This window comes from Coregonus lavaretus (genome assembly GCF_964263955.1).
Source record: "Coregonus lavaretus genome assembly, chromosome: 13".
NCBI classification, from domain to species: domain Eukaryota; kingdom Metazoa; phylum Chordata; class Actinopteri; order Salmoniformes; family Salmonidae; genus Coregonus; species Coregonus lavaretus.
The window spans coordinates 47,722,001-47,792,723 of NC_140000.1; the positions used below are offsets into that span (position 1 = coordinate 47,722,001).

The window sequence follows — 70,723 nt, forward strand, 5'->3', positions numbered from 1 at the left end:
TAGATAGCGCACGGTTGGAGACTTGGAGTAGGCTATCAAACAGGTGATGCATGTATAGTGATTACCTAGCCATTTCAATCATGATTAAGTTTAGCCAATTAGTCTATATCATGACTTTGTGATAAAATGCCATGTCGCAGGGCTGAGTTTTATAGCCTGCCCTTGTTGTTGATGTGCAGTTGTTCACTCTTGGCCACTGTGCGCTAAGTACCAGCGCGTCGTGTTGTGCGGCAGAAGCCATCCTATTTCGGTGGACACATAGCAACACGGAGAGAGAGGGGACATGGAGAGAGAGAGCTGAGACTTCAATATTCTGCCACACGAGTCAGAGCCAGCCTAGACTAAATCAAATAGGAGTGTTGCTTTTTAGATTTAACGATTTTATTTCAGATGTCTCCCATTCGATCATTGCACTGGGGCACGAGAGAGTGGGATTAGGGGATAGGCTATATTGCGCATGGTGCTTTATCAGAGGGGCTTTGATAGGCCTATCGGTTGTGACAGTCGGACTGCGCCTGCCTGGAATACAGGTGTTATTTGGTAACAAATGGACGCAGAACACATGATGCTCTGTGAGCAGATTGTCAACACTCGCGATTTCATCATCTCAGTTACATGCACCTCCTCTACCTCGGGGAAGTCGGTATTCCGTCGACGATGAGGTTGTATCCTTGGCAACCACGGTTGTGGCCAAGTCTGTGAAGGGGGATATCAGCCCCTCTATCTGGACTTTAGCATTTTTCATCTCTGTGCGCCCTCAGTCGGATGGAGTTCTGACCGTATGATGTTTGTTTAGCCTACAATGGCTGTAGATTATTTGCGAAATGCATGACCGTTTCGAATTAACACCCAGTGATTATTACATGCCGTTATCTCCGTGATTACTCATTCAGAAGATACCTCCTCAATATTATTCGTAATAGCTCTCAGATACCCAGCCTACCATTCAATAAAGATAAGGAAAACGGTGGCGGACCCAAGCACAGTGCAAACTGTGAGGCTTTAGTAGGCTAAACACTCGCCCAGGAGGGAGCTGTTTAGTCGGGGAGATCATGGCACATTGACGCGGCCGGAATGTGCTTTGTGCATGATTGAAGCTTTGTGTTTGAACAGATCCTAAATATAAAAACCTGTAGAGACTAAATGATGGTGCCTGGTGCTCCTACAACGATGCTTCCCGCTTCCGAGGCTGCCAAAATCTACCAGACCAACTACGTGAGGAACTCCCGCGCTATCGGGGTTCTGTGGGCTATCTTCACCATCCTCTTCGCGATAGTCAACGTGGTGTGCTTCATCCAGCCCTACTGGATCGGAGACGGGATGGACACGCCGCAGGCCGGCTACTTCGGCCTCTTTCACTACTGCATTGGAAACGGGCTGTCCCGGGACCTGACGTGCCAGGGAAGCTTCATGGAGTTCAGCACCATCCCCTCCGGTGCTTTCAAGGCTGCGTCCTTCTTCATCGGGATGTCCATGGCGCTGGTCATCGGATGCATCGGCTGCTTCACGCTCTTCTTCTTCTGCAGCACAGGCACGGTCTACAAGATCTGCGGCTGGATGCAGCTGGCTGCGGGTAAGTTCCCCCGTGAAGGGTGAAGGAGTTCAGAACTTCAGCAGTTCTACAACCACAGAGAATTCTCTGTATTCCAGCTGTTCAATCAGTCAGGTAGGGGAAATAAACAATGTGTTAAAGCTAGAATCCTTAGTTGCTACATCCATTCTTGGACTAAATTATAGGCTACCCATTGATTCTTGAAGAATATAACTGAAACATGCCTCATGAGCTTAGTTCAACTGTAGTACCCCATCAGAACCCAAAATACAAGCTTGTTTTACTCCAATGTTGGTAAACAATGTAAATGTAAACAAACACTGTATAGCCTAAAAACATGGTTAAAACTATACATTTGATATCATGGGTGGTTAGCCCTTGCATCTATAGCTCTGTCAATGAATTTGAGAGTGGTTACATTTCTCCAGCCCCATCTCTTAGATTTGTAGCAAAACAGGTGCGGGGAACCCCTTTGTTATTGTTTAAATTAAGGATTCTAGCTTTAAGTGTGCTTGATAGCGTTATACTTGACATCAGTTTTACAAGAAGTGTATGATGAATTTCGGGGGGTTAAGCAAATATGTTTCTATCATATGAGCAAAAGCTCCCTGCAGATGACAGCCATGTTTGTTTGTTTGTTTTAACTCACCATACACTGTCACACTATCTTTAAAACATCTATTAAGGGAGCAAAGACAACCACAAAAAATACAGCCAGACACGCAAACCACACCGGCCACTTTGCGTGTGCAAGCCTTGCAAAAATAAATGTACACATGCATGTGTCAAACGCAAACTTGGTTCTATTTGAGAAGCTCCACGTGCTGCAATTCCCCTCCTTATTAGATATCAGGAAGATACAAACCCACATGGATGCTTGAAAGACACACGATAAGAGATTAATTAAAGATAACTAAACACTAACTAGGTTTCCCTTTTTAATCTGTAGATTAATCCTTGGAGTAAAATTCTACAAAGAACCATCTTAAAAGAGGCCCATATGCATGTCAGGTAAAATAACAACCCCATGTTCATCTCCCAGCTAAATATCCATGAATGTTTCATGTGTTTCGACCCACCCAAAATTAATATAATTGATGCACAGTTGATTTTGGTGTTTTAACCTGCCTGTCATGCTTGCATCTTGTGGGGAAAGACAAAATCAAAATGCGCACGCGGACTTACTCGCGTGGTGTAGTCTGCAGGTAATGCTCTCTCATACGTCAGAATTTGTCAAAACTTGTAAACAAGCATCACAGTTAAAGTTACTTTGCAGAATTTAAGCTTGCACAAAATGCACAGACTCCAGATTGTGGCTTTAAAGCGGGTGCATACAATCAACCAGTGATCAATCAAAGGCAATTATCCTTCAACTCATCTCTGTAACAAGTAACACAAACCACTGATACTCCCCCACAAATAAAAAATAATAATGAAATGCGTTAATGCTGCTTGCCAGATGTTGGTCTGAGACTCACAACACCATCCGTCTGTATAGGCTTGGTCTAGGGGCAGGCGCCTCCCTGTAAATTAATGCTGAACATAAACACCAGCACTGAGATTATCCGGAGGATTCCACAGCATTGTCATCCCATGCTGAATTAAAACAAAAGCCCTGCATAATGAGCACAGCCAGGGTGTTTATATCGTGACCTTGTTTTTCCACATGAAAGAAAGTCACTGCTTATCCCTCAGTGGTGCCCGCTTGAGTAGGCCCATATCCACAAATTATCTGATCTAGGATCAGTTTAGCATTTTAGATCATAATGAATACGATTATATGGACAGATCCTAGATCAGCAGTCCTACTCTGAAGCTCTGGATATGGTCTTCATAATACTGTACAGATCTGATCATGTTCAGACTATACAGGGGGTGATCCACAAACTGACTAACGCGGCCTGTATGATGCCAAAAAACACATTTTACTAAACATATTGTAAATATTTAAGTCATTTAAATTACATTTATTTTTTTGATGATCACTGCAGAGTTATGGGGCCTTTTCACCACTGAGATTCTCCAAATATACCTGTGAAAAATATGTTTTATGAACTCAACAGTCCATGTCCCCCCCCCCCCCCCCAAGTCTCTGTCAAGAAATATGGCATCACAATGTACCATACTGCTGTAAGGCTGCAGAGCATGGTTTTATAGTGTTCTGTGGTGAGGAGTCAACATTGGCGATTAATGTGAGAGGTCTGAGTGCTTGGGGCCTGTTGGCTGCTCATTGCTTCCTTGTCTTTTATTGATCCATCACAGCACTTTGCTCGTGGCAATGACATGCATCATCAGCATTCAGGCAATCTCTGCCTCATTCAACTCACTCACTGAATCTCTCTCGCAATCGCTTCCTTTCTCCATTCTCATTCTCTCAGATATGTCATGTTGAGGTCACTGAAATTGGCTATTAAGACGTTCCTGGGGAGTGGTAATTGGAAATATAGTGTGCTTTTCTTTTCTCATTGCAGCCACAGATCCCAGGTGTGATTGTCAAATCCTTCTAGGCTCAGTGTAGTCCGACTTCTATCCAGGAGTAACTGGCTGTTGTGAGTTTCTGTCCAAGACGGCGCATAGCTAAGAGGCACATCTCCTTAAAAGCAGAGGAGAGGCTGAATGTCTGATGAGAGCAATCCACCTGCAGGCATTTGAACAGCAACTCCAGAACAGTGCTCTCAAAATGTATGCTTCTGTGCAGGTGTGTTTTCAAGGAAATGTACATGAAACCAACTGACATGTTCTTGCCCCTGCAGGCTGCAGCAATACCTAAAGAGTTATGTCTCCTTACTACTGTTACCACTCTTGAAGAATGTGCTTAACTGGCCCACTGCACACAGCAGTTCTCAGGTAGACATGCCCACTCTGCACTCAGCCTAGCAGCTGCCTGAAAACCATAGCAGCTGGACCATCCGCCCTGCCTCCCTACCTCCCTACAACCTCCCTCCCTCTCGCTCCCACCCCCTTGCATCGCCTTGACCACCCCCTCACTGCGGACCAATTAACTCCCAAACTAAGACTGACAGGCAGCCCCCTCCATCACAACCACACTGCATGGTCGGTCTATGATAATCACGCTCATCCTGTGACAACTTCCACCAAATGCCAGGCGCTTCTCCACTCTAGTGGAGGATGTGATGGATGGGCCAGCTCTGGCAGCATGACAATGCCTGCCTGCCTGGCTCTAGTGAGGTAGCAGATTGGTGCTCGGCTCGCCGTCCTGGATGGAAATCTGTCACGAGGATTTTGTTATCTCAATGGTTGAAGTAAACTACTTCTTAAATCTCTGAATAATTCCCAAAAGGTTGTAAATCGCTTAGTTTAAATAAATTAAACAAAGACTCAATCCTGCAATGGTCACCATATTTATTCATGAGAGCGCTCTGAAACAATATGGTCGTACAATATTTTTATACACACACGTCAGATGAAAAATCCCACCCCTCTTTAGGCGTGCTGTAGTTTTCCACTGGAAAACTGCTCTCCTGACCATCAGGTCACACACACACACACACACACACACACACACACACACACACACACACACACACACACATGTTCTTATCATAGGCTGCATTCCTTAGTTATCGCCTCCTCACAATATCCTGCAAGCCTTTCACTCCCCTTTCCCTGTGTGTTTTGGGAACCAGTCTATACTGTTGCTGGGATATAAACACATTTGATTAATTCTCTAAGCTCTAGTCTACTAATTAGCCATACATTATTAGTTTAACTGAGGGTGTGACATTTTAGTCATATCTTACTCACACATTTCTTTATCAAAATCAGAACTCCGCTGCCCATCCCCTATTTCCGACCCTCACCAAGGCAATGCCTGAACACACAGGAAGGTGATTATCATTCATGTATTTGGCAGCGGCTCCTTGCTCAGATTGAAAATGCCTTCCGCAAGCAAACAAAGGAATCAGGGGGGCTCTTGAGTGTGTTGTGGAGGCATTTCAACGACCTGTTTCCTGGCTCTGTTTGGACCACTAGGCTGCTCGTATGGGTAAGTGGCCTGCACAGTGGCTGCACATCGCTGCACTCAGTACCGGTCCAATGGGCCCCCTGAGACGGAAGCTGGCATTAGCATTGAACATTAAAAGGCCCATTTTGTTGCTAGTGGTTTATTGATCCAGAGGTTTCTGTGCAGAACAGAACAGCACAAAGCTCCACTAATGGGAGACAGCCGCTGTCACCGTTTGGCTCCTCAGCTGCTTACAGGCAGCACTGTTTGTTTGTCTATTTATTCAGGTGTGTGTGTGAGTGTGTGCTCTCTTTACCATGTCTTTAATTTATCCTAGGTGTCTGCCACAATCCCTCAATCTGGGGATTGGGCCAACTCGTGCCTATGCATAAGAGTGCATGATTTGGCATTTAAATACACACAGTCGGTTCAGCACTCATACAGTACTGTGGCTGTTGGGGATCTTTGCACAGTGTGGCTCTCCATTTCTCACACTTCTTTAAAATAGAGGCAAGTGAGAGACATCACATGGTGCCTTGCTGGGGAAAGAGAGGAGGTGGATAAGAGATGACAACTAAGGGAGGGGATGAAGACCAGCAGGGAGGAAAAGATGAAAGCAGATTAAAGAACATGGAAAGTGATGGTCAAAAAGAAGGATTTGGAGAGAAAAAAAACAGAGAGAGGAAGAGTTAAAATATTGATGCTGAAAAGTACTATCAAGAGATGAGGTCAGGAAGAAAGCCATGCCATTAGAAGTTCAAGCTCGGGCCCAGCCAGATCTGGGACCAGGCTACATATTTCACCAATGTCTTTCTGAACTGAATATGACCTGCCATAAATGAGAGCTTAGTTAACCTCCCTCTCCACTCACAACTTTACAAGGTTGTGCACTAAGCCAGTGGTGTCATAGTACCACTAAAGACAATAGCTAATGACATCAACCAGCTCTTATCCTTCCTGTCAGTGGTAACATGATGGACTGGCTGGCTGGGCCTGAGAGGATTAGGGAGATGATGTAACATGACCAAACGGGAGTCCCAGTTACACACACACACAATCTAGCACCATTAGTCAGAGCTTTAGAGGACAGTAGAAGTAGTGTGGTGGGACATCAGGAGGAGTTGTGAATGGGGCAAATGAAAGCCGGCTCACTACTCCAGCTCTGTGGAAGCCCATTGAGTCTCCCACAGCATACTCCACAGATCAGAGAGTCTCCCACAGCATACTCCACAGATCAGAGAGTCTCCCACAGCATACTCCACAGATCAGTCTCCCACAGCATACTCCACAGATCAGTCTCCCACAGCATACTCCACAGATCAGTCTCCCACATCATACTCCACAGATCAGTCTCCTACAGCATACTCCACAGATCAGTCTCCTACAGCATACTCCACAGATCAGTTTCCTACAGCATACTCCACAGATCAGTCTCCTACACCATACTCCACAGATCAGTCTCCTACAGCATACTCCACAGATCAGTCTCCTACAGCATACTCCACAGATCAGTCTCCTACAGCATACTCCACAGATCAGTCTCCTACAGCATACTCCACAGATCAGTCTCCTACAGCATACTCCACAGATCAGTCTCCTACACCATACTCCACAGATCAGTCTCCCACATCATACTCCACAGATCAGTCTCCTACAGCATACTCCACAGATCAGTCTCCTACAGCATACTCCACAGATCAGTTTCCTACAGCATACTCCACAGATCAGTCTCCTACAGCATACTCCACAGATCAGTCTCCTACAGCATACTCCACAGATCAGTCTCCTACAGCATACTCCACAGATCAGTATCCTACAGCATACTCCAGATAGAGAGACAAAGGGCCCAACCCTCTATCCATCTCCTCTTTACTCATCTCTCTCTCTCTCCTCTTTAACTCATCCCTCTCTCTGTTGCCTCCCCATTCAGCAAAGCACCGGTCCAGGCACCGCTGTCAGCTACACACACTCCATCCTTTTAGAGTGTAATGTTATGTACAATGGGCCAATGGACCTTTAAGCCTCCAATGCAGTCATCAGGAAGTTAGATGGTGTACCAGCCAGGCATGAAATGTGTGCTTTCTCAAACCCTGCTCCCAAATGATCAGCATAGCATGCCTCTTAATAGAACTGTCAGCTGGTGAATCAATTAGAAAGCAGACGTTGTGCGTCATGAGATGTGAAGGTTCAGAGCAGGAGGTGTTTTATGTATCTTCCTGTGGATTAGAGGTGGGAGATACAGGTGGCAGATACATTGCCAGGTTTAGGATGTCATTCTGACACATCCTGTACCTGCCAACGACCAATAAGATGGGTTTGGGCTAAGAGGAGAGAATCTCCCATGGTTGTGCATCTGCAATGACTGTAGATGCCATTATTGGGATTAGCTTCAATAACATTTCATTACTAGGTCTGGTGGTTTATGTACACTCTTATTATTCAGATGTGGGAAATTGTTTTAAAGGTGTTGTGATCTTATCGTATTGGTGCACACAATTACTTTGATAAAATAGCTAGTCAATTTTTCATGAGTTTGATTGGCAGCTGTGATGGAGGACTTGCTAGGCCTGTTAGAAATAAAGTGAGAGTGACATCTCTGATTGAAGAGTTGCATGCTCTTTTGGGACTGAACTGTGACTGACCGTTATGATTGGTTATGAGAGAGAGGGAGAGAGAGAGAGAGAAAGAGAGAGATGGGGAGAGAGAGAGAGTGATGGGGATAGAGAGAGAGAGAGAGAGAGAGAGAGAGAGAGAGAGAGAGAGACGGAGAGAGAGAGAGAGAGAGAGACAGGGAGAGAGAGAGAGAGAGAGAGAGAGAGAGAGAGATGTAAAGCAGAAGAGAGGTTTGAAAGACAGCCGATTCCAGAGAGCCACATCTAACATAGCATGACAATACAAATCCCTAAAGAATAGTTAGTCCTCTGGGAGTACAATATAGCCTCATTCAAAATGCGTTCTAACACTCAACTATCTTATGATCAATTTCCTGCCAATCAAATATGCTTGGTATGGAGTGCAAGCATCAGCCATACTGACAAGGAAAATTCAGAGCAATGTTGATATATTTGATGGAGGCCTATCTGTCAATACACTGTTCAGCTCTGAAGTCAAACTCAAGCTTTCGTAACCACAGACTCTCTGACTTTACTGCATCATTAAACCAACTTCCAGTAAAGCAGAGTCATTTAAATGAGCTATTAAAGTGGGTTCCTGCGCATCAGCGGATTTTCATTGTAAACCAGCACAGTTGAACCACTAATTGAACTTTGTGATTTTTCAGGTGTAGGCTTTCCCCAGTGCATGTCGCGCTTCCTAAAGAGCTGTGTCTTTCTGGACAACCTTTTCTCCCGGGGTATCAGCCTCGGTGCCACAGGTGGGTGGGGTAACTCACTGTGTTCGCCCTGGTTCCGTGGCACTGCTCGGCTAGCGTTAGCGTTATTTCCTGCTGTAGCTCTTTCAATGGGGGGCTAAATAATGGGATTAGGCCTAGTCGACTGACTGAGCCGCCGGTACAGCTGACAGGAGAGACAACACAGCCTTTCCTAGAGGTCTCGCAGGATGCACATGGTTTATGTGTCAGTCTGCTGTTCACTACAGCAGCACATGTTATGTCAGTCTGCTGTTGGGGATGCAAGCTACAGCTCAGTAACAGTACTAATCATGTTAATAATAAAGCACCACATAGGGACCTAGCACTAGGGGACATGGAGGGGGTGGTGGGTGAGGGAAGAAGATTGGCAACTCCAAGTCAGACACTAACAGTATGGGGTAAAAGAGTAGAGAGGCAAGGGCTCTCTAGCGCTATGTCTATGTTGTGTGTGTGGCTGTGTATTCCTACACATTTGACTGTTCTCCTTTGGGAGTTCTGCATGCACAGTATTTGTCAGCACTACCTGGGTAATCTTGGGTAGAATGAGCAATCTATGAATGCTCTACTCTGCAAATGTTCTACTCTGCAATACAGATCTTGCTCAGTCTGCTACAGTACAGATGTAGGATCTTAATTTGAGCCAGAATGCTACAGCAGGAAAATAATCCTGCAGCAACAGGAAATGTGAATTATTATGTGGATTATAATTAAAGGACATTTTTGTAGAGGTTGATACATTTTTCATAAGTAAAAATCTAAAGTGGAAATTACAAACTTCAGAAGCCTTTTTTAAACCTCAAATACACTACAAGTTTTACATTTCCTGCATTGCAATTAAGTTCTCCTGCAACAGGGTGATCAAATTAAGATCCTACATCTGTATCATCCATCCCCAAGGAAGCTTCACTAAATAGCTAGGCCACCCACCACTGCACAAGGGATCAATGACAAATCCCCCAGCAGGGGAAAGTGAATCTCAAGGAGCATTTTCTCACTTTCTCTCTCCATTCTCTCTCTCTGATACAACTCAGCGAACCCTGATCATAGTGAGAGAAGCTGACTTATTTAAAGCAGGTGGGTTTATGCCAAATGTAAAACTTCTCTGGATAAGAGCGTCTGCTAAATGACGTAAATGTAATGTAAATGTTAATTTTAGGAGGTCACTTGTAGAAGTAGCGATCATCTACTGAAGTAGCGTGTAAAAATAAGTTGACCCAATTGACTTGTAATTTTTAAGTTTGTCTTACTGCAGCTAGGCAAAACCTTTTTGCTATGGTCAAGTGTTGACATATGTGTTCAAATAAAGCTATAATAGAGCATTGACAAGAACATCAAATGTCAGTGTTTGTCCTACATTAATTTAGTAGTGGTGCACCAAATGTCTGCCAAGACACACTTTTAAGATCAGAGTGTGACGAGGTGATGTTGAAGGAGTCAGGCGCAGGAGGGTAAATCACAGAATAACAGGCTTTATTCCACAACCCCAGAGTTACGCAGGAACGTGTCAAACACTCCAGGGCGCGAAACAGGCGCACTGGAAAATACAAGGCACACAGGAAAATATCCCGGCGAGGGAAAATACAAGGAGCTCCACCGAGCTTCACTACTCTCCACAATAAACAATCACACACAAAGACAAGGGGGCAGAGGGAACACTTACACAGGTACTGATGAGGAGATATGAACCAGGTGTGTGTAATAAACAAGACAAAACAAATGGAATGATGAGATGAGGAGCAGCAGTGGCTAGAAGGCCGGTGACGACGAACGGCGATGCCTGCCCGAACCAGGAGGGGAGGCAGCTTCGGAGGAAGTCGTGACACAGAGTGACACGTTACAACATCAGATCGTCAGAGAAACCTCCAAGGTAACTAGCTAGCTAGCTTGTAATCCTGGAAGTGTATCCAACCCTATTAATAGATTTATAGATGTATGCCCCAGGAAGACCCTCCCCCTGCTACCTCTGCCACCGCTGCTGAAAGAAATCCTAGTGGAAACAGTGAATGTGGAGATAGTGGCTGGTGCTAGTGGGTGGTGGTGGTATAGGTTTTAAGGTGGCAGCAGTAGACATGCCAAGTGACAGACAGAAGTCTTTCCACAGTTCAATAAGAATTGATTACCCTGGTTCCATAGAGGTAATTAGTGCTGATACAAAGAAGGAGTAGACCCTGAGGTCCTGATTGCAGCTCTGGTCCTGTCAAGCTCATCATCCCCAGCGCTTAGAGATCTACATATCAACAACTTCATCCTCTACAGCTTGGGTTCTTAAACCTTTTCAGCTCGAGACCGAAATGAGAAATTGACCATCCTCCCGTGACCCAAATCGTCATCCAACGGCCCACTTTGGGTCCCGAGCCATAGTTTAAGAAAGCCTGCTCTAGAGGCAAGAGATTCCCTAATGCGGTCAGACAGCAGACAACCTCAAACAAGATAACCTCTGAACCTCAAATAACCATGGAAACACCAACCGCTAAAGATAAGACATCAGGGCATTTAGTTTCATAATTGTGTACTTAATGTATACTTGTATGTGTAAGACATTACTTTAACTTTGGTGCATCTATCTAAGGGTCACAACAAGGCTTTCTCTATAGGGCCCAGTTAAGTGACTTTCTCTGGGCTGAATTTCCCCCAGGTCTGTGAACCTTAGCAGAGAGAGCATTCACATTCACAATTGAGATCTCACTGTCAGCATTGTTTATCCATTTAATAAATGCAGCGAGCCAAAATGCAAAGTACATGACTTTGTAGACAAAAGCATGTGTTGAAGCATCTTGAATCCCTGAATCCCTGAATCCCTTCCGGTCTTTTAGAAATGCGTGAGCCATATCAATAACACTGCCTAACTCTGGTTTGTGAATAAATTATAGTTGTGTCAAACTTGAATGAAGGCTTTGAAGGCGTTTGGTATTTCAAGTTGCCCTGTGGGAGCAGTTTTAGATGAAATGCAATCATGAGCCGTGCAAATGCATTCATATGTGCTGTAAGCAGCAGATAGCAGGTAGAAAATAAACTCAAATTCAAATTGCTTTATTGACATTCAAAACATTGCGTCAACAATGTATACAATATACTGTTGCTCTTTTGAATCACATGAACTCAAACACAATGCTGCAGCCCATTCCAGCAAGCTGCATCTCACTGCTCAACCACAAGTGAAAAGGTCTATAGAGACCTCTCTCTCTTCTCTCTCCCTGTCCTGAACAAGCATATCCCTTCTTGACTTCATAATTAAGAAATAATGACAGTTGAGAGTTGTTTAATTATGACTAGAGGCAAAAGGGTAACAATTAACTACAGATAAAGACTATGTGAGGGTGTTATGAATGAAAATTAGATTATTATTATTAACAACACTGACTTTCGCCTACATGTGCCAACAAACTAACCATAAGACACCCACATGAAAACACGTGTGAACAAGATCTGTTTCTTATGCTGGATATTCTTGAGGTGGCTTCAACACCCTAAAATGAGGGCTATGAATCAACACCCCAAAATGAGAATATGAAGCTCATTGAATTGTATTGGCCATGTTGATCAACTATGACAAGCACATCTAGCATACAGCATGGTGAACTATTCTCACCACCAAACCTTCTGCTCTCAACCTTTTATTCCATGGGACCAGCTGTTAGATTCAAACCGCTGTTTGATCCATCAGTCCAGACATTGTTGTTGTAGTCTAAGTAGAGATAGGCTGTAGATGTATTTACCCCCACGTATCCTCCAGTCTCTATGTCCCAGCCAGCGTTCAGATGAGGAGTTGGCGTTATAGATTTCCAAACTGTGTTTATCACCAGAGCCAAGCAAAGGAGACAGGCGTTTGATTTATCCCCCTCTTCTGGGAGAGGGAGGAAGGGAAGAAGGAGGGAGGGAGGGGAATAAGGAGGGACAAGGTGAACCATTAAAAAAGCAGCGAGACAGCAGCAGTGTGTGTGTGTGTGTGTGTGTGTGTGTGTGTGTGTGTGTGTGATGTTGGTGTGTCTGAGTTTGCTTTGTTAAGAGACTGTTTCTGTCATCTATCAGTCTCTCCAACCGGCTGGTTATGACACCTGGCTGTCATTGTTGGGTTCTCTTGTTGGGTGATTTATGGTGAATGAATGGGCTTCAGCAAAGGTAAGACTACTTGGCCCAGTTACTCAGGTCTAGAAAGCAACAACACCACCTGTAAACTGCTCATCTTTAAGAGACTCTGTGCTTGATATCTGACTGTGTGGGCAGTGGTGACTCGTCTTGTACTGGCCAAAGTCGTCAGAGACCTTTGACTTTTTTTATTTCCACACCAATCAAAGGAGGACATAGGGCAAATCCTTTGATGTGCTGGACCTGGGCAGTCATCCGCTGTGTTGGAGCGTCTCATCCTACTCATCATGTCTCTCTCTTCCTCCCCTGCTCCACCTGATCCATGGCGAATCAATCAGTCATTGTTTCGATCACCTCTTCCACCCGCAAACCAAAACCCAAGCCCTGAGGGCAATCTCATTCTCCATGTTATCCTCACATGGCCGCATCATCATCTCCCAGCTCTTCAACACCCTTCATCTTAATCTGCTCATCACTCAATACATCATCATGGATTGGGTTTTCCTGGGCTTGGCTGGCATATTGTCGTGCCTCCAGCATGTATTACCCTAGCTAGCACCAAGTCTCTCCCAGTCTGGGAGAAGCAGCCTGTGACCTCAGAGTTGAAGGGAAACATGACAGCCTATTGTTAGCCAGCCACAGAGACCAGGACCGGTCATAGGGGTCTAATAAATGACCAGCAGGGATGTTTTCCTGGAGCACCCTGTCATGACCCTGTCATTGTCATTGTGGTCCTCTGTAGCTCAGCTGGTAGAGCACGGCGCTTGTAATGCCAAGGTAGTGGGTTCGATCCCCGGGACCACCCGTACACAAAAATGTATGCACGCATGACTGTAAGTCTCTTTGGATAAAAGCGTCTGCTAAATGGCATATTATTATTGTTAAGTAAGCACTCACACCCCTTGGGGAATTGCCCCCTGAACAGTAATTACAGTGAAGGAAGGCAAGTGCAGCCATGTGAATGGGAAACTACCCACTGGGCAAAAACTGGTATGTTTCCATTTCATAAAAAAATAAAAAATCATGTGATGACGTTGGGGCGGCAGGTAGCTTAGTGGGTAAGAGCGTTGTGCCAGTAGCCGAAAGGTCGCTGGTTCTAATCCCCGAGCCGACTAGGTGAAAAATCTGTTGATGTGCCCTTAAGCAAGGCACTTAACCCTAATTGCTCCTGTAAGTCGCTCTGGATAAGAGCGTCTGCTAAATGACTCAAATGTTGAATCAATGTGGAAAATGGATTGGATTTGCAAAAAACGTAAGGGCATTTTGTAGTTTTTTAACCTAAAGCCAATGACATGGTGAAATGTGTTGATTTCATGTTACATGACAACTCAACCAAATGTAAATCAAAACTAGACGTTGAACTGACCGCTGTGCCCAGTGGGAAATTAGCACCAATGGTATGTGATATGGGGTCAGTGTGTATATTTAATGGGATCTGGATCTCTTTAAGCCAAGAAATTGAAATTAATTGGTGTGCAATATCTAAAGGAATGGTAGTACTGAGCTGAGCAGGTTTTGAGGAACAATGTTCACGCTGTGAAAGAAACAGCTAATGATGTTGACGGAGTGTTTCTTTCAAAGCGAGCCTTGCCAAGACTGTGGGAAAAAAACTAAGACAAATGAGGTCTGTGTTGTGAGGACATCAAATGGCTTCGGCACTCGCCGAGCAGCACAACAGCAGAGGTTGTTGTCTGATAAACTTAGCGCAGTATATTGGTCTCAGGGAAGGTGTGGTTGATACTCCAGGGAATCTGGATGACGACACGTTCTGTGTGCATAGCTGCACTTATGACTTATTATACTATCGCCCCTGGGTTCAAACACCATACGTCTCTTTAATGAGATAGTCTATGTTGAAGCTTGTGGTTGAGCATTGTAGATAAGTTATTTCTGTGTTGCAGTGTTGATCTAGCTGTAACCCAGTTTGTTTACACGGACCTGTTAATGAGGGTTACGGCTCGGAGGATGCGTGGCTGAGAGAGAGGTGCACTGTTTCACCGTTGTTTGCTGCCAGCTCTGCAGTCAATATTCTTTCCGAGCTTGGCTTGCTCGCTCCTCGGGGTTGCCATGGAAACGGCACACTACTAGCTGGCTTCCTGCCTCTCCCTCTCTTGTTGCTGTGAGATGGGCAGGAACTCTCGGACACGGTAAGCAGAGACCGGTGTAGTGGTCAAAGAGGATCCTGCTGGGAAGGCACCGCTGGAGAGTTAAAAGGTGTGTCTCCATGGCAACCAGCTGGATATGGACCGGACTGCCCTTTAAGATGTTCCCTGCTGCCCTCGCACCATGGGCACTAGTCGGCATCAAAGCCTTCCCTCTGATACAGCTCTGCCATGCATCACTGCTCACCAAGCTCCTGCTGATCACTCTTGCTGACATAAGATCAGAGTGGGCAGAGAGAGAATCAATGTGTCTGGCCCCTCTACACAGACAAAGAAAGCACTGACAGTCCATCATTTAGTTCGGGAACTAGAATCAACCACTCACATCTCTCACTCTGTAGAAATTGTTCAGCTTTATAAACAACTTTTAAATTCCACAATTATTTCAGTATTCCACTGTCTCTCTGTGACACTCTGCTTCCAGATTATCACTATTGTCCCTTTCAACCTTCTCTTCCCACTTCAGCTGAATGTTATTTTCACGATTACAGCACAACAGAGACAGTTGCACAAAGTGACCCTGCAAGATCACTCACTCTATCCCCTCCTCTCTCAGTCCATCATTAGTCAGCTTGGTACTTCCAAATTGATCTCCGAGCAGTAGAGAGAGGATCACATCACATGTACCCTTCCGTCAGCCCAGATCAGAGGAATATTAAAACAATCCCATCAGCCAACTTCAAATGGCGCCGGGTGGGTAAAAAGAAATGAGGACATCTGTAGAACAGTCACAGGAACTGCCTGCATCATCTGCCACTTCCAGAACCCTGTCACCACATCTGAGGAACTTGGGAAAGAAAAGAGGGATCCACGCTGAATAGTGATGAAGTTCTTCTAATCTAATGCAGAGATGAGTAGGCTATACTAGGGCCCATCTCTTTCTGTAAAATACAAAACTCAGGGAATGGATTTTTGTTAGACATCAAGCATTGATGAGACACCTGGGTTGATTGGTGCAATGTAGAACTAACCCTGTGGGGGAATTCTCTTGGCAGCTTGCAGCTCTCCAGCAGAGTGGAGGAAGTCGCTTTTCTATCGCTGCTCATTCCGCACAGTCAGTAGCAGTCCCCAGTCTGTAGCTGCCTGGGTCCCATCCAAAAAGCCTTGTTACTTTATGATACTATATTACTATTCAGCTTATCCCTCTCATTCCCTCTCATGGAAGCGCATCAAAACATTATTAGGTAGATTTTTTTTTCTCCACTCACATGATTACACAGTGCGTCAACAAATGTTGTTTTTCCCTGTGAGGCTGCTTTGCTTGTCACTGTGGCTCCTCGTCGGCAGACGCTCGATACTCGGCGGGTCTGCTGGCAGCCGCCAGTAATTAATTGGAACACCTGTTCCCAATCACCTCTTCTGTTCCTCCGCCCTAGAGGTTCATGGGAAACGGTTTCCAATGTGTGGGGCTACTGTAATACTACAGCTCTTTATGAGTATGATAAAATGCTAGTCATATCTGAGAGAGGGGTTGAGCGTGAGTGTCTGTGACTCTTTAGTAGGGATTGAGGCATATGGCAGGGCTGGGTTTATTAATGAGATGTGATGAAAGAGTGACAGATAGAGAGAATGAGGGAATTAAAGAGAGGAAAAGAAAGGAAGAGGAAAATGAGAGAGAGAGGGAGAGGAAAGGAGAGATAGCTGGCTGTGTGACTCATGTCGGCCTCTGTCACAGTGTCAGGAGTGTGTGACTCTCTCAGCTACCTGTAGCAAAGAGGAAGAGGCGACGCAAGAGGTTTTACTCCGCCCAAAATCTGTCCGCGAAAATAAGCCCATGAGGAATTTCTGTATGGATGTCAATGAGAGTGTCAACAAAAAATGGAATTGCTGATTTGCTGCGTGTGGCTTATTTGATCTAATAGACGTTTCATAATGCTTAGGTTGTTATGAATGCACTGATATAAGTGGACACACATGGCATTTTGGCAACTTTATATCGGAGCCTGTTGTCATAGCGATAGATAGAGGACTCATCATGGATAAAACCCGTTTTAGCATGGACATTGCCATTGAGGTCTTCCACCATTTTAAAGTAGTCAACTGGGTGGGGATTCCTATGAGTTGGGAGCAATCAGCCAATGAAGAAGAAGAAAATGGTCTACTTTAAAATGGAGCCCATGCTGTGACAGATACTATAATAGCACAGATACAAAGATGAGTCCTCTATCTATCCCTGTTGTTCACACGCGTATCTGTCCTCTCATTGGCTAGAATGGCCCCACCTGATCTCGCCTCCTCCCGCCTGCCTTCCATCTTTGAGGACATGTTTTTCCATTGTTAGAGTGGTCAGTTGACTATCTTGTCAATATAATGAACAATCTTTGGCTGTAGTCACCCACATGCACATAACATGTCACTTCCTGTAAGGATCACAGGATTGACAGCAGGCCGCCAGTCACCATGATGATGTCATGTGGGCTTTCATAGAGGGATTTAAACCAGTGGGGGTCAGTCAGTGAGCTTTCATAGAGAGATTTAAACCAGTGGGGGTCCGTCAGTGGGCTTTCATAGAGGGATTTAAACCAGTGGGGGTCAGTCAGTGGGCTTTCATAGAGGGATTTAAACCAGTGGGGGTCAGTCAGTGGGCTTTCATAGAGGGATTTAAACCAGTGGGGGTCAGTCAGTGGGCTTTCATAGAGAGATTTAAACCAGTGGGGGTCAGTCAGTCGGCTTACATAGAGGGATTTAAACCAGTGGGGGTCCGTCAGTGGGCTTTCATAGAGGGATTTAAACCAGTGGGGGTCAGTCAGTGAGTTTTCATAGAGAGATTTAAACCAGTGGGTGTCCGTCAGTGGGCTTTCATATAGAGATTTAAACCAGTGGGTGTCCGTCAGTGGGCTTTCATAGAGGGATTTAAACCAATGGGGGTCCGTCAGTGGGCTTTCATAGAGGGATTTAAACCAGTGGGTGTCCGTCAGTGGGCTTTCATAGAGAGATTCAAACCAGTGGGGGTCAGTCAGTGGGCTTTCATAGAGGGATTTAAACCAGAAAAACAACATCTACGCCTATGAGGATTATCGTATTGATTCATGCACATTTATGTTGTGATGAAAAGACAAAGGGATTTTCTATTGCTGTGTCTGACAATGGGTTGAATGGGTCATTTTCCTTTGCATTTTACGATAATCTACACTCTGCTGCCTTGGGAGACAGTAATAACATAAGAGTTTAGCTTTTTTCTGTCTGGCATAGCAGGTTTCATAGGTATACTATAAATCATATAAGACCTTTTTTTAATATAAATGAAGGAATTTAAGATATCAGTCCAGCAAATACAACAGCATGATCCTGCGTGGCTCAGTTGGTAGAGCACAGCACCTGCAACGTCAGGATTGTGGGTTAGATTCCCACTGGGGCCACCAATACGAAAAAAAGGTCTATGCACGCATGACTGTAAGTCGCTTTGGATAAAATCATCTGCTAAAGGGCATATATTACAATGCTCTGCTTTTTTTGAAAATGAAATTCTCTGAAATATTCTTCATAAGGAGTCATAACAGTGTACCCTTGCACATTTGGTAGGAATAAGGCATGCATAACCTTGTGCTTCGGTCGACTGTTTATGTTTTTCCTCCTGGCTATTATGAATAGCTAATAAAACTATAACTGTTGTGATCTTCCCTGGGCCTGGGGCTGATAGAGGTGTGGGTGACTTGCTGCAGAATGATTGGGTTATTCATTTGATCCTCAATCAATTTTATGGCACACTGTCCTCCAGGGACCGTACATAAACCCCTCTGCTGGAGGAATGGAAAACAGAGCAGATTTCTCTGCTGTGAATAGGATAGGACTTTTTCCTGGTCAGGTCAGAAAATACTAAAAGTTCATAGTAATGAATTGCAGAACAAATACAAAATATCTATTGGTTTAATTAAGAACCATCGTTGCTGCTCAGTTAAGGGGAGGACGGACTAGTCTTGCTTGTTGAACACTTTGTTTCCTCTCTTTATGTGTCAGATAGGAAGCATTGGGATTCTAACCCTGTAACCTCCCGATGGTACTTCCATTCAGCAAGCCCTCCCTCTATCCTTCTATTCATTCTCACCTTCCTCCTCTCCTCTCTCTAGGAAAGAAAACAACACGCACCTCATATAATTCTTACTCTGTTCAGACACTCATTGTATACACTCATAGTGCTTGTTCCTGACATGATGCTCTTTGCCTCTCTCTCTCCCTGCTCTATCTGTGCACAGTAGAGAAGCAACAGCTACACTTGATGGAATTCTGAGCCTGAGCCATAGAGACAGAGTGCTCAGCTCTTTCCCTCTCTCATTCTGCCCCTCCCTCTTTCTTATCTCATTCCTTCACTTTTATCTCTCCCCCTCTCCTTCCCTGTCTGCCTCCTTGTAAAATCCTTATCGGCCGCAATGACAAATGAAACAATGTGGGAGAGAGAAAAATATGCATGTAAATGCTATTGTCTGCACTCTAATCCAAACCACGGAGAGGGGGAACAGCTCATGTAAGCCAGTTGAGTGAATGCAGCAGGTCTCCAGTGGGGGTTTCAGCACCTCTTGATTGGACAGCTCCCTGCTAGCATTACAACTCAACGGTCTAAAATTAATCTCTTTGGCTGTAATCACATTGACTGCTCTGTTTGTGCAGTCAATATACGGTGCTGTATTGGCTGTGCGTGTGCGTGCACCTGTGTGTTTGCATTTGTGCATTTAAGGAGCTAATGAGCTAATGAGCTAATGAGCCTGGCCATATGCAGCAGACGGCACAGCATCCATGTCACACAGAATGCCTCCCCACATTACCCTCAGCCCTTAACACACTGACCATCTGACCAGTAGCACCACAGGAGGATAGAGGGGAGAGGGGAGAGGGCAGAGGGGAGAGGGGAGAGGGGAGATGGAGAGGTGTGAGAGAGAGAGAAAGGAGGGAGAGGAGAGTGCCCAATTTTAATCTGTCTGTCTCTGCCCCAATTTACACCCTCTAATATGCATTTGGCATGGTTCACATTTGCTCAATTGGTAGAGCATGGCGCTTGAAATGCCAGGGTAGTGGGTTCGATCCCCGGGACCACCCATACGTAAAAATGTATGCACACATGACTGTAAGTCGCTTTGGATAAAAGCGTCTGCTAAATGGCATATTATTATTATTATAGAAAACCCACATGTGTGCATGCACACACAGCCTCAGTCACAACCAACGAGACAGCCTCAATCACAACCAACCAGCCAGCCTCAATCACAACCAACCAGCCAGCCTCAATCACAACCAACCAGCCAGCCTCAGTCACAACCAACCAGCCAGCCTCAATCACAACCAACCAGCCAGCCTCAATCACAACCAACCAACCAGCCTCAATCACAACCAACCAACCAGCCTCAATCAAGACATTAAGCAGCCGTGGAGTGAGAGAGCGGACAACTGGGACTGTAATTAGTTGTGATTAAGGAGCTGTCTGTCTGTGTTGAGGAGAAGCAGCAACAGTTAGAGGGAGAGTGGAGACGAGGAGTGAGAGGACTGATAGGTCCAGACTCTGACTCCTCCCTGATTCTCCCCAGCCCTCTACCCTGCCAACAGCTGTCAGCTGGGAGGAGGAGAAGAGAGAGAGAGACAGAGACAGAGACAGAGAGAGATAAAAAAAAATAGAAAAAGATGTAAGGGGGGTTAGGAGAAAGAAAGACAATAAGGACAGACTCTTAACTTTCAACAAGAGAAGGCCAGAAACGACCTAGAAACGTGCAATAGTATGCAATATGCGGTAATGTCATAATCTCTTGCTATCTAACCTCAAAGCAGAGGCAAGGATATGTATTATACGGTGAACAGGGAGAGCTGGGATTTGCAGTGCTCTTTGATCCTTCAGCAGCCCCTCTCGGCCCCCAATCCACCAATAATGTTTTCTGGCCGAGAGTACTTAGCACCTCTGAACAGAGTGCCGGCCTTAATTTGCGAACCGAGTATGCACCAATTTTACATGTAAAATCATGTGAAATGTCGTCAGTCAGACGTCTACAGCGGCACAGCGCCCTGAACAATCGGCAGACGAACACTAGATCCACATTCGGCGCGAAGTGTGCAAGCCCTAACTGGCAAAACATGAGATGGGGGAGAGAAAGGCAGGGAGGGGGAGAGGGGGAGACAGAGAAGGATATATACACTGAACACAAATATAAACACAACATGTAAAGAGAATTTGGCAGTATGTCCAACCGGCCTCACAATCGCAGACCACGTGTATGGCTTTGTGTGGGCGAGAGGTTTGCTGATGTCAACGTTGTGAACAGAGTGCCCCATGGTAGCGTTGGGGTTATCAATCAATCAATCAAATGTATTTATAAAGCCCTTTTTACATCAGCAGATGTCACAAAGCGCTATACAGAAACCCAGCCTAAAACCCCAAACAGCAAGCAATGCAGATGTAGAAGCACGGTGGCTAGGAAAAACTCCCTAGAAAGGCAGAAACCTAGGAAGAAACCTAGAGAGGAACCAGGCTCTGAGGGGTGGCCAGTCCTCTTCTGGCTGTGCCGGGTGGAGATTATAAGAGTACATGGGCATTTTCATTTTATTGATGGCAATTTGAATGCACAGAAATACCATGACGAGATCCTGAGGCCCATTGTCCATAGATTAGGGCCTAATTCATTTATTTCAATTGACTGATTTCCTTATATGAACTGTAACTCAGTAAAATCTTTGAAGTTGTTGCATGTTGCGTTATATTTTTGTTCACAGAGAGAGCTCTGAGTGTGAATAGAGCCCTGAACCAACCATCCCTCCCCCACCTCACCATCTCTCCCCCACCTCATGAATCCTACCCCACCTCACCATCCCATCCCACCCCCACCACACCATCCCTCCCCCACCTCACCATCTCTCCCCCACCTCATGAATCCTACCCCACCTCACCATCCCACCCCCACCACACCATCCCTCCCCCACCTCATCATCCCTCCCCCACCTCACCATCCCTCCCCCACTTCACCATCCCACCCCCACCACACCATCCCTCCCCCACCTCACCATCCCTCCCCAGCTTTCTGGCAACACTGTCTCCGACAGAGTAAGACGTTGAAGTGAATGGAATCACGTATTAGCAGATGGGCTGCACCAGTAGCCTTCTGAGGATAAGTGTTATATCCAGCCCAGCAGTAACCGAGAAGTCCACCACCTGACCCTCTCTGGGAGGCCATTACATTGGCTCATTAATTGACCTATTCCATGTTAGCTGGAGACTTAAACTTTAGGCTCCTTGTTCATTACAGATGTAGGATTTTAACTTGACCCAGGTTTTCACAGTAAAATAATCATGCAGCAACAGGATTTGAACTTTTGATGTTGCTTGATCAGTGGTTAGGCTATTAGCTGGCCAAAAGTAGGCTACATGACAAGTGCAATACTGTTAATATAAACATGAGTTAGTGTGGGTTTTTAGTGAATATTGTAAATCACGAGGCTCATCTGCATTTCATGTGGTGCAGAGGAATTCTCAGCAACAAAAATGATCAAATTAAGATCCTACATCTGTAGGATCCCATGCTCTCTCTCTGCATCATCTTGCTGGCTCACTGCAAGATGGAGTGAACGGGTAAATATGTTTGATTATTTATGATGAGTGCAGAGTTAGAATGCAGTCAGCGCCTTTCCCTCCACTCAGTTTGGATCCAAGCTATAGGACCACCTCAGGACCATGTTGTGTTATTCATGAAAAGGTCTGGAAGTGAGAGGGCCATAGTCAAATGCAGAGCATCCAATCCAACACTCTCTCACACACAGCACCTATTAACAAGATCAACGTTGAAAACGAGAGACACTCATAGGTGTCCGATCCTCAGATGCCTAGATCAGTGATTAGCAATGTGGATCATCAGAGTCTGGCACTGCGCTAATGCTTCCGGCTAGGAAAATCTGTTCACAAAGATTCATAAATAGAGAGACATATGTGATCATATCCCAATGTAATCAAGGGTTGAAATGATTATGTTTTTGTGAAATACTATCGGTTTGGCCTTCTTGCGGTCAATTTGCAGAGTACAAATTATTTCGAATTATGTTCCGGCCCCCCGACCATCCTCTCAAGAAAAAATTGTCCCGCGGCTGAATGTAATTGGGGATCCCCTGGTGTAGAGGGTGTGGGATGTAGATTATAGCTATTACATGCTTTAACATCATTGTGCATTATTATAGACCAGTTAGCACTGTTTGTATAATTATTACCATAATTATGATCCATATCATCATGGCCTGTCCATGTTTAACTCAAGACTAACAGGAAACAACAGACTGAGAGAACAGAAACACAGTGGGGAGTGTCTTTCTCAGTTTCTCCAGTTCCTCTCCACCCCTTTCAATTTGATTCAATTCGTAGGGCTTTATTGGCATGGCAAACATATGTTTACATTGCCAAAGCAAGTGAAATAGATAATAAACTAAAGTGAAATAAACAATTAAAAATTTACAGTAAACATTACACTCACAAAAGTTCCAAAATAATAGAGACATTTCAGTGTTGTAACGATGTGCAAATAGTTAAAGTACAAAAGGGAAAATAAATCAACATAAATATGCGTTGTATTTACAATGGTGTTTGTTCTTCACTGGTTGCCCTTTTCTTGTGGAAACAGGTTACAAATCTTGCTTCTGTGATACTCTGTCATTTCCTGAGATTCTGTGAGTGAATGAGAGGGAGGGAGGAAGGAAAGAGAGAGAGGGATGGATGGAGAGAAAGAAAGAGGGCTGCTCTCTTTCATTTCCTGAGATTATGCATCTCTTAAATCTATCTGTTTATCTCTCTGTCTCTTTAGCGTAGCCTCTGACAGCACTGTACCCCTCCACAACTGTTAACACACACAAATGCCTCTACTACGGACTCTGCTGCTGTGACTGTGTGGGACGGCTAGATATCCTCTGACAATACTCTTATTGATCTGCTACCACAGCCTGCACTGACATCTCTGTGTTATTGTCACGTGCTCTGAACAATTGAATTGAATTGAAGGCAGCCCCAGTGTTTCTGGCTGAAGTGGGTGTGTGTACTGTTTGCGTCCATGGGGAGCTGCAGTGGACACCCTGACAGTGGTCAAGAAAGGGAATCAATCAGCCAGGGAACAGAGGAGAGGAGAGACTACAGGGGGAGGAGGAGAGGAGAGATTACGGGGGAGAAGGAGAGACAACAGTGGGAGGAGGAGAGGAGAGACTACAGGGGGAGGAGGAGAGGAGAGACTACAGGGGGAGGAGGAGAGGAGAGATTACAGGGGGAGGAGGAGAGGAGAGACTACAGGGGGAGGAGGTTAGGAGAGATTACGGGGGAGGAGGAGAGGAGAGATTACAGGGGGAGGAGGAGAGGAGAGACTACAGGGGGAGGAGGAGAGGAGAGACTACAGGGGGAGGAGGAGAGGAGAGATTACGGGGGAGGAGGAGAGGAAAGATTACGGGGGAGGAGGAGAGGAGAGATTACGGGGGAGGAGGAGAGGAAAGATTACGGGGGAGGAGGAGAGGAAAGACTACAGGGGGAGGAGGAGAGGATAGACTACAGGGGGGGGAGGAGAGGAGAGACTACAGGGGGAGGAGGAGAGGAGAGATTACGGGGGAGGAGGAGAGGAGAGATTACGGGGGAGGAGGAGAGGAGAGATTACGGGGGAGGAGGAGAGGAGAGATTACGGGGGAGGAGGAGAGACAACAGTGGGAGGAGGAGAGGAGAGACTACAGGGGGAGGAGGAGAGGAGAGACTACAGGGGGAGGAGGAGAGGAGAGACTACAGGGGGAGGAGGAGAGGAGAGATTACGGGGAGGAGGAGAGGAGAGATTACGGGGGAGGAGGAGAGACAACAGTGGGAGGAGGAGAGGAGAGACTACAGGGGGAGGAGGAGAGGAGAGACAACAGTGGGAGGAGGATGGAGGAGAGACTACAGGGGGAGGAGGAGAGGAGAGACAACAGTGGGAGGAGGAGAGGAGAGATTACAGGGGGAGGAGGAGAGGAGAGATTACAGGGGGAGGAGGTTAAATTTAGAATGCTGCATAGATATGGTAAGGGATATGCTAACTCCATCTCTCTTTGTCTCTTTCTTTCTATCTCTCCATCTTTCTGTATTTCTCTATTTTCTGTAATCTCCCCCTTTCTCACACTCTTCTTCCTTTCTCCCTCCATCTCTCCACCCCCCCCCCCCCCCCCCATCCCCCCATCCCTCCCTCTCTCCCTCTCTCCCTCTCCCCTCTCTCCCAGGTACATGCCTGATTCTGGGCTGCATGATCTACCCAGACGGCTGGGACAGTGACGAGGTGAAGAGGATGTGTGGGGAGCAGACAGACAAGTACACCCTGGGAGCGTGCTCCGTGCGCTGGGCCTACATCCTGGCTATCATGGGCATCATGGACGCCCTGATACTCTCCTTCCTGGCCTTCGTCCTGGGAAACCGTCAGGATGGGCTGATGGCTGATGAGCTGCTGGATAGTAAGGACAACACTTGATCTAAGATCAGTTTGGGATTTTAGGTCGTTATGAATAAGATTACATGGACAGGGGGGACCTGATTCTAGATCAGCACTCCTACGCTGAAATGCTTTGTGAATTCGAGCTGTGGACTTTCCTCATATGAGCATGCCATACAGAGGCTGTCTCACAAAGTGATAGTTGAAGTCTGTGTTAGGTCATAGAGCAATGTTCTTCAGCCCTGCTCCTGGGGACCCACAGGGTGTCTATCTGTCTCTGAAGGGCAGCACCATACTGATGTGTTAGTGCTGGGCGGGAACAAACACCTGCACACCCTTTGGTTCCCCAGGACCAGGAGTGAAGAACACTGATGCACAGAATAACAGAACCTCTGTAACAGAGGTCTGAGCACCCTCTCCTCCAGACCCTTCCACATCTCCCATATCTTGGGGTTTAGTGCATTTTGGCTGATAAATACAAAGTTCTTATCAACCCCCTCCTCCAAAGCCCATAGCATGGGGTGGGTGTGTATCAAAGGTAGCAACTGTACCCTTCTGTCAGAACCCCACATCCCACACGGTAGACATTCATATTCCGTCCCTTTTTATGCAAGCATTTTCAGCATAATTTCACACACACGAGCCACAAGCAATTAGCATATTTTAACTGCTTCTCACATAACACCTGCTTGCTGTTATTACCAATGGGATTGGGGATTGGTGAGTCAGAGAGAGAGAGAGAAGAAAACAAGATGGCGGAGTCAAAGAGAGTGGCTAAAACGACAAGAAGGGGGGAAGGAAAAGAAAAAAGAGATTGATGAAAAGAAATGTAAAGGAGAGGGAGATGTAGAACATAAGATGGAAGAAAAAAGGGAGATAATTTAGGTAGTCATGAATTACTAATGGCTGTTTACACAGCTTGGCTGTAAGCCTGTCTAAACGAATCACAAGAGCTGGATCAGCATCAGCTAGGGCTGCCTGTTGGGGCAGGAGAACGCTGTGGAACAGAGGGAGGAAGCCATTATCAGCTATAGGACAGGAGGAGAGAGAGGAGTGAGAGAGAGAGAGAGTGTCTCAATTGGGCACACATTCAAATTTAGTCTAGTAGGCTCTGCTTCCAAAATCCGAGACACCCTCAATTATCAATATCAGTGTTTCAAGATGTCTGACTTAACATTCTCATCTATAAGACGAGAGAGAGAGAGAGAGAGAGAGAGAGAGAGAGAGAGAATACAGTGATTGAGTCTCATTTCGGCTCATATTAATATTCTGCCAGAATCGTGAGACCTCCATCATCAATATCACAGTTTCAAGATGTCTGATTTTACACAACACTGGATTGTGTGGTGTATATCCCAGGTGGCAAAGTGATTAATTGTTCTGTTGCAGTAATGTATGCATCATCCACTGATTAACTGTGTTTATAGAGGAGGCCTCTGAGCCATTTAGATAAGAATGTCATTACCTTACTACTGATTGGTGACTTTTCCTCATTACTGCCACCTTCTGGTGTGTCTCTGTTACTACAAGTACAAGAGCTGTAGTGGTATTCATAGAGATGTTACCAATGCTAACCTCTCATTTCTCTCCCCACAGAGACTGGTAATTCCATATAAACAGCCATATACAGTACAAAGGTGTGTGTGCTTTTTGTGAATGATCTGATATACTTTCATGGGATCAATATCCATATGCTTATGTTGCCATTGGTAAATCTAATTGTGTTCTTTGTTCACAGGTGTTGGTGCCCATCAGAGGTAAAGATAATGTAACACAAAGTTCCAGCTTCATACCCATCACTCTGGAGGGGGAAAGGAGAGCTACTGCTGTTGGAAAGAACAGAAGGAGAAAAAGACGAATGAACGAATGTAAGAATGGAGACACATCCACTCCAAGAGAACCTACTTTGTAAAGACCTACGGCCCCTTTCTCATCCACACATTACCTTGATATTGGCGACAACATCTCTTGAACCAATGAACCGTTACAGATGGAAGACCTCACGTTGTTTTAAGAAATTAAATCGGCCACTGAACGGACACAGTAGGCCGGTGCATTAACGGGCGGCAGATAGCCTAGCGGTTAGAGTGTTGGGCCAGTAAACGGAAGGTTGCTAGTTCGAATACCTGAGCTGACAAGGTGAAAAAAATCTGTTGTTGAGCAACGCACTCATTTGCTTCAGGGGTGTTACATTACTATGGCTGACCCTGTAAAACAACACATTTCACTGCACCTATCCAGTATATGTGACAATGACACATATATTACCAAATCATATGAGGCAAGTTTTTTGTGAAAAAGAACATGATATTCTGTTTACAGTCCCACCATTCAAGGCCCTATCATAGAAAAACACAAACTAACCCCAAGGGGTGCACAATTTGGTTTTTGCCATAGCACTTGACACAACTGATTAAAATAATTAACGAATCATCAAGCTTTGATAATTTAAATCAACTGTGTAGTGCTAGGGCAAAAACCAAAACGTGCACCCCTTGGGGTCCCCAGGACTGAGTTTGGGAAACGGTGAACTAACCCATGACCACACTATGACCGCTAGGCTACAGCATTGGATTGTTCAGACGTCTGGTCAAACAGAGCTGTCTTCTTAACTCACCTCTGGACCACACGTACCTGAACTGTGGATTCCTTCTCGACTTGTGTTCCACTCTTTGCTCATCATTGTAAGACTGTTTACAGCGGGTGAGCAGGGGCCATGAGAACTCTGTAAGCACTGTTTGGCCTGCTGAGCCACCGTAATGGGCTCTGCACTGGAAGGGTTAGTGCTACACGGGAACCTTCGGACGTCCCTACACGAAACCCTAACCTTTACCCTTACCGTTTTAAATTCAACTGGGTGACATCCCAGGGAATCAGTTTATTGGAAGAAAACGGCTAAAAAGAGAGTGATGCCCAACCACTGACACCACATTAAATGTGACTAAGTTGAAGGTAAAAAAGAAATGTTTTAGCTGTAATTAAGGATTGTTGTGACAGAATCAGAGGTAGAGATCAGAGTCAAATAGACCTAGTCTGTATAGAGGTCTCTGGTAGAGATTAGGCTGCCAATCATAGTGTCCTCAGCAACCCTGGAGAAAACCATGCCGAAGAACAATGCATTAAGTAGGAGAATAGGCCTGTATAGTAAGAAATAGAAATGGCTATTCTATGTACCAGTATACGTGTTGGAATATTATTTTGTCTCGACTATGATATTTACCATCGATGCAGTATTTTAAAGCTTTTGATTCACTTCAGATGTGTGTCATACAATGTATACAGACAGTATTGTAGAGGGGTATTTTACTATGGGAAGAAGTGTTTCCATAAAGTGCTGCTCAGTGTCTTGAATTGTATTATCTGGGAATATAACCTTAGAATCCATCTGCAGCTTTATCACTGGTAGCAATGTGTAGTTAACGGAAAGTCATTCTTGCTCTCTGTCCAGTACATTTGATCAATTAATAAAATCAGACAATTTCTTGAAGGTCAAAATGTGGATGTTATGGCCGTTTAAAGGGTCAGTTGCCTCCAGAGCCCATGTAAACTTAAGTCATGTAGCTTACCACTGCCACACACAGGGCTGCAACATAACCTTATAGCTATTATGTCAGCAGTATACTGGCAGCAGCATAGCACCCTGCATCCCACTGCTGGTTTGCCCCTGAAGCTAAGCAGGTCGGTCCCTGGAGGTAGACCAGATGCTGCTGGAAGTGGTGTTGGAGGGCCAGTAGGTGGCACTCTTTCATCTGGCTAAGAAGATCCAAATGCCCCAGGGCAGTGAAGGGGACATTGCCCTGCGTAGGGTGCTGTCTTTCCGATGGGATGATAAATGGGTGTCCTGACTCTCTGTGGTCATTAAAAATCTCATGGCACTTATTGTAAGAGTAGGGGGTGTTAACCCTGGTGTCATGGCTAAATTCCCAACCTGGCCTCCTAATTGGCATAAATCAGCTGATGTGTAAAGCGCATTGAGCACCTCAGTTGGTAGGAAAGTGCTATATAAATCCACTCTTATCATGTCATCCCAATAAATGTGCCTAGTGTTCTTATAGGGCTTCTTGGCTGAAACAAGCCCAACTCAACATGTGAACCACAGGAGGCTGCTGAGGGGAGGACGGCTCATAATAATAGCCAGAACGGAGCCAATGGAATGGCATCATTTCATTCCGCTCCAGCCATTACCACGAGCCCGTCCTCCCCCATTAAGGTGCCATCAACCTCCTGTGATGTGAATATATCCATTCAGTCCAAACCCCACTTACCTTATTATACAGGCTGTCTGGTCTGTAAGCAGTGATATGAGCCAGGCTGTTTCCAAGTTAATCTGGATGAGTTGACTGCATGAAAAAGCACATTTACGGGTGAACACTGGAGTGCACAGTCCGAAAATCTCTGCACACGTCCCGTACATATCCGATAACAGACCACATATACGGACATGTATATGTAATTGTTATCGGAGATGTACGGGACAGTGTTCGACCCGTAAATGTGCCTTTTCATGCAGTGTGTGAGTGTGTATGAAATAAAGAAGTCTGGGATAAACTAACAAGAGGTGAGGAACCAAGGAAAGGGGTTTGTCCCAACCATTCCCATGTACATAAAAACATGTAAAACTTAGAGGGTCAAAACAGGGGGGAGGTAAATAAACTTTAAAATGTACTCACTGCTTTATGTTTCTTTAATGGTGTTTCTTTCAAATGTAATGATGTGAGGAGTTTTGCTTAAGTGTTACAATCAAAGTCAGAGCAAACCCAACAAGAGAAAGGCACTCCAAAACATAGTTGTGTGTTGTGTTGTTGTAAAGGAGAGCACTTGTAACCATGAAGAAGCTGCTAAATCATTGGCAGAGATTACATGAAATCAATCACAACACAACTACATCAACTACCACATTATTACATAAACATACATTCTGTACATCTAAGAAATTACCACACGGAATAGACTGGAACAAATTGATCATCTGATATTCATCCTCAAAATATTTGCAGGGATTTTTTAAAATGTCATTCTCTTTTTGTGGTTCCCATGAAGATGCTTGCTGTAATCATTTATGAGGGCTTACCATAAACAATCTCTATATGTGATGCATGTGATGTTAATGCAAAGTGCAGTATCTTAAACTTAATGGAATCAAGTGCCATGCAGAGTATTTTACAGGTTTGTGCAATGTCCACATTTGTGCAATGTCAAAATGTCATCCTCAGTTTGTGTGATTGACAGGAGAGATGATCAGAGGGGCAGAGTTCTCAGTCCCATAATTAACACAAGGTCCTAAGTATGGATAGAGTTTCTCAGTGAAGGTGTAGCCAGTGAAAGAGTAGATATGAGACCTGGCCTCCACATCATAAAAGGAGACCTGACCCTCCTCATAATCCACAAACACTCCCACCTTCTGGGGCTTCTCTCTCAGGGAGAGGAGTACAGGTGGGGAGGTACAGGCTAGGTACTTATTCCTTTCCCTCAGTGTCACAGTCCAGTATCCATTTCCAGGGCTCAGTTTGATATTCATCTTCCTGTTGATGGACTCTCTGGCCACTCCTAAATCCCAGTTAGTCTTCCCCTGAACTGTCACCTCATAGTACAATCTTCCTGAGGAGAAGCCTTTCTTTCCTAGAACACAGAGACAGGTGGAAAACCTCTCTGGGTTGTCCAGTCTATCTTTTTTTACGTCTTGATATCTCACTTGTTTCCCATTTGCAGACAGGATGATATGGGGGTTTGCTGTATCAGGGTCCAGAGTCACCTCCACTGCATACTGCTGAACCCTCTTCAACTCAGCATTACACTTCCTAATTTCTCGCATAAGTATCTCCTCCAGCTGTGTTAAAACTCTCCTCATAGTCCCATCACACAGACCACTGTGAACACTGATCCTAGACCAGTCCTTGGTGGGTGGAGGGGTGCACATGGATGGGAAGCTCTGGAGGAGGTGGAGGTGGTCCTCACTGTGTGAGAGCTGCTCCAGCTCAGTGCTTCTCCTCTTCAGCGCAGTCATTTCCTGCTCCAGCTCTTTAATGAGCCCTTCAGCCTGCCTCTCCACTGCTTTCTGTTTCTTCTCAATCACCTCAATGAACTCAGCCTGGCTTCTCTCAATGGAGCGCACAAGAGCAGTGAAGACCTGCACACTGTCTGATATCTCTCTTTCTGCATCTTTCTTGCTGAGCTCTACTGAGTGTTTGATCTCCTTAACCTTTCTATATTGTGTATGCATCTTCTGATCCACCTCTGCCATCATTTTCCCCAGTTTGGCCATCCTCTCTCCATACTCTTCCTCTAGAGGGGCAGTGTCATGAGTCTTGTGGTCTGCCTCAGTGCAGAACTGACACACACACGTCTGGTCAGTCCTACAGAACAGCTCCAGGAGTCTGTCATGCTTCTTACACATCTTGTCTTCCAGGTTCTCCACAGGGTTGATCAGCTTGTGTCTCTTTAAGACTGCGACTCTTTGATGAGGCTCCAGGTGAGTCTCACAGTAAGAGGTCTGACACACCAGACAGGACTTCAGGGCCTTGAGCTTCATCCCAGTGCAGATGTCACAGGAGACTTCTTCAGATTTGGCAGGGAGTTGGTCTGAGCTTCTGGTTGCTTTCACTTGAACTGATTTCCTAAACTGAGCAACCATCTCAGAAATAAATGTGTTGATGAACAGATCTGGTCTCCTATAAAATGTATTTTTACACATGGGACACTGGCAGATGTCATTGCCATCCCAGTACTTCCTGATACAGGCCATGCAGAAATTATGTCCACATTGAATAGAGACCGGCTCAGTGAACACATCCAGACAGATAGAGCACAGGAACTGCTCTTCATCGAGGACACTGCTGGAGGACGCCATATCTAGACATAGACCAAGGTAAAACCATAAAGCATTTCCTGGAATCAGTCAGCTCTTGATAGTTTGCCAGCATTGCCTTACGGGCAGACTAACCAATCTCGATACAAGGTGTTACCATGAAACTAAGAAAATAGTTATATAACCAAAGGAAGAAGAGTTAACGTTGGCCTACTGTAGCAAAGAAAAAACGAGAATACATAAACCGTGTAGCGCTGATCTTCAAATGTCCATGTTAATGTCTCTACTCACCTGCATGTGTTTGTGGATAAGATCTTTGTTCTTCTTTCTGTTAGTGGTGTTAAAAGACGTCCAAAGAAATAAGACTGAAATTCACAATTTAACAGTTTTCTGAAGAGCTGGGGAGTTTGGTATCATGCACAATATACTGTAGCTTTAGTTTCACTTCAGAGACGTGATGTTGAAAATGCTCCTCCTCCCCACCCAATACTGCAATGCACTTTTCTCTTCCTGGAACAAATAACTCTACACAACCCAAGAGCACTCACTTGCCCAACCCCTATAGCCCTATTCTGATTGGACCATTTAGTTTCGCATGGCCCGGTTCCCCGGGTGGGTGGAGAATTCACTTAAGGACCAATGGAATGGTCTAAAATATGCTAACTCCACCCACCCTGGGCACTGGGCCATGCAAAACAAACTCGCCCATTCAGACATTACCTTATTAATGGGCAAGTTCATTTTGCATGGCCTGGTGGGCGGAGTGTTTATTTTAGACCGTTCCATTAGTACTTAAGTGACATCCCCATTCACCCGTGGCACCGGGCCATGCAAAAAGAACCGGGCCAGGCATTGAACTGCAGACTTCTCATCAAACACATCTCTCTAGACCACGTCCTCTCTAGACCACATGTCCCTGAACTGTGGATTCTCTCCACCTGTGAACATGGGAGAAAGACACTCCAAAACGAGTGGTGTGTTGTTGTGAAGCTCATCTGTCCCGGTTAGTCATGCATAACAGGGACAGGAGAGCACTTGTAACCATGAAGAGCCTGCTTAATCATTGATGTTCATCAAGACTGGAGTGTCTGCATTGATATGCACACAGCATGCCCGATCAAAGAGGTGTGTCGCACCATCTGCTTACCAGTGATGAACTACCACTAACCAACATGCATCCCTGTCAGGAAGAAGCAGGTGCTCATTAGATGCAGATAGTATTGATCTCCTGACTACAATCTGTTGTGATAAGTAAGATGGAGGCAACCACTAAATAAATATTAATTAATGGGTATATATGTTGCTGGCATGATGGTACACATTCCTTAAACCTGAAAGGTCATTCACACTGTAGAGAAATTCTCATGGTACGTACATACCCCAACCAGAGGCCATGAATTACAGGCAATGTCCGCAATGAGCTAAAGGGTAGAGCTGCCGCTTTCAAGGAGCGGGACTCTAACCTGGACGCTTATAAGAAATCCCGCTATGCCCTCCGACGAACCATCAAACAGGCAAGCGTCAATACAGGACTAAGATTGAATCCTACTACACCGACTCCGACGCCCGTCGGATGTGGCAGGGCTTGCAAACTATTACGGACTACAAAGGGAAGCACAGCCGCGAGCTGCCCAGGGACACGAGCCTACCAAATGAGCTAAATGACTCCTATGCGCAATTTGAGGCAAGCAACACCGAAGCATTCATGAGAGCACCAGCTGTTCCGGACGACTGTGTGATCACGCTCTCCATAGCCGATGTGAGTAAGACCTTTAAACAGGTCAACATTCACAAGGCCGCAGGGCCAGACAGATTACCAGGACGTGTACTCCGAGCATGCGCTGACCAACTGGGAAGTGTCTTCACTGACATTTTCAACCTTTCCCTGACCGAGTCTGTAATACCAACATGTTTCAAGCAGACCACCATAGTCCCTGTGCCCAAGAACACCAAGGTAATCTGCCTAAATGACTACCAACCCGTACCACTCACATCTGTAGCCATGAAGTGCTTTGAAAGGCTGGTTATGGCTCACATCAACACCATTATCCCAGAAACCCTAGACCCACTCCAATTTGCATACCACCCCAACAGATCAACAGATGACGCAATCTCTATTGCACTCCACACTGCCCTTTCCCACCTGGACAAAAGGAACACCTACGTGAGAATGCTATTAATTGACTACAGCTCAGCGCTCAAAGCTCATCACTAAGCTAAGGACCCTGGGACTAAACTCCCTCTGCAACTGGATCCTGGAATTCCTGATGGGCCACCCCCAGGTGGTACGGGTAGGTAACAACACATCTGCCACGCTGAGCCTCAACACGGGGGCCCCTTAGGGGTGCGTGCTCAGTCCCACCCTGTACTCCCTGTTCACCCATGACTGCATGGCCAAGCACGACTCCAACACCATCATTAAGTTGGCCGACGACTCAACAGTGGTAGGCCTGATCACCGACAACGATGAGACAGCCTTTAGGGAGGTGGTCAGAGACCTGGCAGTGCAGTGCCAGGATAACAACCTCTCCCTCAACGTGATCCAAGACAACAGAGATGATCGTGGACTACAGGAAGGTTAGTGCTATCCGGGGTTCCTTGGGACCTCCCTACCCTAAACTTAACCATAATAATACCTAACCCTTTCCTTGACCATTTTAATACCTAACCCTTTCCTTGACCATTTTAAAAATGTCAGCTTCAATGGATTAGGGACGTCCCAAGGATCCCGGAAAAGGAGGACCCCGTCAGTTAGGAGGCATCCGTCAAACTGTCTGAAAGTGATGCCAACATGGCAGCCTTCCTCCTCCCAGACAGACAGAACATACAGACAGACACACAACACCCCCAGTGGTATAAAACTGTCATTACAGTGATTTATTATAATGAACCATGAAAATAGCCAACCAGTGCAGTGTCTGAGTCTCTCTCCTCCGCACAATCATACACTCACACACACAAACCATAAAAAAAGACTACATTGAATAGTCCAGAGAGGAAAAACAAAATAAAAAGTGCTACTGTCACAGAAACATTCAGCTTTGCCAAGAAGAGCGCTCGTATTTACAAACATATTCCAAAATGGGATGGAAGCGAATTGTACAAGCATAGAAAAGAAAATAAGCAAATATATACAACCTGTTTCCGGAAAAAGCTGGAGTAACCACCTATACATTAAATTACACTTTCTACAAATAACCATTGATATTCAAAAATAAACCGCTAAAGTCCTACCTACGGGTGAGCCCTCATTCTGGCTACCTCAGAAGACCACAGCACTCATTTCACTCTACCACTCTTCCTTTCTCTCACTTTCCTTTCCCCTACTCACACAGCACAAACAGACAGATAGACAAACACATACAGTCCATACACCACCTCACACATACACATGTGCACATACACACACAGTGCAGCCTCCTGAGGCAGTGAAGCGGGCTCCCAGAATAGTATTTTCTGAATCACTGCAGCGGTGCACAGATATTTGTTACACAGAGGAATAAAAATAATAATAATTCTGTATTTTTTCTCTATACAAAAAGCTTTCTGTTTGCTATAATGAGCCACTAGATAAAACGAATAAATGCTGTAGAAGAGCAGACAATAGACAAAGAGAAGAAGTGAAAGGTGGACTAACTGACAAAGGGGGGTGGAGGCTGGAATGTACATTGATACAGAAAGTGCGGGACCTTACAATAGGAGTCCAAAACAGACAGAGAGACGGTTAGACGGATAGGCACGCTCTCCGCCACAGGAGGGAAATTCAAAAGAAAATGAGGGAGGGAGGGATGTCGGAGAGAGAGAGTGGGATGAGCACCGGGGGAATCGTCCATCTTCATTTCAAACAAAAAGTCTCTTAAGATTGTTTCACGGTCCTCGTTTTCAGTTTGTCCTTTAAAAAAGCACCCCTTTATCCCACATCCTCCTGTTTTTCCATTGGCCATGTGTTCAGGTACATAGAAAATATTTACAGCTTTTGTTGCTTGTTGTGTTCCGCTGTTTGTCTGTCTGTTTGTCAAGCCCCTCTCAGAGTGAGTTCATAGGGGCTGGCAGGGCCAAGGGGGAGGCCTGCATAGGGGCGGTCAGTGCCACCCCGTGCCCAGGTACCCAGCGTTGTGGAAGGGGGCGGGGGATGCAGGGGCCCCACGTGTCCCGCTGGGCATCTGAGTGGCGGTGGGTGTGGCCTGGGCCGGCTGAGTCTGCTGCAGGGGAGGGGGAGGAGGAGGGGGGGGCAGTCCAGTCTGCTGGTGGGGCGGGGGGTAGGTGGAGGGGGGCACCGAGGGGTTAGCGGTGCCGCCGGTGTGCATCAGCGGGGTAGGAAAGCCCCCCAAGTTCTGAAAGTGGTGAGAGGCCTGCACCTGCATGGGGGCACTGGTGGAGGAGGCAGGAGGAGGGGGTGGGGGTGGAGGAGGAGGCAGGCCCTGGTTGAGTGACAGGAGGGTGCTGGCACTGGACTGCTGCAGCTGCTGCTGGTGGGTTTGGCCCTGTGGGGGAGGGGGCGGAGGGGGAGGGAGGGACGACTGGGGGGAGGTGGTCAGGAGGAGCTGGTGCTGCTGGATTGGAGGAGGCTGCAGGTTAACGTGCATCAGGGCGGAGCCAGGCCCAGGGTGTTGTGGTGGGGGAGGAGGAGGAGGGGGGGGAGTGGCAGAGGTCTGGTAGTGCAGGGCGTGGGGAGGAAGAGTCTGCAGGAGGGGCTGGGATCCATGGGGGAAGGGGGACGTCACGGCAGACTTGAACCCAGAGAAGGGCCCCACGGCGGGGGCTGACTGGCTGGGGAAGTAGGCCTCTGAGGCTGGAGGTGCTGGGGGAGGAGGGGGAGGCGGAACGGACTGTGGGCTGTACTGGGAGAAGGGGGCCGGGCCTGGTTGAGCCTGGGGCTGGGTCTGAGGAGGAGCAAAGAGGAAGGCCCTCTGGCTGCGGTAAGGGGAGCCCTGGGCCTGGGGCTTGGGGGAGTGGAGGAGTGAGGGGGCAGAGTAGGGGGCAGCAGGGTGCAGCTTGGTGGGGGTCAGGGGGGCTGTCTTGGGTACAGCAGGCTTGCTGGGCTGCTGTGGGGTGGCCTGGGAGGGGGTCCGAGGCAGGCTGTCACTCTCCTCCTCCTTCACTGGGTGACTGGCAGGCTGGGACGGGCTGCTGGGGCCAGGAGAACACGGCTAGGGAGGGAGAGAGAGACGGAGGGAGGGAACGGGTAAGTCATGAACAATAACCGTCTACATCAGGGGTAGGCAACTACATTCAGCCACGGACGATTTTTGTTGAGGGGCACACTGCAAATTGACTACAACTAAGCCCAAAAAGAGATTGTAAGAGAATCATTTCATACCTTGACTACATTGAGACACGATCACGTCTCTAATTTTTTTGTGGTAATACTTGGGAACAGATTTCCTAAATTAAACTCATTTTTAGCTGAATTTTACAGTCTTTTCTGACCAAAAACTAAAACCATAAAAACCTTGGCGGGCCGGTTTTGGCCCACTGGCCGCCTGTTGCCAACCCCTGGACTATATCATAGGCTGAGAGATGGCTGTGTTTGGCAGCATTATGTACTTCACACTATTGTTAGTGCTAGAAAGCAGAGTGTTTCTTACTGTGTGGGTTGGGGTCTTCTGCAGGCTAGGAGATGAACAATCTCTGACTGGGGCCTCACTGCCCTCGGTCTCTCCATCTGTAACAAGCACACACAGGCATACATTATTACAATTAAACTAAGATCCGTAAAGAAGTTATGTCCAAGTGGTGTGTGTGTGTGTGTACCTTTGTCCTTGCTGTGGTCGCTAAGTGACAGGGCTCTGTGGTAGCCACGCTCTCTTGCCTGCTCCACCGAGGTGGACGATGTCCACTGTCCTTCTCCCCCCTCTCTCTCCCCCTCGACGGGGGGCTCTGTGTCCTCGCTGGGCTGGGGGGTCTTTGACTCAGGCAGGGTGGGGGCCATTGCAGCAGGGGCCACTGAAGCTTGGGCCGGAGCAGGAGCCAGGGGTGGAGGCTCTTGGGTGGTCTCCATGGGCAGAGGGAAAATCTCCACTAGGGTAGGTGTTGTAGAGATAGGCGAGCTGCATTCCATTTTGGAGCCGCTGCGCCGCGCCTCGCGCTGACGCTTCCTGTACTCCAGCAAAGACACCTGGGAAAACACATGACATCACACGACATCAGAAAACAGACATTCCTTTGTCAGTCCAGGAACCTTAACACAGCTTGAATGGGCAGGATGAATAGCAGCAGTTCACCTTTTTCTTCTGTGGGGGATTCTGTCCTGACCCTCCCTCTCCAGTGCTGTCTCCACTCAGTGAACGAGAGAAGCCCAGGGTTCCCCCCTCCTCAGGGCAGGGGTAGAAGAGAGACCCTGCAGCCTCTGTGAAGGGTCCTGCTGCCAAGGGTACTGGTACTGTCACTGCCCCGGCCACAACACCAGCCCCGGCCACAGCCACCACCTCAGGCCTGAAGGCCAAGATGGGCTCCAGGGTGTGTGATGGGGTAAGGTCCCTCAGGTTAGAGTTGATGGGGGAGAAGGACAGACCCCCTGGCCCTGACAGACCTACTCTCTCTGGACTCTTCATCCAGGGGGGGAGGAGGGAGGATGAGGCTGGGTCTGTGGAGGAGGAGGAGGGGGCCTCGCTGCTGTCCTCGGCCCCTGTCCCCGTCTCTGGCCCCTCCTCTCCCCCACAGTCCTGGGACTCAGCGGTGGGGGGCTGGGGGCTCAGGGGGGCACTGGTCTTGGCCTCAAGGGGGGGCAGCACGTCCAGACTGGGAGCCCTGACCGCTACACAGGGGGAGGAGAGCAGCGAAGGGGGCAGCTCAGCCTCTTGGGTGCTGGGTCTGCGACTGCCCTCCGGTGAGCTGTCCAGGGAAGACTCGCTCTGTGGACACAGGAAAAGAGATATTAACAAACTGTTCACTTCCCTCTATGTGTGTGTGTGTGTGTGTGTGTGTGTGTGTGTGTGTGTGTGTGTGTGTGTGTGTGTGTGTGTGTGTGTGTGTCTTACTTCCTGCGGGGCACTGAGTGTGTGTGTGGGGGTGCTGGGTAGAGGCTCGGGGCTCGGCTCCTCCGTACGGGTGACGCGGGGCGGCGTGGCCAGCTGGAGGGGCGTACCCAGCGTCTCTGATAGGTCGGCCCGGGTTGGCGTGGCGCAGGGAGAGCCGTAGGGTGTGGAGCTCTCTGACATGCAGGCTTCCAGCGGACACATACCCAGACGCCGCTTCTTCAGAGGAGTGGGCAACTCTGTATTTCACACACACACACAGAGAGAAAGTGTCACTCACATGCACAAAAAAACACACACTTGCATACAACATTTATATTCCTTATAAGTTATAAGAAACATATTCCCACACACACATTCCTGAGTCCTCACCAGAGTCCTCACCTGGCAAGGTGCAGCAGCCGTTGTAGGGGAGGGGGCTGTCAGAGTCCCCGTTGATAGGGGGGCTGAGAGGGCCCTCGCTGGGCATGACCAGGGTGGGCTGGCCGCTGCTGGGTGGAGGGGTGGTGGTCTCCTCCTCTAGAGCCTGCTTCAACCAGCGCTGTGGGGAGAAGACAGGGAGGGAGACGACTTAGACATGTCAACCAGAAATACAATTACATTTACTGGTAACACTGTCAGTCCGTCTCTCTGCTGGTAACACTGTCAGTCCGTCTCTCTGATGGTAACGCTGTCAGTCCGTCTCTCTGATGGTAACGCTGTCAGTCCGTCTCTCTGATGGTAACGCTGTTAGTCTGTCTCTCTGATGGTAACACTGTCAGTCCGTCTCTCTGATGGTAACACTGTCAGTCCGTCTCTCTGATGGTAACACTGTCAGTCCGTCTCTCTGCTGGTAACACTGTCGTTCTGTCTCTCTGCTGGTAACACTGTCGTTCTGTCTCTCTGCTGGTAACACTGTCAGTCCCTCTCTCTGCTGGTAACACTGTCAGTCCCTCTCTCTGCTGGTAATACTGTCAGTCCCTCTCTCTGCTGGTAATACTGTCAGTCCGTCTCTCTGCTGGTAATACTGTCGTTCCGTCTCTCTGCTGGTAATACTGTCAGTCCCTCTCTCTGCTGGTAACACTGTCAGTCCCTCTCTCTGCTGGTAATACTGTCAGTCCCTCTCTCTGCTGGTAATACTGTCAGTCCGTCTCTCTGCTGGTAATACTGTCAGTCCGTCTCTCTGCTGGTAATACTGTCGTTCCGTCTCTCTGCTGGTAATACTGTCGTTCTGTCTCTACCCTGCAGCTATACCTGACAGCTAACACTCTCCATTCCCCTGCGGGGTGAACAACATACCTTCTTGCAGGAGCCTGTGGTGGGTGGCGTGTCGGGCAGCTCGCGGGAGCGCCGGCGTCCGGTGGGCACCCCAGGGGTGGTGGGGCTGCGGTTGGCCAGGAAGGGCGAGGAGAAGCGGACGTAGTGTTTGGGCGTGCTGTAGACGTGCGGGCTGGGGCCCATGCCGGGCAGGGCGTTGAGCTGGGTGGCCAGCACCTCCGGGTCGCTGCTGATCCTCAGGGGCCTCTCTGGGGCCGGCTCTGGGGTCCGCAATGAGCGCTCATGCTTGTCGACGCACCACTCACTCACTAAGTGCTGTAGAGAGAGAAAGAGAGCTTTAGTCACAAGCAAACTGCATTTGATTATAGTATTGAGTGACATTTCACTAGTAGGAATATAACATTCCTCTAAGTCGAAATAGAATAGTGACTAGCCGTGTTTAGGGGTGAGCACTGAGCCGTGGGTAGGGTACCTTTTTAGTTTTGGGGTACTTCTGCCCAGAGCGGTTTCTGTCGGGGGCCGGGGAGCCACTGTAAGGGGGGCTGGTGTCAGGGGCTTGGGAGGAGAGGGCCTCTGGTTCGGGGTCCCTGGAGGCCTCTCCGTCTGGGCCGTCATTGGCCAGGGGGTCCAGGAGTTCCCCGGGCGAGCCGGGAGGTATGTCAGAGCAGGTGCTGATGGTGCGCGCTCGCCGCCGCTGCTGCCCGATGTGGGTGCGGCTCCGCGAGAAGCTCTTCCTCTGCTTGCTGCCTCGCAGCTTGGCCGGCGTGGGCTTGTTGAGACCCGGCTCCTCCTTCACCTCTAGCAGGGGCTGGGAGAGACAGACAGACAGGGAGAGACCGGGTTAGGATAGAGTACAGTAGCATCGTTTTGGATGGGTTTATAATTACCTTTAGCTAACCCTTTAGATTATTGAGAACATTCTCTTTTATACTAATGACCTGGTGTAACCAATGTGTCAGGGAGTGAGTGCATGTATTGCATGCATAAAGAACATGTTGAGTCAATTATCAGTGATGTGTGGTTGTGCGTGCGCTTACCGTCATGATACTAGGAGACTGCATGTCAGCCTCGGGGGTGGCAGGGGGCTCCTCCTTGATGCCACCCTCTGACTTGGTGCCGATCCTCTCCAGGGCCTGCTCCCGCCTCTTCTCCCTCTTCTCCATGCGGGCAAAGGCCTGCAGGATGGCCTCCATCTTCCTCTCTTCACGGGTCTGTAGCGGAGGGGAAAGGAGAGAGCGGGACAGACAGAGCGGTAAGTTTTAGTCCATGTGGCCTAGTCTCCTGCTCCACTGGGCCTAGAGGGGGAGGGACACGTTATCGCAACACAGGACAGGCAAGAGGCAGTCTGGCTAGCTAGCTGGCAGAAACAAACTGCAGCGGCGCAGAATGACAGAAAAAAAAAGACCACCATTTTCCCTTTTCCCTTCCAGTAGAGACAAAAACAATGGAGATGGAACAAGTCAAAACCCTGTTGATGTGAGAGATGTCAGACAAAACAACATGGAACTGGGAGGTCGGAAAGTAACATTAGACCCTTCCCAAACCGTTCAGGGTGTGTGTATATGAGCCAGGGAGAGGTTTTATAACACTCCGGCTGCCTCCACCAGACAGGGCACCAACACTAGCTTTACCACCCCTAGTAGCAGAGACACACTGGGGTCTGCCACAGGGCCGGTCAGTGGAGAGAAGATGGAGGTGGTGGGGGGGGGGGCAGTTAGTATGTTTGTCAGTCAGTGGGGTCCCCTATGAGGTGGAAGGGCAGGCAGGCAGGCAGGCAGGCAGGCAGGCAGGGGTGTATGTTTGGGGGGAAGGGGGTTGGTGGGTCAAGTTTACCTCCGGTTTACTCAGTCCCAGACAGCTGGAGGCCCCCACGCCGTGCAGATGGGACTCCTCCGCTGGGCTGGCCTGAATGGTTTACAGAGAGACAGCCTGGTTTAGAAGACAAGAGGCCCGGGTCCCCCCCAATAACACATATACACAAACACACCACCAGGATTCCCCACTAGGGGCTTCAGTGTGTCGCCAACCCACAGGGATCCTCAGGGACAGGTGGGCAGTCGAAGTGACCTGGGCACTACAGTGTTATCAAAGAGGGGAGAGAAGAGGGGCGCACATAGGGAGAATGCCTGCCTTCTGCCTGTAGACGCATGTCCAGTTAGGGCTTCTTCACCTCGTCTGCTTACACCAGCTTACCCAGTAGGAGGAAGACTTTTTATTTTTCTAATTCTCTCAGTCATACTGGGCTCAATGAATGAACAGTGATTTCAACACAACCCACCAGCACTGGAACTCAGCCACATGTTCACCACATCACCAGCGTCATAAACCACATACTGCACCCACGACACATGGCAAGAAAACCAATGAAGACAATAGCAACCAACCCAATCACCAATTTTCACCAAGGTTGATGACAAGCAACTGCATACCATCTGCAACACCAAAACCGAACCTTAGTGCAACCTGTGTGTGTGTTCCATGCCATGTCAGTATCCCTGGCATCTTTAATATGAGTGTGGGTCAAATACCATGCCTAACACACACAGACATCCCCAGTGTTAAGAGCCCATGCGGACAGGGCATTGTTGTGGATGCGTGGTTAGGGTTGGACACCATACATACACCAGACCAGAGGGTGACTGTTACATCAGAGGACAGTGAATCCAGAAGCTCTTTCTTCCACAGTAGAGGGCGTTCCTCCTCCTGGACCAGCTTGCAGCTTCCCTTGGAGGGAGGGAGGCAGGCTATTGGATGTCCCAGAGTCAATAAGGCCCTGGCACAGAGTAGTTGTGCCCAGCCCCCCCCCCCCTCTTCTCTCTCTTTCTGGGCTATTTAGCAGAGCCAGAGCCAGTCCATTGGCCAGAATGATGAGCCAGCGCTTTACACCTTGGGCCTGATCGTGTGAAAGGGAGCTGACGGCAGGGTAATTTCCAGAGTGTGTGTATGTGTGTGTGACCCCATCTCTCCGGGTCACCAGAGCCCTTTAGCAGGGGAGAAGAGAGAGATTGCGAACAGTAATTGGCCATTTCAGTTGTTGGCCAATACTGTACGTGAGGGTCATACTCAGACACACAGGGAGAGTTCCAGTACTTATGTGTGATGAGGCTGGGGCTCTTGTATACTCAGCTAATGAGAGGGGAGGAGGAGGGGGGTCTGTGGCTCTGGAGGGCCCGGAATGGTGTAATGTGTGGTGTACTGGTTTAGCAAATGACCTCTTAAATAAATGAGGAAAATAACCCATGTATAATGATGACTAAAACAGAGCCTCAGTGTTTGAGGGCTCTGCCAGAGGAAGTGAGTGAGCGACAGAGAGTAGGGTGGGTGAACCCCGCGTGCTAGGCTACACAGCAACAGGATGAGGCAGAGACAGCAGCAGTAGCAGGGAGGTGGGGGGGGGGGGTTCGTGGGGGGAGATGGGGGAAACCACCGCCACACAAACAGTGACCCACACCAGCAAGGATGAGCTTCCTATGGGGGTGGGGGGGTTATGGGCTGCACACAGCAGGGCGCGCTGCAGCCCTGGCACACTGAACTTACCATCTTCCTCTTTCTCTCTGCAATGGTCTCCTCTGACTCCATCTCTACTTCACTGCTAACCGAGTTATCAGGTTGGTCTTCTACATCCTCTAACTCTGTCCGATCCTGTTAGAGGGGGAGAGGAGGGGGGGTGGCGCTTTATCATGGCACTGACCAACCACAGGCAGTCTGGCTACAGACTAGAGGGTCTAGAGTAGCGAGGGGGTAGGTGGGGGAGGGAGAGAGAGGGGAGGGGATCGTCTGGGGGAGAGTGACAGTTGGGGGTACTGACTGGGGACATGGTGGCTTTGTCTGTGCACAAACTTGCTCAATGCTTGTATTCGGTCCTAGGCAGTCAGAATGACAGCGAAACGCAAACCGTACCCCCTTTTCCAAGAAGAGCGAGAGACCAAGCTCACTTCTGTAGTGCCTTGTGCTGCGTTGTTTTGAGCCCACTACCAACAACTACCCTGTAATATATCAAGTGGTGGCTTGTGGTCACACGAAGGTCTGTTTGCGCACAATGACAGATGTGGACAGCTTCCGTATTCAGCGAGTGTATTTCTTTCTTTGTGCGTGTTGGTCCGATAGCGATGCCTCGCACTTCACCGTTCCTCATTCTAGACCATACATCAGTCTAACAAGTCTCCATAAACCATGCTTCTGTGTGCTTCCCTCAGATCTAAGATCAGTCCTTAAATCACTCATCGCGGGAACTACCAGTCCCTACCACAGAAGCAACTTGCTTGCCGATAAGACCTATGGCCTGGGTCGGGGTTATTAGACAATGCAACAAAATGTTCCGCAAGGGAATTCAAAAACACGTTTCTTACTGGACAGGTTCAGATAGTACCTGCCAGTTTCACTTTGAACGTTTTCTTCCGTTTGGTGTCTACTGAACACAACCTTGGGGACCAGCACAGAGACAGAGGTCTTTCTCTCAGTGTAATACTGAGTAGAGGGATGCCTAGTGGTGCGTTCAGGAGCTACTGCAGCAGAGATGACACAGCGTGATAGCATGTCTCATCTGCCACCAGAGAGGGCTAAATGCCATCCAAACGACAGACAGCTCGGAGCAGCGATACACGGTACGGTGAGAGCAAACGGCTGACAGTGGTGAGAGAAGGCTGGGTGCAGGAGTGGGCTTTGGGCCAGGGAGAGGGGGAACCAAGACGGATGATAGAAGAATACAAGTGGTCTACTAACGGATAACACTAATAAAACAGAAATACAGCAAACATAACAGAAACATTGAAAAAAGGCTACACACATGGACATTGGACGCTAACCAAATGGAAAACAAGCTAAATATGATAACACAAAGAGGTCTTTAAGGGGAACGCCAACTTATAGGCTCCTATAGGGCAATCCTGAACAAAGAGCGTGATAGAGAAGTGTGATGGGGGTAGGGCTGTGTGATGGGGTTAAGGGGTGTGTGTGTGATGGGGATAGGGTGTGTGTGTGTGTGTGTGTGTGTGATGGGTATAAGGTGTGTGTGTGTGTGTGTGTGTGTGATGGGTATAAGGTGTGTGTGTGTGTGTGTGTGTGTGTGTGTGTGTGTGTGTGTGTGTGTATGTGATGGGGATAGGGTGTGTGTGTGTGTGTGTGTGTGATGGGGATAGGGGGTGTGTGTGTGATGGAGACACGGATTGAGAAGAGTTGTGTTGCCAGGGAAATCTTACCTGGTTGTTGGAGATGGAGAGGCGGAGGGGTGATAGCTTCCTCTGCTTGCCGTCGGCCCCCAGGCCCTTGGCCCTGCCGTCACAGTCCAGGGTCATGTTCTGGTTCTGGCCCAGGTCCAGGTGGTCCCCTCGCTGCATCATGGGCTCCTTGTCCTTGCGGCCCCGCCGGCGGCTGCTGGCCCCTAGGTTCTCAGTGGGCTCCAGGTTGTGCTTCAGTACTGGGCACTCTGGGTTCCCCCTCACACACGCACAGTCCACCTTGTACTTACTACAGAGAGAAGAAGATGATAGAGGGAGAGATGGGGGGAGAAGGAGAGAGGGGAGAAGATAGAGGGAGAAGGAGAGAGGGGAGAAGATAGAGGGAGCGATGGGGGGAGAAGGAGAGAGGGGAGAAGATAGAGGGAGAGATGGGGGGAGAAGGAGAGGGGAGAAGATAGAGGGAGAGATGGGGGGGAGAAGATAGAGGGCGAGATGGGGGGGAGAAGGAGAGAGGGGAGAAGATAGAGGGAGAGATGGGGGGGAGAAGGAGAGAGGGGAGAAGATAGAGAGAGAGATGGGGGGGAGAAGGAGAAAGAGAAGGTAGAAAGACAACATGGTTGAGGGTGACCAATCTTGTCTTGTTGTGTGTGTGTGTGTGTGTGTGTGTACTAGGTGATATATTCCACCCTGCTTACCAGCAGCCATAGTCATAGTCGAAGCCTATGGTGATCTCGGTGCCTTTGGTGATGGACCTCAAAGAGTAAATGTACAAATGGAGCATACCATCCTCTATTACATGACGCACCTGAGAGAGAGAGAGAGAGAGACAAAGAGAGAGAGAGAGAGCAAAAAAGGGAGAGAGAGAGCATGAGGCACCCACTGAGACTTATGAAGTTACATTAAGTTGAGGTTAGTGGCTCTGGGGGGTGTGGTCAGGGTTTAGAGCCGTAGGTTTAGTATCGTGGTCTGCGATTGGCCACTCACCTCAGAGTTGGGGGTGCAGGAGCGTCGGATGAAGCGGGCCTCGTTGCCAAAGCTGCGGGCGTCCACACACATCTCCAGACCGTCAAACTTTGAGTAGAACAACACAAAAGGGTATGGCCTGGAGAGAGAGAGATGAATGAAATGCAGGGCAGACAGACATAGTAACAGATTGGGGATGTCCATATGGTGCCATGGGGAAGATAGCCAGGAGCTCAACGGGAGCTGACAGAGGACTTTACTGCCCACTGCCAAGAAAGAACCACAACACAAATACATACCCCTTCCTTCTACCGATCTCTCCCTCTACCTCTCAAATGTCTAAATAAAAAATACAACTATAAAAAGGAGTGTAGAATTCCACTTAAATTTGAGCTGAGGATTCTACTTGAGCTCAGGTTTCCACCAGATGGGTCCTCACCTCTTGAAGAAGCATCCGTTGGCCTCAAACTGCTGTCGCAGCATGAACTTGCCCCTGTACTCTATGATGAGGGAGTCTGGAGCCAGGTCCCTCACTGCCTTCATGATCTTCTTATTCTTCTGAACCTGGCTCTGGAGAGGGGAGAGACAACAGGACATCAGGTAAGAGGCTGCACAAACTGTGTGTATGCTGCCCGCTCAGGCAATTTAAGGACAAATGTTTGTCAGTCATTGTGTCCGTTTCAGCTACCTCCACAGGTGGTTTGAAGGCGGCCGTGCGTGTGTTGTAGGCCAGGGTCTTGCCGTCGCCGGCCTCCTTGACGCGGAGCAGGATCTGGACGTCCTCGCTGTACTGGTTGCTGCCGGCCTCCTCGTAGGCCTCCATCCAGGCCTTCATCTTGTTCTCCCACAGAGATGGGTGCTCCCCTGGCTCCATGTCTGGAGCGCCACCCTTTACTCTGGAGGATTTCCTGGAGCCCTCACGGAACGCCTGTTAGACAAGAGACTCCAGTGAGCAGACAGCATAACCAACAAGGTTTACCACCATTTAAGAGACATTACATTGTGCAAAACTAATTTACAGATTTCTGTCAAATTAAACATGCCAAAACAACTTATTTTGGAGAGAGTTGCTCCACTTACAAATACATGTAAAGGCCAGAGGCACAGTTGGGGGCTAGATAAGAAGCTATTGAGGTTTGAATGGAAGTTTGAACACAGACCTTCTTGGCTCGGGCCGGCTCCTTGTCTCCGCTCCTCTTGCGTTTCTTGTCGGCCTGCTTGTTGCCTGCCAGGCGGCCGGTGGTCAGTGTGATGCTGGTGGGTGTGTGCTGGAAGGCCGTGTACAACTCCAGCGGCACCTCGTCCCCACTCTCTGTGGCACTGGTGTCCCCGTCTGCAGAGATACATACCGGTATGCCTTAATAAAGCATTGGTAATAAAGGTTTATTTGTGTATCTTGTACAGCAGGGTCCAACCAAAGTAATGTTTTCCTGTTTCTAACTGATTTAGACAAATTATTTCTCAAAGGTAAAAACAAGATTTTCCATAGCACAGTCTGCCATTCTTAATGTCTGCATTGTTGAATTACTCGATGTGACCAGCAGGTGTCAGCCTGCAGCTGAATCATAAATGTGGTAACAGCAGCCATTCACAGGCTTTGATTATTTGAATAGGGTAAATTGGGGGGGGGGGGGGACTCTGAACTAAACAACTAGGCCGGTCAGCTGTGGCCTGGGTGGCTTCAGACCTGCAGGGGGAAGAGGCTGCAGTATGGAGCAGACTGACTTACACAGCCTTTATCACACTGCCATCTGATCTGAGAGCTGTTTACTGCAGCGCACTGGGAGGGACTGGAGGTAGGTAGGTAGGTATATATATATCTCACCATCTCTCCACTCACCGGACATGTTCTCCCTCTTGCGGGTCTGAAGCACGATGGCCCGGTCTCTGTCCAGGCTGCGCGGCTGGCAGCGCTCACACAGGTACGTCTCAGGAATGTGCTGCCTGTCGATCCCCATGCAGTCTATGTGCTGCCACACACTGCCAGAAGAGAGAGGAGAGGGCAGAGGGTCAGACACAGTAACAGCAGCCATTCACAATGCAACAGTGGGGTCTAGACAGGGGTCACTTATCCCATTGAGAGGTTGATACACTGATGAGACATGGACACTGTTTGAATCCTAGAATGCTTATGAATCACTGCTAGGACAGTATGGACTCTGTGGTCTAAAGCACTGAGACCTGATGAAGGGGAGTCCAGGGTCTTTCCCAGTTCCTACCTGCACTTGTCGCAGCAGATCATGTAGCCATCGTCATGGGTGAAGCCACAGATGCAGCGGGTGATGTCAGCCCCGTAGCTGCCGTCCTCCGAGGTGCTGAGTGTGGTGCCCCTGGACGCCTCGTCCTGCAGGCCCCCCGGCACAAACAGCCCCTCGCCCGGCTGGATCAGCATGGAGGGGGGAGGGGAGGCCGGGGGCGTGGGCGGGGGGCGCGCCCCATAGTTGTGGTCCTGGGGAGGACAGAAAGGTGTTGAGGGTGACACATACACCAGGTTTATACCAGAGAAAACTATCTATGGCGTTCTCGCCATCGCTATGGTTTATAGTATACTCTATGTCAAACATTGAAATTCTAATTTAACAATTGCAAACGGCCACTTCCTTCCAATATGAATTGTTCAATTGTTAAGACTGCATTGTGATTGACCCTAACCCAGGTGAGTGAACTAGCCTGTATGAGGAGTAAACTACATTAGCATGGAGGAAGCTAGCTAGCTTGACTGATGATGAACCAGGAAGGAGAGAGCTGAGTTCAGGTATATTAGGTCAGGTAGCAGGTGAGAGAGAAAGAGAGAGAGAGAACGAGAGAGAAGTATGCTATGTAGCCAGTACTGTAGTCTAGTAGCACTGTGATGTAGTCTACTGTACAGTAGTGCACGGGTTCCCAAACTAGGGTCCGGGGACCCAAATACGCTGTATAGCCTATAATAGTGTCAGTGTACTGTATTATAGTGTACGGTAGTGTCAGTGTACTGTATTATAGTGTACGGTAGTGTCTGTGTACTGTATTATAGTTTATGGTAGTGTCAGTGTACTGTATTATAGTGTATGGTAGTGTCAGTGTATTGTAAAATAGTGTATGGCAGTGTCAGTGTACTGTATTGTAGTGTATGGTAGTGTCAGTGTACTGTATTGTAGTGTACGGTAGTGTCAGTGTATTGTAAAATAGTGTATGTCAGTGTATTGTAATATAGTGTATGGTAGTGTCAGTGTATTGTAATATAGTGTATGGTAGTGTCAGTGTATTGTAATATAGTGTATGGTAGTGTCAGTGTACTGTATTATAGTGTACGGTAGTGTCAGTGTACTGTATTGTAGTGTATGGTAGTGTCAGTGTATTGTAAAATAGTGTATGGCAGTGTCAGTGTACTGTATTGTAGTGTATGGTAGTGTCAGTGTACTGTATTGTAGTGTACGGTAGTGTCAGTGTATTGTAAAATAGTGTATGTCAGTGTATTGTAATATAGTGTATGGTAGTGTCAGTGTATTGTAATATAGTGTATGGTAGTGTCAGTGTATTGTAATATAGTGTATGGTAGTGTCAGTGTATTGTAATATAGTGTATGGTAGTGTCAGTGTATTGTAATATAGTGTATGGTAGTGTCAGTGTATTGTAATATAGTGTATGGTAGTGTCAGTGTATTGTAATATAGTGTATGGTAGTGTCAGTGTACTGTATTATAGTGTACGGTAGAGTCAGTGTATTGTAATATAGTGTATGGTAGTGTCAGTGTACTGTATTATAGTGTACGGTAGTGTCAGTGTATTGTAATATAGTTTATGGTAGTGTCAGTGTACTGCATTATAGCGCATTGGTGTGTACTGCTGTGTAGTGTTGAAGTGTGAGTGTACTCACGGCGTAGGGCAGCCCAATGTAACTGTGGGAGTGGTGAGAGTTAATGCTGTAGATCTGGTGCGGGTAGCTGGACTTCTCCACCACCACAGGGCTGGCCTCTACCGATTCTGGTCTGCTGGACAGAGAGACAGGGAGAGAAACAGAGTTAGGAGGGGGATCCCATTCACAACTGTAACAGAGAAGAGAGAGAGATCAGTGCATTGTAAAATGAAAGAGACATGAAAGAGGGAGAGAAACAGTAAGAAGGGGATTCCATTTACAACAGAGAGAGAGAGAGAGAAGAGAGAGAGCACAGAGAGAGATTGTAAAATGAAAGATAGACATGCAAAAGGGAGGGAAACCGTTAGGAGGGAGATTCACTACAGTACAAGGGGAGATATGAGTGTAGCGTAAAACGACAGGTAGACAGAGAAAAGGGTAGAATAGAAGAGAGAATCTCCTCATAAGCAGTGAGTGTTTTGTTGTGCTTCATTGATTCTCCTCTTCCACTGGCTTAATGAGGAGTGTTTATTTGGGGAGCTGACAGTGGTTTTGACACAGAGTGGAAGAGGCATAAGGATCACAGAGGCCAGAAGCCCTGTGTGTGTGTGGCCTGGTCCCGTCATATCACCTCAGCTAACTGGACAGAGCTGATAGCAGGGCAAATAACTAAATGGGGGGCCTAATCTCTCCACAATAAAGACCATTTAATAATAAATAAATAATATGCCATTTAGCAGACGCTTTTATCCAAAGCGACTTACAGTCATGCGTGCATACATTTGTGTATGGGTGGTCCCGGGGATCGAACCCACTACCTTGGCGTTACAAGCGCCGTGCTCTACCAGCTGAGCTACAGAGGACCACATTTAAACCTGAGCCCCATTTCTGGAGGACACACACACACACTACTGGAGGCTCTCACACACACACACACACACACACACACACACACACACAAAACATTCACACACGCAGTAACAATAACAGGCATTCACTTCTGTGAGCTCATTTATCAAACCGGTATATCCACTTTCATTCTATGACATCGCAGTGGCGCAGAGAACGCCTGTCAGGCTGTTTGAAAATTAAACCAAGGACATGGGGGTAAGGTTAACTACGCTAGTTCTCACTGGCATTGAAGGAGGGAGTAGTGGTTAAAAAAAAACGATGCAAAAAGGGAAGTGGGATTGACAAACGGACAACAGAGGGGAGACAATAAAGGAGTGAAGGGAGGAGTGGCACTGTCAGGAGAGAAGTGCCATTAGAGAGTAGGGAAGAAAGAGACCAGTGACAGCCCAGACAGAGTTGAGACTCGAGGCTGATTTGTCATGACAAATCCAAAGGCTAGCTGATGTTCCAACAACTAATACTCCAACTCCTACACACAAACAGCCTGTTGGTCAGTCCTGAGGAAGAAACTCCACCAAATCCTCCCTTTCTCATCCAGGATAGTCCAGACAACTGCTTCAAGGTCAAAGAGAGGGAGAGTGAAGGCGAGAGAGGAGAGAGAAAATAGAGATTCCCCAAAGGTGTATCCGAAGCTGGCTTTGCACATTCAAACATCTCAGAAGCAGAGACAAAATGAAACCTTGACAAGAGGCCAACTGCCCTGCCAAGACGTTTAGCTAACAATGCAGACTACAAGAGAAAAGCCCACTAAATAAACTGGACAGCTTCAAAGGTACCGTGTTACAAACTGTATATGTGGTCTGATGGCGTAGTAGTATGCCAGAGGGGATGCTATGGCTGTACGGCTCAAACAGGCTATGTAGCATATTTGGACATCTAGTACTAGGAACAGCTGACACACAAACCCAGAATAATAAAGAGAAAATATGTGAAACTCCACACACACACACACACACTGCCCAGCAGAAACACTTCTAGCCAGCAACTGGAATATGTGACAAGCCAAGACAGTTCGTAGCATCACAGTAGTGTAGCAAAACTAGGCTACTCCAACGAATGGACGTGCCACGTGTCTGCGTGTTAAAGTACAAACACACACTCCTCTCCAATGCTCCAACCCTCCCTTTCCTTCCTTCCCTCTAGTCACCCCGTCCCTCCTAGGGTAAAGCAGCAGTACAGTACCTGGTGGAGTCAGTGGTTCCCCCCCTAGTCTCACCGCGTGCTGCACACCTTGACCTCCCAACGCTCACTGTGCAACACTTCCTTAAACATGGTATTGGCGCTCAAGCAGTAGGAGCTTTGTGTCAAAGTGAAAATGTAAGTGCAAAAAGGTCTAGGGGTGGGCCCCGGGGAAGGTGTGTGTACATAACTCGCTGAAACACACACACACACACACACACACACAGTTCACTACCCTCCCTAGGGCAGAGAAGTAACCCAAACCAAATAAACTTGAAAGTAGGCTACTGACAACTGTGTGTGAATGATTTACTAGGGTAAAATCTATACTTCATAATCGGGGATTTGCAGGGATGCAGCATGCATCATTCAGTGGTGAGAGGGAACGTTTTCATTCATGTATTAAAATGAAATCAGTGATAGTATGATGAGTAATTCAGTTGGTAGAGCATGGCATTTGCAACGCCAGGGTTGTGGGTTCGATTCCCACGGGGGGCCAGTATGAAAATGTATGCACTCACTAACTGTATGTCGCTCTGGATAAGAACGTCTGCTAAATGACTAAAATGTAAATGTAAATGTAATTAAAATGGGCTTTATAGTGTTTTCCTGGAATAGTCCCTCTGGTGAGAGAGGGGGATGATGTAAAAAGGAGAAGAGAATAGATGAGTGAGTTTGTTTGACGGATGCCGAGGGGCCATGTTTGGTCTCAGTGTGACTGGGCTGGAGGGACTGAGAATGACTGCATCAATCTTGTATGTCTCATAGGAAGTCAGGGACCAAGGGACAGAGACAAAGTCCATGATGCTATAGTCAATCACAATCTCATACAATCACACACACACACACGTCTAGGGGGAAGCTATGCGATGTGAGACACTGGGAGACTCAGAGAGCAAAGACAGCAGAGAGAGACAACAGAGATGGAATGGAGGTTTCAATTAAAACAGAGAGCTAGGCTAGGCATGTGCTAATCATAGCTCACAGCTCAAGAGAGAGCTTAATATGGAGCAAGAGATCACACATACACAGAGAGAGAGAGAGAGCAATTCTGCACAGCCAGAGGCAATGCCTTCACTCCAAAGTGTTTCCACTCACTGCCATGGCAACTCAATGTAGCCGTTGGCGAGCACACGCACACTGTGCCCCTGGGTAGCTAGAATAACACACGGCCACAACACGCAGCTTGTCACGACACACACACACACACACACACACCCCCCAGCTCCTCACAACGCTGCATCCTTCAGAGGGAGGTGGAGAGGCCGTGACCACACCTCTGGGGGCGGCCCTGGTGTTCCTAGGGTTAGCACGCTAACAAGCTAATGCTAACCTCTGCTCTGTGTTCAGAACACGAGGGCCTCAAAGGGCACCAAGGATCTGTGACATGTCCAGTTTTATCAGTAGGGTAGTAGGAAGAGGGCTAGATGATAACTACCCTGGTATGTGGGCACAGTGGCGGTAGGTAGTTCTGTGTGTGTGAGTTTTACAGCCAGCCAGCCAGCCAGCCAGCCAGCCAGCCAGCCAGCCAGCCAGCCAGCCAGCCAGCCAGCCAGCCAGCCAGCCTCTGTGCTCTGTATGAAACCTTCACAGCGGAGGCCCAATTCAAGCTCGTTAACTTCTTTTGACGAAATCTGAATCAGGCAGGGGCAGGCAGACGCAGGGCGGAGAGAGAGGGCTTAAAACCCGCCCCTATGAACAGAAGGGCCCTGGGATGAGACGCGACCCTAAAAAAAGCTCACTGGAAGGGGGGAGGAGGGGGAAAGAGAGGTGAGCGCGACTGGAACCATTTAAGACGCCTTAACCGCAAGAGGGCCACCTGTCATTCAGCCCGGTGACCATGGCAATGGCCCCTGCGCAGTGCGGAAGGGAGACGTTGGGGGGAGGTTTCCATGGCAACCAGCGGTGGTTGCCCGCAACAGCTCTTAAGGCTGGAGGGAGAGTGACACAGCCCCATTTAAAGAGACAAGCCCCTCTAAAAGCACACCTTTCTATTCTTCAACCACAGGAGCACAGATGAGGTCTCTCTTATTTGTCTATAATACCTTGACTGTATCCTTGAGGAGAGTATAGGACAGACTGTGAGGAGGGCAGTATGTTGTTGTTGCACAGAGTACAGACAAGGATCAGGTGCGTCATTTTCAGAGTAAAATTCTCCCTCCACTTGGAGGTATCAGGTTGGTAGGAGTAATTCTAAATCATGACATTAGCTACACTGACAGTGTATTACACAGAAGCAACAACTTAGAAATATAAAGTGAACAGTAAGGGTGTGTGACGCTAGATAGTCATAAGCACAGCATAATGGGCTCCGGAGTGGCGCAGCGGTCTAAGGCACTGCATCTCAGTGCTTGAGGCGTCACTACAGACCCCCTGGTTCGATTCCAGGCTGTATCACAACCGGCCGTGATTGGGAGTCCCATAGGGCGGCGCACAATTGGCCCAGCATCGCCCGGGTTTGGCCGGTGTAGGCCGTCATTGTAAATAAGAATTTGTTCTTAACTGACTTGCCTAGTTAAAAAAAGCTATTCTGCCTCATATCTTCTCTACAAAGTGTGTTTTGTCATATATGGAACTTGGGTGGTCTGGTCAGATTAATAGCTAGGGCATTGAGAATGTCTATGGGAAGTGATTGGTGTGAGACGCTGAGTGCTATGTATGTGATCAATGGCAGTGATTGACCAGGCCTGTCCAGTACAGCAGACAGCAGGGCTATGGAGCCCCTCAGCAGGGCGATAACAGAATCAATGCAACACAGAGAGACAGAGAGAGACAGAGAGAGAGAGAGAGAGCTAGAGAGAGACAGAGCTTTAGGGTGTAAGGGGGGGATATGGTAGGGCCAATTAAAGCGAATGAGAAAGCGGGGCAGAAAGGAAGAAATAAGAAAGAGAGAGTGGGTGAGAAAGAGATAGGAGGAGAGGCAGAGAATGAGTGAAAAGGAGAATAGAGAGAGTAAGAGAAGGGTGAGATGAATCATGAGATGTTGGTTTGGACCTGAAGACATTTGTATACTCACTCTGAGCCTGCAGCCATTTCCAGGTATGAGGTGTCTGCTGTGTCCACCCCTACAGGGATCACTATGCTCATGACGTTCTCTGCTGATCAATTCTTGTCCTACTGAGTCCAGAGCATGGGAGTCCAAAACACTGAGGCATGCCAGCCACAGCACTCATTGCAGACATCTAAGTGCATCCACAAGGCCTGCCAACACACAGAGGGAGAGAGAGAGACAACAAGGGAGTTAGCATGGTGCAAAAAGGGACAGTCACCAATATGAAACTAGATAAGTCAGACTGAAAACTGGGGTATTTCCAGGAAGCACAATGATTCATAAATTCAGCTGTGTGAGCTGTAGTTACTAGCTAACGGCTAGTAACACGGAATGATAGGAATTTCCCTAGAGAACCCTCACCCACCTCACTGGCTACCTGATACATTGATGGATGCAAGGGGGAAGAGGAGCTATAGTAAGGCGATGCCTGGTGTCAGTAAACTGGGCAAATGCAACCTCTACACAGACTGCCAGGAATGCAGGATGCTGCGGTGGCAGTGTTCCACCACAAGGGGGTGTGAGAGAACACAGAGCAGACTGGCGGCCATTAATGGAGGAGAAAGAAAAACGCAACAACACAGAGGCCATCTTTTCACAGAGCAGGAGTGTTCTACTGAGCAGAACAGCACACACACACACACACACACACACAGACATACACTCTCTAAAAGAAACACACAATCCTTTAACGCTGTAATTAGAGCTGTCACAAGCCCCTGGCTGTGTCTGGATGTGAAAGCCAGTGTTAAATAGCCATCTTGTCTCACTCTCCCTCTCTCCTTCCCCCTCTCACACGGTTTGTTCAGCATTGCAGGTGGACAGGAGATGCATAGAAAGACTAAGTCAATAATTAACTGCATTAGGTGTCAGACAGACTGCAGCCTCTCTGGGATGAAGAGAGCAGTAGGAGGAGGGACTAAATGGTAGGTTGACAGACAACGGAGGTAACCAATAGCCATTCCTGCTAACAGGCAATAACAATGCTATGCAAATAGATTAAATAGACCTGTCCCAATTAGCCTATAAACAAACAAACAGTTGGTGGTAATGTACAGGCCATTATAGCTTATAGCCGTTGTAATGCAATGCATGTGTCCAGACCGGAGCATATGTGCTGCCCCTGATACTGAGAGCACAGCGTTGTTGATAAGTGGGATTAGTGGGAGGGACACATGCCTAGACAAAATAGGCTGGAGTTCACACCTCTGTGTGTGTGTGTGTGTGTGTGCACCAGCCCTCCAGCAGAGAGGGCTCATCTCAGACACACACATTTCGGGTTTACTAGATGGCGGAAACATTTTTACAGTCCCTTTAAACAGAAGGGCCCATATCACAGCAGCTTTGTGTGGCTCAATTAACAATGGAATCCAATTGTTGGTGGAACATTTCCCCGTAACAACAGGACACTTAGCCAGAACACTGAAATTACATAAAATCCTTTTGTGTTATCTCAAAGGCTCAGTATGTTTTGGTGTAGTAAAAATCCCTTCCTTCAGAAACAGGCCGTCTGTTTCCAAGCGTTTTGCTGTGTTCGTCTCTGCCTCTGTCTAAGGGAATCCTGCTGTCACTGCTCAGGAATGCACACACACATGCTCAGCTCACACACACACACACACACACACACACACACACACACACACCCCCGCACAGACAGATAAACCAAACCCCCTCCCCTTCTAGACCCTTGCACACATTCCTTTGCTGGGAGGCACCCACAGCCACGCGCATACACACACAGCTACAGCCACTGCACCAGAGCCAGACACATTCAAGCCTCACAAAGGGGGGTTGGAAAAAAGGCTAACAAGTACAGTACAGCATTCCTGACTAAATCTGAGTACTGTGACTGCCTCCGACGCTCCTCCCACTTCCTTTAGCAGAGCTGTCTGTCACACGGGACCAGCATGCCAAAAAAAGCAGAGGAAAAAGACAAGCGCTCCCTCGCTCTTTCTCCACCTCGCTCCTTCTGCCCTCCTTCTCCGTGCCCCAACCACCCCACCCCCGCCGGATCTCTCTCCTCTCTGCACTTCCTAAATAAACCTCAGAGCATAGAAATGAAGGGGAGTGCCGCAAACAGGGCTCCTAATTACAAAGAGGCTGAGAGAGAGAGAGCACTTAAAGCCACCTTCAGCCAGATCCACTGCCGTTATGGAAACCCAGAGAGAGAGAGAGAGAGAGAGAGAGAGAGAGAGAGAGAGAGAGAGAGAGAGAGAGAGAGAGAGAGAGAGAGAGAGAGAGAATGGTGAACAAGGGGAAAGATCTGGGAGGGGAGGGAGAGTACAGGAGGGAAAGGGGGAGGGAAAGGGGGAGAGAAAGAAAAAATGATTATGGCAGTAATACTAGCTAGTCAAGCGAGGAGGAAAGCTGTAGCACTCCACTCCCTCTCTCGTTCTGTCTGATGTTCTCTCATCAAAGATGTCACAGCGCTGCAGGGAGCCTTCCAAATGATCCATCTACCCTCTGTTTGGGAGAGGGGTGGGGGAGTCACCCAAACTCCTATATGGGTACTAGGGTTCCTTTAGCACAGGCAGGCACAGCAGCCTTCCGAGACTGGGTGGGAGAGTACAGCAGAGACTAGAGCAGAGCCCACTCTCCCCCCTCTTCTCATTTGCCCTCCCCTCCTCCCTTCCCCAATCTCCCCTCCTTACTAAGGACACAGTCACGTCATTGTGTGGGGAAATAGCGCTGCTTTTCAGACAGACCAGTCACTGAACTGAATTCAGCTCACACACACGCTCCCTCGTGCTAGGCTAGTTGGAGCCGCCGTACGTCAGAGCTTGTTTTCATTGGCTTTTTGGGCCAAGTCTCAGTGTTTGATTTTGAGCCGGGAGAAGAGAACGCTGGAAATAAAGATGGGATTCTAAATGAAGCTGCTCTCCTCCTTCCCTCCAAGTTCTGAACAGAGAGCTGAAGTGACTTCACACCATCCTCATAGGCTGAGTCATCGCAGCAGCCAGCCATGTGCACACACACACCACCCCAAAATGAAGACACTCCTATACACTGGAAAAAGACCATCAGAATGTCACAACCCTTCTTTTCACAGTGCCCAAACAGGGTTACTCTCTGCATCAGCTGTCCTGTCCTTCATTAATCACTGTGCCCAAGCTGCCAGGGCTCCCTCTGTGCTTTATCTCTGAAGGTGAAGCCATTCATCAATAATACAGGACATTGGGGATGTAGGCCTACAATGTGTGTATGCTTGTATTAGAGATTGGGCGCCACTAATGGTCGTCAAAAGATGCCAGCAGACCATTGACAACTTATAGCGCAGCAGCAAACTGCACTGTATCCAGGCCCACGAAAAGGCATTGGGGAGAGAATGATATTGCTTTGTCCACATCCACGCTCTGCAGAGCACACTAACCACCACCAGCAGACAATGGCCCCAAGCCAGCACTCTGTGTGTGCGAGAGAGAGAGAGAGAGAGTGGGAGACAGTGTGCGCTAGAGGCTACTCTACACACATCACCCTACACACTTTGGGCATGTACCCTGTCAAACGAACACACACACACACACACACACACACACACACACACACAAAGAGGGTAAAGGAGGGATCTTCAAAAACAGGGATTTTTGCATCTCCCATCTCAGGTGCAGGCTACAGCCAGCCAGCCAGGGTTTTCAGTGCAGTACAGCCCTGCTCTGGCCTACTCTCCCTCCGTACACACTCCTCTCCTCCACTCCCTAACACAGCACAGGCGGGCTCCACTTGACATTCTTACATTTGATAGGGATGACCGATGACAAACCAAATCATTGCTTGGAGCCGAGCTCGCTTGTCCGCCTGTGTGACTCAGTCTATATTAGGAAAGAAAGCCCAACTACTCAAACCAAATAAAAGTGAGACTGACAGGCGCAAATGCAGCTTTTCAGCGCCTGGTGATAATTGTAGAGAATTTAGAGACCCCAGCCATAGTATAGCAGTGTGTGGTTGTGTGTAACTGTCTGAAGGGGGAGGGGTCGGTCTTTAACCACCAAAAGAACAGTCAGAGATCGGGCTGGGCGGTATACCATATTTTACGATATATTTTATTGATGCACAGACCGGTTTGGGATTTACTTTACCTTCTATAACGGCATTTTAATGTTTGGTTTGTTAAATGTGATATGCCGTATGTAACATCCATTTTTAGTTTACACGCTACTTGAGTCATCCGTCTCTTCTCTCTCTCTCCATGCCGATTTCCACACAGACCTAGCCCCGCCCCCTGTCACTCAAGGAGCGCATTTGTTGTCACTTGATCACGAGACACACTGCATGGTCAAAGCAGCACATGCAACAATGTTGATGACAATGTTGTTTCCACATTGCTTCTTAATGAAGACACTCCTATACACTGGAAAAAGACCATCAGAATGTCGCAACCCTTCTTTTCACAGTGCCCAAACAGGGTTACTCTCTGCATCAGCTGTCCTGTCCTTCATTAATCACTGTGCCCAAGCTTACTCCTGAGTGGCGCAGTGGTCTAAGGCACTGCATCGCAGTGCTAACTGTGCCACTAGAGATCCTGGTTCGAATCCAGGCTCTGTCGCAGCCGGCCACGACCGGGAGACTCATGGGCGGCGCACAATTGGCCCAGCGTCGTCCAGGGTAGGGGAGGGAATGGCCGGCAGGGATGTAGCTCAGTTGATAGAGCATGGTGTTTGCAACGCCAGAGTTGTGGGTTCGATTCCCACGGGCGGCCAGTATAAAAAAAAAAAAAATGATTCACTAACTGTAAGTCGCTCTGGATAAGAGCGTCTGCTAAATGACTAAAAATGTAAAATGTAAAATGTTAATATAAATCCACAAGCGTTCTATAATTACACTATTGTAGTTTGTGTTTCTTACATCTGCAAACAGCTAGTCTTTTCTTAGCAAGTTTTAGCTAAATCGTGTTAGCCACTAATGCTAATTGCTAGTTAGCTAGCTAATAAAATGTACTGAGTCAGAGCAAACGCAGCTAGCTAACAACGTGATACCAGTAATGGCGTAGGCCTAAATCAGCATGTTGTTTGTGCAACAGTACCTTCTAAATCAAAGAGGCATAGGCGAAGCATGGATATGTTGGCTACATGAAGAAACATTTAATGTAGCCAAAGATTATAGGGTCCCATATCAATTTTTTGCCAATATCATGCAGTGGCAGTGTGGAAATGATCTCAAATGAGACCGTAAATGCAGAAATTGATTAAAATGCTGGAGATTGTTTTATACTGTTCAATTCAACCAAAAATAATCAGAATGGAGAAAGACTCATTGAAATCTCTTACAATGTAGGTCAGGGGTGTCAAACGTCCGGCCCACGGGCCGGATCAGGCCCGCAAACGGGTTTAATCCGACCCGCGAGATGATTTTGGGAAAGTAAAAAAAAGAAATATATATATATTTTTTTGTAAAGTATAAAAATGCGCTGCAATTTTTCAATAAAATAAACTGCTGTTCCAATTGCGTCCACTGGATGGCGCAATAGCAATTGTGTTAAGCAAGCAAACTGTTTATACCGGGGCAGAGCAAGTAGGTCAAGCACGTGCAGCCAATGAGCTACTTTGTTTTGCCCGCGATATTTATTACGGCTTCTACTTTTAACATTATGTGCTTTGGCACCCTCATTGCCCCAATATGTCTCTGTCAAAAAAGAGAAAAGTGGACGCAGAGTGCAGAGTGTTCCAAGAAAAATGGTCATCCTATTTATTCACGGAATTGAATGGAAAAGCTGTATGTTTGGTGTGTTCAGAGCATGTTGCAGTGCTGAAAGAAAATAACCTTCGTCGCCACTATGTGAGTCTTCATGCCGACAAATATGACAACTTTCAAGGACAGCGGAGATGAGAGAAGGTGAATGAACTGTTGGCGGGTCTGAAGAAACAGCAGTCTGTGTTTACTCACAGCCGAGACATCAGTGACGCTGCAGTGAAAGCTAGCTACCTCATTGCTAATGAAATCGCAGTGGCTTCAAAACCATTTAGTGAGGGTGAATTTGTAAAAACATGCATGATGAAGGCAGCGGAGATTGTGTGCCCTGAAAAGCGGCAGGCTTTTGCAAATATCAGCCTGACAAGAAACACAGTTGCAGACAGGATTTCCGATCTTTCAGTGGATTTGGACAGCCAGTTGAAGCAAAAAGTAAAGTCATTTATTGCGTTTTTGGTTGCAATTGATGAAAGCACAGACATTACAGATGTTGCACAACTGGCCATTTTCATCCGCGGAGTTGATGACACATTGACCGTCACCGAGGAGTTCGTGGAGTTGGTGCCGATGACAGATACAACGACAGCAGCTGATATTTTTACCGCACTCGTCGGCGCGCTGGACAGGGTCGGAGTGGACTGGTCCCGCGCTGTCAGCCTGGCTACAGATGGTGCGCCCTCAATGATCGGGAAAAAAGCAGGCGTTGTGACAAAGTTCAGAGAGAAAGTGCAATCTGCAAATGGAGGACGTGATTTTTTGACTTTTCACTGTATTTTGCACCAGGAGGCTTTGTGTTGCAAGTCATTAAAGATGGATAACGTCATGAAGGTGGTCATCCAAACTGTTAATTTCATCCGATCCAGAAGCCTGAATCACCGTCAGTTTGACAGCCTTCTCAGAGAGAAAGACCACATCTATGGCCTGCCATACCACACTGAGGTAAGATGGTTAAGCCGAGGTGCTGTGCTGAGGCGTTTCTTTGATTTACGAGAAGAAATTGAACAGTTCATGGAAGAAAATGGCAAACCAGTGTTAGAATTTCATTCCGCAGAATGGATGCAGGACCTTGCATTTATGGTGGATGTTACAGAGCACCTGAATAACTTGAACAAACAGCTGCAAGGGCGCAACAAAGTTGTCACGCAGTATTATGACAGCATACGTTCTTTCAAGTTGAAGCTGTCATTGTGGGAGACGCAACTCGCCGGTGGTGATGCAGCTCACTTCCCCTGTCTGAAAAATGTGTGCGCGACCCAACATGTGGCAGACATGAAGCGGTTCAAAGATAAAATAACGGGACTGTTACGGGAGTTTGAGCAACGCTTTCAGATTTATGTTTATATGTTTTTATGTTGATGTGCTATTGTTTTTAATTGATTTTATTTTATTTGTATATTTAACCTATTCTTGACTCTGTGGTTCTTGCACTTGTTTGGGGAACAGGATTTCATTATTTTTATCTACATTTCTGCCTGAGAAATGACACCCTGATATAGTTCTGTGATCTGTGAAACAGTTCTGTTAATCACTGAGGCATTGTGTTTGTGTGTTCTTTTTCTTTAGAATTTTCAAATAAACTTGACGTGTTTTATGATTAATAGTGATGTTGTGCTTGTACTATTTTGGACACACTGTCCTCAGGCTCCAGCTTTATGTTGTATGTTGATCGTATTAAAACAAAGAAAACAATCTGAAGTTGTTGTTTTTAAGTTATATATACCATGATTTTTCCGGTCCGGCCCACTTGGGAATAGATTTTCCTCCATGTGGCCCCTGAGCTAAAATGAGTTTGACACCCCTGATGTAGGTGTTGGCACCCTAGGGTCTCGCACTACTCATAAAACAAATTTAGAACTTTTATTATTTAAAAAAAACATTAAATACCGTCAAATAATGTAAACAATTTGAAAATATGATATTTTGGCCATATCGCCCAGCCCTGGTCAGAGACACTCAAGCCCCATTACAGCACTCACGCCTGGCTTGCGCTGGCGTTATATCACCAACCACCACATCCACCCTCGCCTCCACTGAATCTGTACAGTTGAAGTCGGAAGTTTACATACACCTTAGCCAAATACATTTAAAAGTTTCACACTTCCTGACATTTAATCCTAGTAAAAATTCCATGTCTTAGGTCAGTTATGATCACCACTTTATTTTAAGAATGTGAAATGTCAGAATAATAGTACAGAGAATGATTTATTTCAGCTTTTATTTCTTTCATCACATTCCCAGTGGGTCAGAAGTTTACATACACTCAATTAGTATTTGGTAGCATTGCTTTTAAATCGTTTAACTTGGGTCAAACGTGTCGGGTAGCCTTCCACAAGCTTCCCACAATAAGTTGGGTGAATTTTTGCCCATTCCTCCTGACAGAGCTGGTGTAACTGAGTCAGGTTTGTAGGCCTCCTTGCTCGCACACGCTTTTTCAGTTCTGCCCACACATTTTCTATAGGATTGAGGTCAGGGCTTTGTGATGGCCACTCCAATACCTTGACTTTGTTGTCCTTAAGCCATTTTGCCACAGCTTTGGAAGTATGCTTGGGGTCATTGTCCATTTGGAAGAACCGTTTGCGACCAAGCTTTAACTTCCTGACTGATGTCTTGAGATGTTGCTTCAATATATCCACCTAATTTTCCTTCCTCATGATGCCATCTATTTTGTGAAGTGCACCAGTCCCTCCTGCAGCAAAGCACCCCCACAGCATGATGCTGCCACCCCCGTTCTTCACGGTTGGGATGGTGTTCTTCGGCTTGCAAGCCATCCTTTTTTCCCTCCAAACATAACGATGGTCATTATGGCCAAACAGTTCTATGTTTGTTTCATCAGACCAGAGGATCGATCTTTGTCCCCATGTACAGTTGCAAACCGTAGTCTGCCTTTTTTATGGCGGTTTTGGAGCAGTGGCTTCTTCCTTGCTGAGCGGCCTTTCAGGTTATGTCGATATAGGCCTTGTTTTACTGTGGATATAGATACTTTTGTACCTGTTTCCTCCAGCAACTTCACAAGGTCCTTTGCTGTTGTTCTGGGATTGATTTGCACTTTTCACACCAAAGTACGTTCATCTCTAGGAGACAGAACGTGTCTCCTTCCTGAGCGGTATGACGGCTGCATGGTCCCATGGTGTTTATACTTGCGTACTATTGTTTGTACAGAGTAACCTGGTACCTTCAGGCGTTTGGAAATTGCTCCCAAGGATGAACCAGACTTGTGGAGGTCTAAAAACAAAAATTCTGAGGTCGTGGTTGATTTCTTTAGATTTTCCCATGATGTCAAGCAAAGAGACACTGAGTTTGAAGGTAGGCCTTGAAATACATCCACAGGCACACCAACTTACTCAAATGATGTCAATTAGCCTATCAGAAGCTTCTAAAGCCATGACATCGTTTTCTGGAATTTTCCAAGCTGTTTAAAGGCACAGTCAACTTAGTTTATGTAAACTTCTGACCCACTGGAATTGTGATACAGTGAATTATAAATTAAATAATCTGTCTGTAAACAATTGTTGGAAAAATTACTTGTGTCATGCAAAGTAGATGTCCTAACCGACTTGCCAAAACTATAGTGTGTTAAAAAGAAATTTGTGGAGTGGTTGAAAACGAGTTTTAATTACTCCAACCTAAGTGAATGTAAACTTCTGACTTCAACTGCAGGTAGCGTTAGCATGTAGCACAGCAACAGGAAGTGGGCGGGGCTAGGGAAGTATCAGGATTGCTGTTGCAGCAGCCCCAGCCCAGGGCCAGCTATTTGGGAGGTAGTCTAACTAGCTAAAGGCCCAATTAACAAGGGATCCGTTACAGCCCAGCACCACAAAAACTGGTTATCTGAACCCTGGCTCCCTCTTCTCCTCTTGTGTGTGACCTACGCAACTGTGCTGGGTCTCAGAGCAAGGCCAGCCTCCCATGGGCTACTAAGGGCCTGACTCTAGCTCTACACAGACACTGGAGCCACAGAGCCAGGCAGTCCCATAGGGTAAAACTCCCTAGGCTGGCAGTGTACTGATGTCAGCCAGGTATATCTATACAGATGATACCGTTTCAGGATGGAGTCTGTTGTTCTCCAGGGACAGAAGGAGCAACACAAACACAAGTGGCACTCTTTACAGTGGAGGGTGAGGCAGGCAGAGAGGAAGTCAATAGATTCTCACCAGCTCCGTTGAGCTGTGGCCTTCTTCTGTCCTACCCTGCACTGCTTTCGATATAGCAGACTAGCAGTAAACATCCTGTATAATGAACTCCTTCACTTCCTCACTCTGCGGCCCACTGTCCTGGCTATTGGCAGCTCGAAAAGCCTTCATGGCTTCTCTTATTGAGCCCTTCATGTATGTGTGTGTGCCTTGGGTTGAGGTGAAAGGAAAGGTTTCACCCGAGACAGCAGAGAGAGCTCCCTGCCAAGCACTCCTCTGTCCCCCAGGGGGGAGTGGCAGGCAGGCAGGCCACCTCTCCCTGTCAACACAGCCAGCAAAACACACACACCATATCAGGTATTTACAGCTGTGCAATAGTGTGCAGAGAGGGGTACCCACCAGGGGGAGTGAGGAGAGAGAACCAGAGGAGTCAGTGTGTGAGGCAACTTGAATATGGTGCAGTTAGGGAGACTGCTACAATGCTACGAGACCGTGACATGGTTATCATAGCATGACTGCCACGCAGCAAGAAGCGCTCCAGTCAGTGCATGACGTCTAGCACCAGGACAGAGGCCACTGTCCCTTTAAGAGAAAGAAGAGGTAGGTGGCTGGGGATTGTGTATTATGGATCAGCCTCTGATTAGACACAGCAGGCCCACTCTCATCCAGTATTCATAACATGTTCACACAATAGTAAGAAATGTTTACTGTATTCAGAGGCCAGCCTTGAGGGAAAACAGTAGCTTTTATTTACAGTGCCAGTTACATCCATACACACAGGCCTCGTTACTTGTCAGAGGGTTCCAGCCTGCAGTTGTCCTGATGAAGGGAGCGGTTCAAAAAGGTGTCTATTTTACCTCCCGACAGAGAGGCCCAAGTCTCCCAGGGCCTCCCTCCATCTAGGTCTCCACTGCATGAGTGATGCCCAGGACGTGGTTAAATATCACAAATGTATCATGACATCATTCATTTGGTGGAGAATGAATCCCACTCTATCACGCTATGCTGTGGTAAGACTAGAGGGAGCAGTGTACAGCAGTCGGAGGCCTTACTTTGCCCCCACTGTTGACAGACATTTGTGAAACATGCACCTGAGTCTGTGAAAAGAAAGATGGGGAGTCACAAGCAAATGAGTGCCTGTATCAGACTGTCAGTCAGTCAGCTGTGGCAGCGATAGTAGCCTACACAGCTTTCTCACTAGGCTCCTCTAGAGAAAGAAAGAGAGCAGCTGCACAGCCTCACTGTGGTGAAAACTGAAAACACTTCTCTGCCTCCAATGATTTGTCCTCCTGTCCTCGATTGGCAGAGGGGGAATTAAGACAACCCTCGCCTCATAAGGACACAGAAGACTAATTAGTGCCGTCCTGGAGAACCAAAACAGAATAGATTAATGGCAGTATCTCCCGCCAGCCTCCATCCAAGATGGCCACAAATCCAGGGAATTTTCTGTTAATGTAAGGAGGAGTCTGTTCTTACAAGGCTATGGCAACATGGTGTCATGAGGGAAAGGGAGGAGGAAAAAAAACACTGGTCAACTGTCTCAAACTGGCATTTGGACAGAGGCTGCCAAAGTTCGCACCACAAAGATGTATCCAGCTTTTTCGGTTTGTCTCACAGGCTAGTAGGGAGGAGGGAATGGAGCAGTGTAGAGCTGCCTGCCTCACACCATCACAAAGCTAGAGCCACCACCAGGGGATTGAGCCACATTACTGGGAATGGGGCCTGAGCTGATGGAAAAATGTCATAACACATGAAAGGAAAGACATGCACTGTCAGGAGAAGATTGTTGGGGCAAAGTGGAGTGATGTGTGTGAGGGGTAGCCAGGCAAGTTTAAAAAGCCTTGTGGGGCACCTTGTCATTTCTATGAGGGGTGATATAGAGCTCCTCACTTGCCAGCTGTGTTACCATGCACTGACATTTACATTTTAGTCATTTAGCAGACGATCTTATCCAGAGCGACTTACAGTTAGTGAGTGCATACAAAAAAAATGTTCATACCCCTGTGGGAATCGAACCCACAACCCTGGCGTTGCAAACGCCATGCTCTACCAAATGAGCTACATCCCTGCCGGCCATTCCCTCCCTTACCCTAGACGACCCATGGGTCTCCCGGTCGCGGCCGGCTACGACAGAGCCTGGATTTAAACCAGGATCTCTAGTGGCACAGCTAGCACTGCGTTGCAGTGCCTTAGACCACTGCGCCACTCGGGAGACCACTTCCAACACTTTCACCAAAACAACAGACAACACAAACAAAACCTGGCCATTTATTTTCATTGTTGGATTATTTGTGAAGGGTTTTTGATGATGGACATCTGTTCTGAGCCTGAGGAGCTGAGGGGGGGAGGGGCAAGAGGAGGGCAGCAGGTCTTTGTCAATGTCAAAGGGAAATAACCAAGTCACAGCTGTTGTTTCACAAAACTGACCCTAAAGACCCCCATTCCCCCTTCATAAAACGTAAGGCCTCTGACCACCAGGTATGCCTTGGGAAACAGCCCATTGTTTATCTATTCATGAATGTGAATTAGGCAACATTTCTGAATTGGAAAATGTGCCTATGTTCCAAATTTCCTCTAAGAGCTAGGCCTAACCACACTGAAATCTTCCTAGCTAATTTAATGACAGTTTATAGTACTAGTCATACCTGAACACTGGTAAATATTACACAAGCACACAGTTCCAGACATAATGACACACATCATGGTTGTTGTGACCTGCTTGTTCTATAGTTCATATCCACAATCAGTATCATGCTTTCCTCCTCAGTCGAGATGACCTTTAGATAATCACTACTTATTAACTACTTACATGCTTACCCCATAAAATATAATTGATGTTTCATGAACCTACCATTCTACCATAGTAGGGTAGCCTAATGATAGTGAGTTATCAGATATAAAAAAATTCCTGTCTAGTCATTTGTTGCTTTCTACCTTGCTGTGTGGCTGGATAAATTGAAAGACAAACACATTAGTTAGACTAGTAGCCTACTTACTGTTAAATGTGGTAACTTGGTCCAACTTGTCAGAAAAGGGTGGGAATGTTTAGTGTTGGACAAAGCATGGGGTCAAATTAGAGTGGGGGTGGCAATAAACCTCATTGTTCTTTATACAAAGTGCAGCGTTTGTATCCTATTATGCAACTCCTCAATATGACAACCTGACAATAACATAGTCAAATTCAGCAACTACAATAACTCTGACCTGCTGTATATTGCGTTGTCGTAGTATTATCTGTATATACATCCGGCATACTCTTCAAATACAATGCACCACGAAGCACAATATTAGCAAAGATATGTGATTGAACGACATGAGGGGAAAAACGATTAGCTAACTAGATAGTTGGCCGGCGAATCTCAAACTATTATGAGCAGACAAATGTATTTTTGTATTAACCGCGGACATTGCCATTCTTTTAAATGTACGACAGAAAGCAGTCCTTATTAATCTATCGTATTGTGCACTAGCTTGCCCGTGAGTGTGTCGGCGCTGCAGTCAGCTCAGCCGATAGGGGTGTGGAGGGCTGAACATAGCTATTAAATTACCACAACATCAAGCCAAGCCGCCATTTTCATAGCGCTTTTCTAAGGACAGCGAGAAAACCGTGTAACTGGGGGACCCTCGCCACGAGAAGAAAATCCCCAAGAAAGCAATCAATCGTCTGTTTCACACATTCTTACTTAAGTATCAAATCTGTCGATACCGTCTGTGTAGTTATTATTTGACAAATTGAATATCTCGTCGATAATTTAGCTCGCTTGTTAGCTAAAACTAGCCACGCTAGCTGCAATGGCTTTCAAAGCTACAAAACGTTGGCTAGCGCGTCTCGGCAAAGGAACCATTTTCTCAGGCTACGTAGCTAGCGGCTAACAAATTACATTGGGCAGCTTCGTCTTTAAAAAAATACCAGGTCATAAATACACAAGTTAGTTACAGTATAAATATTTGAAGCTTGTACTACTACCAGACTGCTACATCAGTTGTTACAGTACTTAGCTAGCTAATATTAGCGTTCGAACTGCGGTAACGCTGGCCAACGAGGGCTAGAACCTGGAAAGATTAGCTAGCTAAGATAGTAAGGCAACTTGCACATCCTGGTGTGGACAATGCGCAATGTTAACACACCTGCTGAATATCCATTCTCGCAGTTAATGATTTCCCTTTGAAATAACATTGAGTCAATCTATTGTAACCAATCGCACAGTTTAAACGGCCATAGAGGCTACATTGTCAGAGGCAAGATTTCCCGATTTGAGTATGGTCCCCTCCCCCCACGTTTGCAGCAGTTAAACTACATACCCTCTGAATCTAAATTAAGGGATGTAATGCATTTGTCAGCTAGTTAGCAACAAAATAGAATGGTGGGAGTTTATTGGCCCAATAGCCGTTTGTTCATCTCGTGACTGATGAGGCCTCTAGTTTTATATATATTTAAAAAATGTATTTACACAATTGTGGACATGCGATTTAACTTTCAACAGAAATATAATGCAACTACAATTTCCAGCGATAATTATACGTAGTCTTTAGTAATCTAGCTATGTATGTAAACAAAAGCCCTGTCGATGCCCTCTGCGCAACACCACATTTTGTGGACTTGCTGGCTAGTTATTCATAAACGGAAATAACCCTTCCTATGATCAACAAGAAGCGCACTTCCAACCACATATGAAGCCAGTCCAACAAATACTTCAATACAATTCATGGTTTACTTGTTCTGTAAGTACAATTTTACCACTAGCCTATTGCATGGGAACCTGACCATCCTTTGGGGGCTGGTTGAAAAAGAGAGCGGGGTAGTTTTTCATACCACCTAGTTAGCTAGCTAACGTTACGTTTGACTGCAACAGCATACTGACATTGCAGGTATAACTAACTAACCAAAATAGTTAATGTTTGATAAAGTATTGCTTCCCTTTCTCTTCATTAACAAACAATCCAATGTAGTTATTCAACTGCATTAGCTAAGTAAGCTTGCTAACGTTTCAGAAGCAGCCAGTTGAATCTAAAATTCAAACGCGCTAACGTTGGCTAGCTAACCACTGTCTAACTATCAAATGCTAATAGTTGCTAGCCAGTTAATACCAGCTAACGTTACACTAACAAAACAACTCTAATTCAGGACTAACAAATTCTTAAAAAAGTGACTCACTTATATTGAAAACCAACTGATTTGATACCAGAAAGCTAGTTATTATGAACTTCCATCTAGCTACAGCATCAGCATCCCCGTAGC

The 70,723-nt window shown here is 47.2% G+C and overlaps 3 protein-coding genes across 19 annotated transcripts in view; 1 reads left to right on the forward strand and 2 right to left on the reverse strand.

The window, feature by feature from the left end:
- The first annotated feature begins 909 nt into the window (after positions 1-909).
- On the forward strand, positions 910-28,503 carry LOC311139497 (LHFPL tetraspan subfamily member 3 protein). The gene is made up of 4 exons (XM_084174378.1): positions 910-1,573; positions 25,311-25,538; positions 27,113-27,153; positions 27,255-28,503. Exons 1-3 carry the CDS (start codon positions 1,144-1,146, stop codon positions 27,130-27,132), a joined length of 678 nt encoding a protein of 225 aa, XP_084030504.1. The 5' UTR covers positions 910-1,143; the 3' UTR covers positions 27,133-27,153; positions 27,255-28,503.
- A 1,680-nt stretch (positions 28,504-30,183) lies between these two features.
- Positions 30,184-32,817, reverse strand: LOC311140454 (E3 ubiquitin-protein ligase TRIM39-like). Its single transcript, XM_084175518.1, has 2 exons — positions 32,613-32,817; positions 30,184-32,365 (listed from the first exon to the last, which is right to left on the reverse strand). Exon 2 carries the CDS (start codon positions 32,361-32,363, stop codon positions 30,726-30,728), a length of 1,638 nt encoding a protein of 545 aa, XP_084031644.1. The 5' UTR covers positions 32,364-32,365; positions 32,613-32,817; the 3' UTR covers positions 30,184-30,725.
- A 2,350-nt stretch (positions 32,818-35,167) lies between these two features.
- LOC311140724 (inactive histone-lysine N-methyltransferase 2E-like) overlaps positions 35,168-70,723 on the reverse strand; it is a 36,305-nt gene continuing 749 nt past the window's right edge. For 3 of the 17 annotated variants that reach the window (XM_084175918.1, XM_084175917.1, XM_084175908.1), the window contains 21 exons: positions 55,637-55,821; positions 50,551-50,665; positions 48,915-49,144; positions 48,521-48,675; positions 47,856-48,052; positions 47,384-47,623; positions 47,135-47,265; positions 46,717-46,834; positions 46,428-46,537; positions 45,754-46,021; positions 44,093-44,197; positions 42,389-42,460; positions 41,593-41,766; positions 41,028-41,363; positions 40,577-40,870; positions 39,671-39,839; positions 39,302-39,537; positions 38,546-39,175; positions 38,076-38,439; positions 37,910-37,986; positions 35,168-37,471 (listed from right to left, as the gene is read on the reverse strand). In XM_084175918.1, coding sequence (XP_084032044.1) covers positions 36,404-37,471; positions 37,910-37,986; positions 38,076-38,439; positions 38,546-39,175; positions 39,302-39,537; positions 39,671-39,839; positions 40,577-40,870; positions 41,028-41,363; positions 41,593-41,766; positions 42,389-42,460; positions 44,093-44,197; positions 45,754-46,021; positions 46,428-46,537; positions 46,717-46,834; positions 47,135-47,265; positions 47,384-47,623; positions 47,856-48,052; positions 48,521-48,675; positions 48,915-49,144; positions 50,551-50,665; positions 55,637-55,707 — 5,160 coding nt within the window. In that variant the 5' untranslated portion in view covers positions 55,708-55,821 and the 3' untranslated portion in view covers positions 35,168-36,403. The remainder of the gene's footprint in view (positions 37,472-37,909; positions 37,987-38,075; positions 38,440-38,545; positions 39,176-39,301; positions 39,538-39,670; positions 39,840-40,576; positions 40,871-41,027; positions 41,364-41,592; positions 41,767-42,388; positions 42,461-44,092; positions 44,198-45,753; positions 46,022-46,427; positions 46,538-46,716; positions 46,835-47,134; positions 47,266-47,383; positions 47,624-47,855; positions 48,053-48,520; positions 48,676-48,914; positions 49,145-50,550; positions 50,666-55,636; positions 55,822-70,723) is intronic. The other 14 variants (XM_084175909.1, XM_084175923.1, XM_084175919.1 and 11 more) reach the window with 14 other exon arrangements.

What these genes read in the sequence shown, in the direction of transcription:
- LOC311139497 (XM_084174378.1), top strand. Translation starts at nt 1,144, where the DNA reads ATGATGGTGCCTGGTGCTCCTACAACGATGCTTCCCGCTTCCGAGGCT. An exon ending in CTGGATGCAGCTGGCTGCGG is followed by an intron (nt 1,574 to 25,310) that starts GTAAGTTCCCCC and finishes CCTCTCTCCCAG; the next exon opens with GTACATGCCTGATTCTGGGC. An exon ending in GGCTGATGAGCTGCTGGATA is followed by an intron (nt 25,539 to 27,112) that starts GTAAGGACAACA and finishes CTCTCCCCACAG; the next exon opens with AGACTGGTAATTCCATATAA.
- LOC311140454 (XM_084175518.1), bottom strand. Translation starts at nt 32,363, where the DNA reads ATGGCGTCCTCCAGCAGTGTCCTCGATGAAGAGCAGTTCCTGTGCTCT.